Below are 72089 nucleotides of genomic sequence, written 5' to 3'. Positions count from 1 at the left end.
AGTCAACACTATAAGCATGAAGCTTAGTGAGTTCCCCAAAATACCACATACACAAATAATTAGCCTCCCATGGCTATATCTCGATAAAGATCCTCCGGTCATGTGTCTTAGTGAAGACCCTCCGGTCTCACGTCTCGGTATGGACCCTCCGGTCATAACTCAACATATGCACATAATAATATAACAACATAAGTCATAAAGACAGAATGCATAATAACACATATCTCAGTATAAGCAGATAAGACCCTCCGGTCAGTAACACAAATAAGACCCTCCGGTCACACATAATGTAACGACCCAATTTTCATGTCCAAAAATTTCATTTTAAAATATTACTTTTAGAAAATATTAATAAATAAAAGCATTGTTTGATCACGCCATAACACATCGCAAACCATGTTTTAATATTCAAACCATACAATTCATCAAATATCAGAGTACAATCCCAGTGAATCTCGTAAATGCGGAAACCGAAGAGTGTGTGTGACATGCTGCTACCGTGCCGGCTCCTTTCCCCTAGCTGAGGAGGTACCTGAAACCAAAACTGAAACCGTAAGCACAAAGCTTAGTGAGCTCCCCCAACGTACCACATACCATGCAAACACATAACATAAATACTGCCAGGCTATTCTGGGGTGCTGACTACCCGGTACGGCCATTCTGGGGTGCCGACCTACCCATACGGCCATTCTGGGGTGCCGTCCTACCCGTGTCAAGCCATTCTGGGGTGCTGACTACCCATGTCAAGCCATTCTGGGGTGCTGACTACCCATCGGTCCTAACAACCGATCCTCGGGGACTGGTCCCCTCCCGCTACCTCTATCGCATAACATAACAGGCCAACATACAAGCATACCATCACATACGGTCAGATGTTTCTGGGGTGTCTGACTACCCTGAGGTCCTAACAACCGAACTCCACTACTATTGCATATAATGTATCATGAGAGCATATAACATAACAGGTAATAGCAAACCTAGATGATATCACAAAGACAATCATCTATCATACGTCCCCTACTGGTGGGCCGGCATTGTGGCCTTAGGCCCACCACTACTGGAAGGTAACTCACCTCAAAGTAGCTGCTGAACTGATCGGGAACTAACTGACTGCTGCTGCTCCAGGAGTCCTCCGGCTGCAATTCCCACAATATACTTAATCATATACTGCTAACTGTCCTTTGGGTAAAAAGGCCATTTTACCCCTGGTCTAGCCCTAAGTCAAATCGAAGTCAACTTTCAGTTGACCCGACTCGCCGAGTGGATCTCCACTCGCCGAGTCCCTAGCAAACTATTGTCCTGGGTCCCTGATTCTACTCGTTGAGTTGGGCTATGACTCGACGAGTTCATCTTCTAAATTGTCATTCAACTCCTTCATCCTACTCGCCGAGTTGTATGAAGAACTCGTCGAGTTCATCTTCATCCGAAGAACACATATGCTAAGACTCGCTGAGTTGTATGAACAACTCGCCGAGTCTGTTCCTGATCTATGAAGATTGCCTTGGACTCGCCGAGTCAGGCATTGACTCGCCGAGTCCTATCATGAGTGAGTCCAGCTCCCAACTCACCGAGTCACCCCCTGTGACTCACGGCTCAACTCGATACATCATTAAGGGACCAATTCGGTGACTCGCGACCAGACTCGCCGAGTCACCTATACGACTCGCCGAGTCGTCGCCATGCATCCACCAAATACACCGATTTACTCGATTTCAGTTCATGCCATTCATAGATCTGGACTTCTAGGACACCAATCACACGTAAAGTTTCCAACTTTACGTGTGGATACTCACTAACATGGATTTTAGGGTTCAAAATGCCTCAAAAGGGTAGATCTAGGATGAACAAGCCACATGGGGCCATAAAGCTAACAGATCTGAGCTCCTGGAGCTCAATCTTGCCTAGATCTAAAGGCCCATCCACTTATTACGAAACATTAAGCACAAACAAGCTTGAGGAATTGATCAAGAGTGTCTTAAATGAAATCTTAAGCATAGAAACAGGGGGAAAACGAGATATACCTCAATGAAACAGCTGAAAAACACAATGATGCTTGGATGGCTCTCCTTCCTCTTGATCTCCTTCCCCTTCTTGCCTCAAAACCTTCAAGAATGCACACAAGAGCCTCAAATTCACAAGAACAAGCCTAGGACGAGGGTTGGGAGCTCTGGGGGTGAATGGGGGCTGGCAAGGGGCAGATATGGGGTTTAAATAGGGTGCAAACCCCTGAAACTTAGGGTTTCATCCAACAGCGGTGACTCGCCGAGTCCAGGATATGGACTCGCCGAGTCGCCAACTTAAACGTGTCCTGCGTCTCGTCCCTACTCGGCGAGTCGGACCTAGTGACTCGCTGAGTCCAAGGCTAAAATAGGGCAATACTCAAATAAAATTCACATACCGGGAACCAGGCGCTACAAATCTCCCCCACTTATTTTAAACTTCGTCCTCGAAGTCTGCTGCCCGGTCCTGAAACAGCTCGGGGTAATGCTCCATCATCTCGTCCATCGGTTCCCAAGTCCATTCCGAACCCTTGCGGTGCTGCCATTGCACCTTTACTAGTTCTACCCTCTTGTTTCTCAGCGTCTTTGTCTTTCTGTCAATTATTGCGACTGGGCGCTCAATGTAATTCAAGCTGTCGTCAACCTGAATATCCTCCAATGGTACTACTGCTGAATCGTCCACCAAGCACTTCCGCAGCTGCGAAACATGAAAGGTGATGTGGATCTGACTGAGCTCGGCTGGCAGGTCCAGCCTATACGCCACCTTGCCCACCCGGGCTGCAACCCTGAACGGCCCGATGAACCTTGGGCCCAACTTGCCCCGCTTCCTGAATCGAATGACACCTTTCCAAGGCGACACTTTCAGGAGAACCATATCCTCGACTTGGAATTCCAAGTCGGATCGACGTCTATCGGCGTAGCTTTTCTGCCGACTCTGTGCAGTCTGAAGTCTGCTCCGAACCTGCTGGATCCTCTCGGTCGTCTCTAGCACCACCTCGGTGCTTCCCATGACTCTCTGGCCAACCTCACCCCAACATATCGGGGTTCTGCACTTCCGCCCATACAACATCTCGAACGGTGGTCGGTCAATACTCGCGTGATAGCTGTTGTTGTAGGAGAACTCAACCAAAGGAAGATAGGTATCCCAGCTACCACCGAAATCCAATACACACGCCCGCAACATGTCCTCCAAAGTCTGGATGGTCCGCTCACTCTGACCATCTGTCTGCGGGTCAAAGGCGGTGCTGAAATGCAGACGAGTGCCCAACTCGTCATGGAATTTCTTCCAGAATCTGGAAGTAAAACGTACATCCCTGTCCGAGATTACCGATACTGGCACTCCATGCCGTCCCACAATCTCCCTGATATAGATGTCGGCCAATTTCTCGGCCGATATGCTTTCCTGGATTGGAATAAAGTGAGCACTCTTGGTCAATCTATCCACGATGACCCAAATCGAATCCACTCCACGTGCGGTCCTGGGAAGCTTTGTGATAAAATCCATCATGATATCTTCCCATTTCCACAGTGGGATGTCCAACGGCTGCATCTTGCCATGCGGTCTCTGATGTTCGGCCTTGACCTTCCTGCAGGTCAAACACCGCTCGACGTACCATGCCACATCCCGCTTCATGCAGGGCCACCAGTAATCCGGACGAAGATCCCTATACATCTTCGTCGCCCCGGGATGAATAGAAAATCGGGACTTGTGCGCCTCCTCCATCAAAATCTGACGCACGCCACCGCGATACGGCACCCACACCCTACGGTGTAGTGTCAAAAGTCCTCTGCCATCATAATCAAATGAGGAAACCTGACCCACCACACGCTCGCTCTTCTGATGTTCCTCCTTGATAGCCTCCTGGTGAGCCTCCCGAATCTGCTCCAATAGGGGAGTCACCACGGTCATCCTCAAACAAACATCCCTGATCGGCATCGTCTTGCGGCTAAGCGCATCGGCCACCACATTGGCCTTCCCCGGGTGGTAAAGGATCTCGCAATCATAATCCTTCACCGCGTCCAACCACCGATGCTGCCTCATGTTCAGATTCGGCTGGTCCATGAGGTACCTCAAACTCTTGTGGTCCGTGTAGATGGTACACCGAACCCCGTAGAGGTAATGTCGCAAAATCTTGAGGGCAAAGACCACCGCCCCCAACTCCAAATCGTGCGTTGGGTAATTTGCCTCGTGCGGCTTGAGCTGCCGTGAAGCGTAGGCAATGACTGCGCCCAACCCTGAAATGGACGCATCGCAGTAAACCACAAAATCCTCAACGCCCTCAGGCAGGGCTAGGATAGGCGCCTCACACAATTTCTGTCTCAGCATCTCAAACGCAGCCTGCTGCTCGGGTCCCCACCGAAAGACCACGGCTTTTCTTCGTCAGTCGCGTCAGGGGTACGTCTATCTTGGAGAAATCTTGGATAAACCTCCGATAGTAGCCTGCCAATCCCAGGAAGCTCCGAATCTCAGATGGAAACTTCGGGACCTCCCATCTCATCACGGCCTCGACCTTGGCCGGATCAACCAGAATCCCGTTCTGGTTGACTAGGTGCCCAAGGAATTGCACCTCGCGCAACCAAAACTCACACTTGGAGAACTTGGCATACAAGCTCTCCCTCCTCAGGGTCTCCAATACCTCCCTCAGATGCTCCTCGTGTTCCTCCCGAGTCTTGGAATAGACCAAGATATCATCGATAAAGACTATCACAGACCGATCCAACATCGGTCTACACACGCGGTTCATGAGGTCCATGAACGCGGCAGGAGCATTGGTGAGCCCAAACGGCATCACCACGAACTCGTAATGACCATAGCGCGTCCGAAACGCAGTCTTCTGCATATCCTCCTCCCTGACCCTCATCTGATGATAACCCGAACGCAAGTCGATCTTGGAGAACCAAGATGCTCCCTGAAGCTGGTCAAATAGGTCATCAATCCTCGGAAGCGGGTATCGGTTCTTCACCGTTACCTTGTTCAGCTCCCGATAATCTATACACATCCGATGCGACCCGTCCTTCTTCCTCACAAACAGAATCGGGGCTCCCCAGGGTGAACTGCTCGGACGAATAAATCCCTTGTCCAGCAGCTCCTGCAGCTGCGTAGACAACTCCTGCATCTCGGGAGGAGCCAACCGATACGGTGCTTTGGCTATCGGAGCCGCACCGGGAATAAGGTCAATCCTGAACTCCACCTGTCGCTCCGGAGGTATCCCAGGTAGTTCCTCCGGGAAAACATCTGCAAAATCTCGAACCACCGGGACCTCACTCACGGTCGCCTTACCCGCCTCCCAGGTATCCATCACATACGCGACATATCCCGCGCATCTCTGCTGAAGATAGCGCCTAGCCCTCGCTGCAGAACATACAGTGGGTCCACACTGCGGCCGCTCGCCATGAATCACTAACTCTCCCCCGCTTGGGGTCCTGACTCGCACTAGCTGCTGCGCGCAATCTATCACTGCCCCATTAGGGCTCAACCAATCCATACCAATAATCACCTTGCTTCCACGCAATGGGATGGGAACCAAGTCTACCAGGTAACGCTCCTCAAACAGTCACAGAACACAATCTCGAAACACCATCGATGCTCGCACCGATCGATCGTCAGCAATCTCTACCTCTAACGGGTAATCTAACTCGCCCGAAGCCTCATGAAACCTCTTGCTAAGAGCAAGAGAAACGAACGATCGGGATGCACCCGAGTCGAACAATACCTGAACCGGGATACCGTTCACATGGAACGATCCTAATACACATGTATACACACGGAGCACATATCAATATCATAACAACATAAAACAAAAGATAGAAGGAAAGAATCGTACCCGTCACCACATCGGGCGCGGCGCGTGCCTCCTCTGTAGTCAGCTGGAACGCCCGGCTCCTCACCACCGGAGCCTCTGCCTTGCCCTGACGGCCATCCGTGATCCGCAGGGTCGCTGGAGCTGGCGCCTTCACTGGCACTGAAACTGTCAACATGGGGCAATTGGGCTTCTTGTGGCCCCTTTGGTTGCAATGGAAACACAGCAACTCCGATGTCTGAATAACTGTCGCAGGAGCAGTGCAATCCCTGCTGATATGCCCAAACTTGCCGCACTTGTAGCAGCCTGACGATCCCATCCTGCACGCCCCCTCGTGCGGCCTGCCGCACCTCCTGCAGCGGCTCGGTCCCGACTGGCCTTTCGGCCTCCCATCTGATCCCTTGGGCTTCTTCCCCGAAGCCCCTGCTGCCTGACCGTCCTCAAGTTTCCGTTTCCAGATGTGCTCCAAATCTATCTCTCTCTCCCTAGCCCTGGCAATCATGGAGTCCAGGGTGGGGCAAGCCGAAAAGCTAACATGCTCCCGGATGTCAGCTCGTAGCATATCATGGTAACGAGTCCTCCTCATATCCTCGTCACCGGCATACTGGGGCACCAATAAAGCCCTCTCCCGAAACTTGGCGGTGATCTCCGCCACGGTCTCTGTCGTCTGCCTCATGTCTAGAAACTCCCTGGCCAGCTGCTGAAGCTTGACCGCCGGTGCAAACTCTGCTCTGAACCTAGTCACAAAGTCCGACTTGGTCATTGCCTCGATAGCCGAGGCTCCCAACGAGTCACCCACTGACTCCCACCAATCTCGGGCTCGGTCCCGTAAACACCCTGATGCGTACCTCACCTTCGACCCCTCGGGGCAGAAGCTAGTCAGCTGGGCAGACTCGATATCTGCAATCCACCGCCTGGCGACAATGGGGTCCTTCACCCCATGGAAATCCGGCGCGCCACTGCCCCTGAAGTCTTTGAAGGACAGTGTGCGAGATCCTGACTGGCTAGAGGCCAAATCGCTCCTGAATGCCCGTAGGCGATCCTCCATCAACTCCATGATCCCTTCCTTGATCGACCCAAAGAGGATGGGGGTCGACTCAAGGATGCCCCTGGTGATCTCCGACGTGATGAACTCACGTAGCCTCTCATCAATCGGCTCGGTGCCTGACCCCTCTCCTGACCCGCCATCTGTCGGTCTCGGTCGAAGTACCACCATTCTGCAAATCATCATAATAATCATTAGTGATACTGCTACTTTCTGAGGGATCTCAACTACTTACAGGTTCCTTGGTCTCGTCTTGGCCTTCCTCGGCTCGGGTACGGATCCTCTGCTTTCAGTAGTACGGGCCCATACTACCTTCCACATCTATCCGTGCCTTCTCCGAGGAATTCCTCGACTCCACCAGATCCCCTTTACTACTGCTACTCTCTGTTATTCTCATCCTAGGCTTGCCCTAGGGAAGACTCAAGTTCAACACGACTGGTCCTCAGCTGCTGTAGGTCTCCTCATAGTGCCAGTTAGCCACCACCTAAACACCATTACATGGGACGAGGATTAGATAATCCTTCAAGTAAAAGATCCGTCCCTACAACGGTTGGACTCAAACAAGAGCTGCGCAATAGGGCCAGTTCCAATACATTGGGATTATTCAACCCTGATTACATGTGGTGTGACGTGTTTACCTAGTGGCTAACTCCCATTACTCAGAACCCCACCAAGCACGAAGCAAGTAGCGTTCGGATAAGGGGAAACAGACTCAAGCCAAAACTATCCTTATAACAAGAAACGACGCTTAACATAGGATGCTAAGCTCATACTATCAGGCATAACCTAAACATGCTATCCTACTGCTGTCTACTCAATTCTAGCATGCAATATTCATAAAGCTGTAACACATAAGCAGGCACATAAGGCATCACTCCTAGATCCTTAGCCCTATTCTAGCATGCAGTTCTACGTAAGCTGATAAACATAACATAAACTTGTATGGGTACTATGGGGAATACTTACTTGAGCTCGGCCGGTCGCGCACGTCACACACTTCTCTCTTTCTTATGACTCTTTTCCAAGTTTTAGAGAACATTTTCTTTCGAAAAATCTTTCAATCCCTCGATTTGAGTTCAGACACTCCCGAAGGCGTGTCCGAATCCCTCAAACCAGGGCTCTGATACCAACTTGTAACGACCCAATTTTCATGTCCAAAAATTTCATTTTAAAATATTTCTTTTAGAAAAAATTAATAATCAAAAGCATTGTTTGATCACGCCATAACACATCGCAAACCATGTTTTAATATTCAAACCATACAATCCATCAAATATCAGAGTACAATCCTAGTGAATCTCGTAAATGCGGAAACCGAAGAGTGTGTGTGTGACATGCTGCTACCGTGTCGGCTCCTTTCCCCTAGCTGAGGAGGTACCTGAAACCAAAACTGAAACCGTAAGCACAAAGCTTAGTGAGCTCCCCCAACGTACCACATACCATGCAAACACATAACATAAATACTGCCAGGCTATTCTGGGGTGCTGACTACCCGGTACGGCCATTCTGGGGTGCCGACCTACCCATACGGCCATTCTAGGGTGCCGTCCTACCCGTGTCAAGCCATTCTGGGGTGCTGACTACCCATCGGTCCTAACAACCGATCCTCGAGGACTGGTCCCCTCCCGCTACCTCTATCGCATAACATAACAGGCCAACATACAAGCATACCATCACATACGGTCAGATGTTTCTGGGGTGTCTGACTACCCTGCGGTCCTAACAACCGAACTCCACTACTATTGCATATAACGTATCATGAGAGCATATAACATAACAGGTAATAGCAAACCTAGATGATATCACAAAGACAATCATCTATCATACGTCCCCTACTGGTGGGCCGGCATTGTGGCCTTAGGCCCACCACTACTGGAAGGTAACTCACCTCAAAGTAGCTGCTAAACTGATCGGGAACTAACTGACTGCTGCTGCTCCGGGAGTCCTCCGGCTGCAATTCCCACAATATACTTAATCATACACTGCTAACTGTCCTTTGGGTAAAAAGGCCATTTTACCCCTGGTCTAGCCCTAAGTCAAATCGAAGTCAACTTTCAGTTGACCCAACTCGCCGAGTGGATCTCCACTCGCCGAGTCCCTAGCAAACTATTGTCCTGGGTCCCTGATTCTACTCGTTGAGTTGGGCTATGACTCGACGAGTTCATCTTCTAAATTGTCATTCAACTCCTTCATCCTACTCGCCGAGTTGTATGAACAACTCGTCGAGTTCATCTTCATCCGAAGAACACATATGCTAAGACTCGCCGAGTTGTATGAACAACTCGCCGAGTCTGTTCCTGATCTATGAAGATTGCCTTGGACTCGCCGAGTCAGGCATTGACTCGCCGAGTCCTATCATGAGTGAGTCCAGCTCCCAACTCACCGAGTCACCCCCTGTGACTCACGGCTCAACTCGATACATCATGAAGGGACCAATTCGGTGACTCGCGACCAGACTCGCCGAGTCGTCGCCATGCATCCACCAAATACACCGATTTACTCGATTTCAGTTCATGCCATTCATAGATCTGGACTTCTAGGACACCAATCACACGTAAAGTTTCCAACTTTACGTGTGGATACTCACTAACATGGATTTTAGGGTTCAAAATGCCTCAAAAGGGTAGATCTAGGATGAACAAGCCACATGGGGCCATAAAGCTAACAGATCTGAGCTCCTGGAGCTCAATCTTGCCTAGATCTAAAGGCCCATCCACTTATTACGAAACATTAAGCACAAACAAGCTTGAGGAATTGCTCAAGAGTGTCTTAAATGAAATCTTAAGCATAGAAACAGGGGGAAAACGAGATATACCTCAATGAAACAGCTAAAAAACACAATGATGCTTGGATGGCTCTCCTTCCTCTTGATCTCCTTCCCCTTCTTGCCTCAAAACCTTCAAGAATGCACACAAGAGCCTCAAATTCACAAGAACAAGCTTAGGACGAGGGTTGGGAGCTCTGGGGGTGAATGGGGGATGGCAAGGGGCAGATATGGGGTTTAAATAGGGTGCAAATCCCTGAAACTTAGGGTTTCATCCAACAGCGGTGACTCGCCGAGTCCAGGATATGGACTCGCCGAGTCGCCAACTTAAACGTGTCCTGCGTCTCGTCCCTACTCGGCGAGTTGGACCTAGTGACTCGCCGAGTCCAAGGCTAAAATAGGGCAATACTCAAATAAAATTCACATACTGGGAACCAGGCGCTACACATAAATTACCACACAGGTAAGTATAGTGAAAGGACTCACCAGAATCGACGAACCCTGAAACACTACGACACGATCCCTTATCTGTATTGCTCACACCTACGAATCCATTAATATTATAACCATATAAAATCTTAATTAATAACCTAAAACCCTCAAGTTTAACCCAAGGTTAAACTTAGTCAAAAGTCAACGGTCAACAGAAGTCAAATTCAACAGGTCAACTTTAGGCTGAATATGCCCAACGTACTCATCTCGTACGCATGGCGTACTCACCATCCAGAATCGAGACCCCATACGAGTACGCGTAATGTACTCAAAGGTACACATGGCGTACTCAGTCAAATGGAAATTTTCCATTAAGTGCTTAATCTCTTAATTCCTTTCATCCAACACTCAGATCTAGTCCCACAATATCACTCTAAGTCATAAAGTTTCCACATTTATGACTTTCCGGGTCTAGAAAAAGTCCAAAAGCCAAAACCTTAACTTATTAATCCATTAGACATCATGACACTTTCATGGAAGGTATAGAAGGATCAAGATCACATTTTTATGGATCCTAAAAGCTCCATAATGGATAAAGTTTCCAACTTAATCCATTATAATGGTCCAAACCACTAAGATCTAGCATTTAAGCATCAAATGGGACCAAAAGTGCCTCTTTTTCAACTTAATCCATTAAGTCCGAGTCCCTAACCTTCGGATCTGAATTACAATGATGTTTAGATGGATAAAGTTTTCAACTTTATCCATATCAAGGTTACAAACTTTCAAGATCTAAACTTTATGCACTAAAATGACCAAAAGCTGATAACACCCAAAAGTAGCTAGATCTAACAAATGCATCATCAAGATTCAAACTTTATACCTCTAGAAGATAGATCAGGGTGAACAAAGTCTAGATCTACAAGCTCCAAAGCAACTAAGACTTCTCCAAGAAGTTCCTTCTTTTCCAAGGTGAACCATGCATACTCCAAAGCACTCAAAAACACCTTCTTTTATCTCACAAGGCTCAACTAGTGTTAGGGTTTCATGGAATGGGTGTTGGAGGGGTGGAGGATGAGAATGGAGTGGGTTTGGGGGAGTTAATGAGCTTAAATAGGGCTGAAACCATGAAAATAGGGTTTAGGCACTGATTGTTTACGCCCAACATACTCCTGGTATGCCCAGCGTACTCAGGATTCTCTTAGTACGCCCAGCGTACACCTTTTTGTATGCCCAACGTACTTAGCTTTTCCCAGAACCACCTAAACTTCAAACGGTCATATCTTCTTCATTCTAACTCCGATTTTGACGTTATTTATATCCACAGAAAGTTAACGAGAAGCCCTACACTTTTATCAACTTTATTTTTCCTAAAACCCACTTGAATTCATATTCAAAATTCATGAAAGGCCTGAACCAACGCCTTTACTAATACCATTGGGCTCTAAAGCACAAACCAAACTCTTTTATCACACAACCGACCTTACCCATATTCATAAGGATCTAAACATTTCTTCTTAAAAGCCTCAAAACCTTCCCATACCCGAATTACGGTGCACAAGCCTTACATCACCGAACGATCTAAAATATGATGTTATATAAACTACGCTAAGATATGAAATGATTAAAGACTAATTATGAATGACAAGTGATAAATAGAAATTAAATGACATGTGAAAGGGATTGAAGAATATTTCATTGCATCTATTTATGTTGTATTTATAAATGTCGTTTAGTATTAATTTCAAATGGTTATATTATGATGAGTGGCTTATGAGCTTTAAGTTGACACAAATCTTTAATGATGATGATTGATGACAACTATATCTAAAGCTAATGAATGATAACTAATGACGTATAATTTGACACAAATGTCTAATGATTGCAATTAATACTTAGTGAATAATGAGTTTTATAAATTTTTAACGGATGGTTATATTCTATAAAAGTAATTCATTATTGACTTACTCTAGGAATTTTAAAATAATTTTGGGGATGCTACATGGTTTAAAGAATTTTCAATTCCTTCAACCATTATGATGTTGAATACTCGTCATGAGGCATTCCCAATACCCGAACTACTATTTTAACATTTGTTTAGGTGAGGTAGTGGTTAGAAATATTAGAGGAGGGCATTAAAAGTTAGAATGCCATGTTTATTGTAGTGTTCTTTAAACTAAAATCTTTGAAATATGAACTTTTAACTAATTAAGACTATGTGACCTTATGTTCTATGACATGTGTTTTTAAAAAAAAATGTTCAACATATTTTAAAACAATTAACCTTTTAAAAACAAAAGAGGGATGTTTCACATCCCCTCTTAAACTCACAATGCAATAGTAATACACATTGAGAGTTTTCAATACAAAAAAAAAACAAAAAAACAAAAAAAACAAAAACAAGAGCAAGAAATATGAATGGGCCTTCATGAAAACATCAACAGTCTTGAAGGTGAATAGAACATGTGGAAGTGAGATGGTTCCTAGATACAGATGAAGGTGAGTGAAATGACATTTAGTAAGAATATTTTTTGTTCGCTCATGGAAACAAAATTCTTGCAATTTGTATTGCATTGTTGTTGTTATAAAGTAAGAGGTAGGATGGAAAACATAAATACCTACATCTGCAAGACAAGAACATAACCAATTAGTTTTCTAAGTAATTATAAAGATAACTCGATACTCAGCCTCTGTAAAAGGCCGAGAAACAGAATCATGTTTCTTAGTTTTCATGAGATCGACGAATCTTTAAGAAAATACAAAACAATGGTGGACTTGCAATTGAATTCATGGGTATAGGAAGAAGCCCTATCAAATAGAGATTTTTTCTTTCGACCATATTTCGATTGTTAATACGATATATAATCATTAGGAACGATATCCCTATCAATATCACTATAGGCACTTAACTTTAGAGCATATGTCGATGGGAAGAGGAGGCTCTAAAACTAAGTGCCACAGAGACATGTCAAAATACAAAGAATAATTTCCTATTTCACAAAAGTAGGAGCAATGGCAAACTAACTAACCCTATAAATTGGATGAGTTAGGCTTATTCTAGTGATACCAGGTAAATCAAAGTAGTCACTATAATACGATAAATAATTGGATTTTACAAAGTTACAACATCAATAAGAGCATTGTTAGGGTTTAAGATCCTGAAACATATCTACAATCTTAGATCTTAAAGTGGAATCAGGATCATGAAACATATGTTTTAACGAGCAAGAATCCTGAAGATTACCAATATTATTTCCTAACGAAATTAACGACTATATTTCTTGTTTATTATTCACATGTGTAGAAATAGTAACCACTAGACGCGTCTAAACTGAAGAATCACTCCAGTCAAACTTAAAACCCGGAGTTACCAAGTCAAGGCAACGTGCAATGGCTTGTTCAACAGGATCCCGATAATATAGGACATCTAGTTAGTCAACCTAGGCTATAAATACACATGTATAAATCGTACAACGGACACTAATAGTGACTACATCACTTGTACTCTTAATCTTAAACACAATTCTGTAATTTACATTTCGATTAATAAGATTAAACAAGGTAGGTGATCATTATCACCTCCCAAGGTTTTATATTGAAGATCCTAGCAATGATCAAGGGCTTTAACAACCTCGAACATCATAAGATAAAATCCAAGTGCTTAGGCGACCTACCACCCATAAAGACCATACATACAACGTGTGAGTGTTCTTCAAAAGAACCACATTGACTTGCATTTTAAGAAAATATTTTATCTTATGTTTTACAATCTAGTTTTAGAAAAAAAAAATATGGTCTCATGAATATTGAATGCATCCAATAGTTCATGCTACCCTTTGTAAAACATAATTCATATATAAGCTTCTTTCGGATCCAAATAAAACTTCGTTTTATTAACCTTAGTTGTGATCAATTATAAACTAATATATTATATTACAGTTTTAGCGATTTAGTGCTTTAAGAACCAATTATAGACTTAAATAAAACTTCATTTTATAGTTAAGACTTGGAGTTTTAGATGGGTTTCAAAATCATTTTTTAATCTCCTTTTAATAATTAAAATCACTTGAAATTATGAATTTGTAAAATAAAACTCATTTTATTTTATAAAATCATTTTATACATCTTATGTTAAAAAGTCAAATTTTGAGAAACCAAAAATAAATGATGATAATTATGTTCTATTTCACATTTAGCATGCATAAAACTTACAGCATAATGGGTTAACTTTTAAAAAAATAATATCATATATAAAGTTTTGACGTAAAAATAATATCTAGTTTTATAGTTTGAGATTATAACACTATAAATCGAATTTTAATATTTTTAATAAAACTCTTATTTATTATAAAAGACATGGGGTTTAAATTTAGTTTAAACACATTTTAAATATTTTAAAGTTGGCAATTAATAGTTTTACAATAAAAATCACTTTTAACAAAAACTCAACTTTAAACGTTTTAAAATACTTAAATAAAAACTTATTTATAAACGTCTTGTGTTATAATTTAAATATTTATTTCTTAAACTACAAGTGATGTTAATTTATGATAGAATGTAATTTTAAATATAAAAACCATTTTCATACATGAAATATAACATATAGCAAGCATACAATAAAAATAACAAACATGCATCAAAAGTGTATAAACCAAACCATAAACCAGAATAATTTTTGTGAACCAACACAATAATTATTAAGTCATTCCTAAAGCACTTAAGGGACTCTACAAAAAGGTCTTTAATATCCTACTTGCCAAAACAACTCTTTCTTGCAAAAAGAACTTCAAGGCACCATGTGTTGTGATGACATTAGACTTAAGCCATTAAGACTAATGGATTATAGTCTTAAGTGGTTAATAAATTGAATTATCTTCCAAAGATGAAACTTTCTTCAACTTAATACATCTGGTAAATACTAAAAAATGTATTTATTTATCTATACATCTTATGAATAAATAAATAACAACCACCCAACAACATAATGATTCTAATGGATTGTTTATACACAATAATATCAATAAAATATAAAACATAAACTTTGTTTTTCTAATTCAACTTTATAAAACCAAATGCATGAGAAAATTGTTTGCATAAAAAATAATAATTATAAAATTACGAGTTTCCAAAGAAAATATATTTGGTGATTTGTTTCTCAAAATAAATACCAAACATATTTTCCAAAATCTAAGGTTATCAAACATGATAATAAATCTTTGTAACATGCAAAAGATACACTAATACCTTCGACGGGTTTTGTGAAACTAAAAATGATCTTTTTATAAAACAGTAAGCGGCAACAGAAGCAATTTTAAAATAACATTTATTTAAGTACCATTTTAAACAAAACCACCAAGGATAAAATCAAATGATATAAAAATATTATAAACAGTACATAAGATGTATGGAAGACAACATATGAACATTTTGATGGCACTTGGTAATTGGGGAGTTGAAGAAGATAACAAGAACAAAGTGTTTTATCTTCTCTACAATGTCCACTAACACTAGTAAGACACAATGGAATGCTAGTTTTCTTTTGTATTTGTAACTTCTTAAACACTTATGTACTTAGCATTAATTATTACTTTAGACATTAAATGGGAAATGATTGACAACTAGAGGCATGATGCATGGAGTATAACTAATGCACATGTTAATGTCTAGTGATATCCAATATGCCCAAAAAAATGTACAAGTAATGCACATATTAATATCTAGTGATATCAAGTATACCCAAAACTTATACATGATATATTATATCATACAATATGATATAGTAACTAGTTATTACCTCAAGGTACATTATTTTTATAAAATAACAATTTTCCCTAATTAAATATAAGAGTTAATTGTATTTATTAATATTACATATTCAGTATGTGCCAACTCACTAAAGGTGTGACTTTAGTGTTTAGTGAATCGAGTATGATATACGAGATCAAAGTTAAAAGTATGAAATACAAACACACGATCTAAATATAATTTGATTGGCTCATTTATGCTTTCGAAGAATACAAGAACGTTTTTAGATAGAAAAATATGAAAGCAAAAATCTACTCTCTAACTCTAGTATTCATCCCATATTTAAAGGGATTGGGAAAGCATACAAAAAAATATAAGGGACCGAGACATTAAAACCTTCGATACAATATATCATTATAATAAACTTACATACAAAACATTCAACACTGGAAAAGACCTAGATGACCTTCGATACCTCACAATAACAATTGACCATGACATTCTCCCCCTTTGTGAGAAGTGTCGAATCTAAGTCTTCAGCATCTGACCAACTTGGTGAATAGTTCTTCGAATTTTTGTATACCAGTTAATCACCTTTTGAATTTCAGCCTTGTCACCATCATTGTTATTAGCATAATTATTCATTCGAACAATAAGGTTTGTATAGTGAGAAGTGGTATATCTTTCAACATCACATGCCTGAAACAGAAATTTTGTTATCTTTCCCTTCTTGTTTTTCCTAACAAACATTACTCCCAACGGCTTCAAAAAGAAATCTCCCCATCCTCATAACTCTTCAAACTTGCTTGGCTTTTTAGCATTGATTAAGGCACATTGATAATGCCAAGTCAACATCAGTTAAAGCTAAATATTCATAGTAGTTATCTATGAATAGCTTGATGTGAGCAAAACCAAGTAAGATGTCTTCTTTGCTTGTTAACTGAAGTTTCAAAGCATAAGTTCCTTTGAGAATTATGGCAATGCTAATCAAGTCATGAACATTCATCAACGGAAAATCCGCCACTGAGAAGTCAAATGCAACATTATTTGCCCTTACAACATGATAGTGATAGTTCAGCAATATACCCTCGAACAAAACATCTTTGTATATATTTAGAACTCGAACTATCTTGACAAACGATCAAATTTCTTCTTCCCTTTTCCAAGAATTGCATGAAAACACATATTCATTCTTCTGTATTCTTCCTTCTCTTCGAAATTTTCAGCTATTTGATATTGTTCTGCCATAAACATCATTTTGTTTATAGGAAAGTCCAACTGATTGAAATCCGAATTTTCCGTGGCATAGATTTTCTTGGGAACCTTCTCGAAATCATGCATATCACCAGAAAGTACCAAAGCTTCAATATTCTTGCAACAATAATGTTTCGAAGGATCACCTTTATCTAGATCAGGAGGATCACTGGATCTCTATAGAAGAATGCTCTAAATCTGCATCTGTTTCTCCATCTCCTTTTCAACCACAACTTTCTTTTCTTCAACAGTAGGTTCACTAAGGACACCCTTCCCTTTATTTTTCAATTCTGCATTAGATGGGGTGGTTTTGATGAGCTCGAACCTCCAATTGCAGATCTGATCACAATCCCTTTTTTATTGGAATTTTTGTTGTTGTTGTTGTTGTTGTTGTTGTTGTTGAGGTAACAATAGAAGAGACTTTTGGTAATGAAGTTTAAAGTTGAGTAGTTATCACCTTCCCAACAACTTTTGCATCATCATCTTCTTTCGAAGATCCACTACCTCCCATGCTAACCTTCAAAATTATCCCAATGCCAACACCAATTCTGTGACATCCCCAAATTCACGATCATTTTAAAAATTTTATTTATGCTTATTTTAAAATCAGAGTAACCTTTTAAAGAAATTTTTTGCGGAATTTGTTCCCAGAAAAACATGATAAATATGTTATCAAAGCACTTCCTAAGAAAGGTATTTTATTCATTTTAAAACATTGGGATGTCATCATCAATACAAAAAGATAAGCATAAACAGACCTTACATTAATTTACACTAGTGATCTATATCTCCTTAATCTCTCGGTGTAATGTAGTTTCATATCGACACTTGTGATATAAATAAACTGAGTGGGTTAAATTAGGAAACTTGATGAGCACATAGGGTTTTCAACCCACAATAATATAATTATTATGTTTAAACGTCAAACAATCAACCCAATTACTCAACCCCATTATCTTCTTTACTCTTAAGGGTCTACCCTAAGAATCATCTATCATGCATTTGTTCATTTTGAATTCCATTGCTTCCAGGGTTTATATGACAGGCACTAAGTCCATAGCTGCCAATGCTCATTCATAAAGCACTAATTCCATAGCTGCTAAAGTTCATTCATCGGGTACTAAATCCATAGCTACCAGTGTTTATCTAATAGGTACTAAGTCCATAGCTACATACGCTTATATAAAAGGTACTAAGTCCATAGCTACCTACGTTTATCCAATAGATATTAAGTTCATAGTTGTCGATGTTATTTATTAGGCACTAAGTCTATAGCTGCCAATGTTCACTCATATCATCTTTCATCTCTCATTATTCATCTACCCATGTTTTACCCAACATATTCGTAGATATAAAATACTTATGCAATTTAAATTATTTAAAACATGTATAAAATTGTTCATCCAGATAGATAGCAAGTATACAGGTTATATGCACACATAGCATGTAATTTATATAAAATACTTCATATCTATGTGTAAGATGAAAGTAACTATGCACTCACTTGTAAAAGTGATGATTCCAAACTTTGGCAGCGCTTCGCTTCTAACGATTCTATTTTCCTTCGACGAAACCTAGCATTATTATTGCTAAGTTTTAGTCTAATATTTATTGTGACTAATTATTAGTCTAGATTCATCATTAACTCAAAGTCTACTTTGATGATCTATCAAGTAAGGAACAACCAGGTAGTATCATATCGGAGGTAGGGTTCATTTGGTATACGAAGTATACTGTTTGGAAATCCCACTTTAAACACCTCACTAAATCACAGCCTAGACATCATTTCCGTAAGTAGATCAATCAGTATAACGACTTTGAATCACTAATAAATCTTATTTATAGGTTCATAATAACGATATTATATTTAAAATAAGTTATATTTAAAGTATGGTAGGCGTATTTCACTTACAACGGGTTTTACTAAAAAATCGGGCTTCGCTGAAGCAGAGTTTCTGAGCCAAAAGCTCTTCTTCTCGGATCCTCGGGCGCTCTGAGGCTTTCCTGTACTGCCTTGAGGCTATGTTGGAACATGAAAGTGAACCTCTAGCAATCCGAAATCTATTTTTCAATTCTGAAGTCAAGCTAGTTCCGAGTAAAACCAGCTCCGGAATTCTTTTGTGTCCATATCAGTTGTCATGATGGTGAAGTGAAGATAGAGTGAAGGCGTTCCAGAATGAACTTTGTGTCTGGAATGCTTGCTGTTCTGGAATCAATATTATGTCGTTATGCAGTTAATGTAAATTTTCTTTTGTTTGATTTAACATGTCATATGACTTAGCTTTATTTGTCAAACACGAAAATTCAGAGTGTCAGAAGTAACCCTTTATCCAGTCCTTTGATTTTAATCGGTTATTACTATGTTTCATGGACTTCTATTTACATGAGCATTCAATGTTGAATCAATAGAAGGATTATTCAAACCTTTTAGCATGTAACATCCCAAAAATACAAGCCAAAAATTTCATTTTTAATAAGTTATTATAAAACCAACAGTATAAGAAAACATCAATAATATCATGTCATGTCAAAATCAAAGTAGAAATAATCAAAACATGTTATCATAACAATATCCGAGTGTAATCCCAAAGATCTCATGTGTGGAAAACCATAATGTGATGCACTGCGATCAAGCCAACTCCTTTCCTTTGATAATGAGTACCCGAAACCAAAACTGTAAGTCGTAAGCACGAAGCTTAGTGAGTTCCCCCATCATACCACATAATCACATACTGTCAGGCATATCTAGGTGCCCGACCTACCCTGTCAGGCATATTTGGGTGCCCGACCTACCCTGTCAAGCATATCTGGGTGCTCGACCTACCCTGTCAGACATATCTGGGTGCCCGACCTACCCTCCAATTTATTTCAACCGGTTACGGGGACTATTTCACCCCTACCACTACCACATAAAAACATAGCATAAACGTATAAATCACATATATCATAATCTGTCTAGGATAGTTGGGTACTAATCTACCCCTCTGGTCCTATCAACCAGTAATTAGGGACTATTTCACCCCTACTACCACTATCACATTACATCATATCATGCTAGCACATAAAACATAACAAATAGCAACAAACCTAGATGAATATCACAAAGATAATCATCTAACATACAACTCCTGCTAGTGGGTCGGCATGGTGGTCGTAGACCCACCGTTACTGGAAGGTAACTCACCTCACACTTCTGAAGTCCCGAAGACACAACCCCAATTGCTGGATGACAAAATCCCGATCAGTCAACATTAAAACATCACCCAATTAATAATTGGGTCCCAATACATAATCAATGGTACATTCTTTGGATAATTACTACATTACCCCAAGCTTGGTTCATTCAAGCCCAAGGCCCAATCCATAGGCCCAAAGTCAATTATGAATCAAAGCCTAACACATGGCTTAATTTTCCAAATTGGGCATAGGTATATACATGGTCTTATTCTAAGGATCAATATCATATAATTATTAAGGCCCAAACTATGGCCCAATTATCTAAATTGGGCCCAAACCCCTCACATGGGCCTCACCTTAGGCCCATTTAATTATTCTAGTCTAATTGCTTGACTTTGGATGGCCCATTAATAACCCAATCATCAAGGCCCAATAGAGAGGCCCAACAATAAACCCAAGTGAAATTAGGGTTTCACATAAAACGACGATTAGGGTTAAGCTTCCTACTTAACCCATTAACAACATAATCTGTTAAGTCCCACATGACTTTAGGTTAATTCGCAATGATAATTAATTATTAATTTAAGTACATTAATCAATTCTCATGCGGTTCCAATAATCCCAAATTATGGTTTTATTGGCATTAGGGGTTTCCAAACCCTAATTAGGATTTCCAACCAAAATATTAGCCCATTTATCAATTTGTTGGGCTATTAGGTCAAGTAGGGCTTTATTGGGCCTATTAGGCCCACTAGAATATCATTAAGCCTATTAGGGTTTTATTTGGGTCAATTAGGGTCTATAGGAGCTTACAAGGCCCATTAGGGTTTCAAGCACCCCAAACGGATCAACACAACGAGGCAACACACGCCGCCACCCGACACGGCAGCCAGTGCTGGCAGCCACCACCCTAAGGTGGTGGTTTTCAATTTCTTTCCATTATTCCATTTTTACAATTTACAATGAAAATACCAAAATAAACGCACACACACACTACACTAAAATAACCCACACACACAAAATACGTCTCCTACTCGGGAATGCACACGATCACCCACTTCACGGAGGCGTACGGAGGTCCGATAGCAACAGCAGCAACAACCACCATTTCCAACGGTAGTGGTGGTTCCTATCCAAAAATCACACATACTTCTTCACAATTAATAATAAACATACACACAACCACCTCCTACGGTGGCGGAAATGGGCGGCAGAACACGGTGGCAGCCACCACCATGAGGTGGTGGCAATGGGTTTCTAGTCAAATAATTTCCATAACTACACCTTCGAATCGTGACAGCAGCCTCATGCACAAAAACGACACGAGAGTAAGCTCCTAACCACCGACTAGGAGGCTGTGGTCGTCGGAATGAGCAGAAACGGAGATTCAAGGGTTGCCGATACCCACAATCATCACGCACAATGTCAAAACACGAAAAGGACGAAGGGAAAGGGAAGAAGAAGAGACAAATGGCCTTACTGGGAGTTTCTTGGATATTTGCAGCCTAAGCAGCGAAGAACAACGCTTTGGACACCTGTAACATCCGAAAAATACAACCAATTTAAAATGTTCAAAACAACCTGATTTTCATTAAAATGTTTACAAAAAGGTTTTCAATACAAGTCATTAGAGTATTCCCAGAATCACATTGCTACAAAATCATGAGGAGCGGTACGATCGCGCCTCCGCCTTGCCACAGTCTCCTGAAGAACCTGAAAAACATTAAACCACAACTGTAAGCCCGAAAGCTTAGTGAGATACCCCCAAAATACCAACCACGTAGACGCCCTTCCAGGCTGCGACCTTCCAGTCCAAAACGTATAAAACATACAGAACATAACAGAACATAGAACAGCCATGCATATCGGGTCTACCGTGTGATTGGTCCGCCGTATCGGGCCTTCAGTCCAACGGATCCATCCTCCGGGTCTAGTCATGTCCTTCGAGTCTACAGTGGGGTTGGTCCGCCCGCATCGGGCCTTCAACCCACCTGGTCCACTCTCCGAGTCTACAGTGTGACTGGTCCGCCCGCATCGGGCCTTCAGTCGGCCTGGTCCACTCTCCGAGCCTCAGCACGTCTGGTCCGCCCTCGTGGGGCCTACAGCCTATCCGGACCGCTCGCTGGGCCTTCGGAACAACCGGTCCGCCCTGGGTATCTTGGCCTACAGCACAAAGCAGGACCTGCCTCAACCCATCTCCAGTCCAAACAACCATGTGCACAAAACATACATTCATATAACAGTCATAGTCAACAAACCGAGCAAGCAGATCACATAGCATATCATTACCCTAACCGGGTTACCGACCAAACCGGTCACTAGCATAGCATCACTCTGTATATCGGGAAAACTGACCTTAGCAAGGCCTCCTAGCATGTGCCATCCTAGCTACCAGGATGCAGACACATCAAGCAATAACATAATAACCATAACCGAATCTCAATACAATAAAGGGCCGGCCTTGGTGCCTTAGACCCCGTTGATATAGTGAGGATAACTCACCTCGAAACTGTCGGCTGAAAAGATAAGATCCCGCTGCTCCGAACTCTGACACGAACTCCTCCACTGAACATCAAAACATACAACTCAATAAATACCCTTAATTACCAAAATACCCCTGGAAGACAACTGGTCAACCATGGACAAGTCAAAGTCAACCCCTGACTGACCCTACTCGCCGAGTCAACCCGATGACTCGCCGAGTCCATATGCTCATATCTTCCTTCAAGCAGCGACCCAACTCGCCGAGTCACCCCAAGACTCGTCGAGTCCAACAACTCTGAGTCCACTCGCACCCAACTCACCGAGTCATCCCTTGACTCACCGATTCATCGACTCAACCAGAAATATTGGGACTTCCTCGACAAGACTCGCCGAGTCCAAATGGACTCGTCGAGTCCAAGGCCATCTTCAACCTACTCGCCGAGTTGTTCTTCCAACTCGTCGAGTCCCAGGCCATCTTCAAGCAACTCGTCGAGTCCACCCATGTGACTCGTCGAGTACCACCGTTCTGAATCCATACAGAAGCATCTTAGGCCATGCAATTAATCCAAAACATAGATCCAACCTCCTACAATCCATCCATCACGTAAAGTGGCAAACTTTACGTGAATCAAACGAGATCTAAGCCATATTCACCTTAAAACCAAGGTTTGGGACATGGGGACTTCACTAAGCACTCAAACACAGGAACTTTAATGCACTCTAGGCCTTCAATATTCCAGATCTAAGGTAGCAACCTCAGATCTATCCTCCAAACTCCAAAACATTCCAAGACATACTCCCCACAAACCCCAAAATGATGAAACTAGGAATGCACAGCCTAAGGACGAAGATATTACCTCCAAAAGATGCCTCAATAGCAGCCAAACTCGAATCCAAGCAAAGCCCTTTGATCCAAGCCACTTCTCCTTCAAAATCTCTTCAAACAACACCTCTCCAAGCTCTAATTTGCTCCACAAATGATCTCTCCACGAATTTAGGGTTTCTGGAACTCAAGGGGGGAATAAGGGAGGCTGTGGAGGGGTATAATGCTCTTTATATAGGGCTCAACCCCGGAAATTAGGGTTTTCTCCATACAGCACCTACTCGCCGAGTCCATCCTTGGGACTCGCCGAGTAGGCCACTAGACACGCGACCATGACCGCGACCTGACTCGTCGAGTCTATCCATGGACTCGCCGAGTCATCCTCTAAAACTTACACTTTTAGCCCTTCAACTCTACTCTTGCGATTCCGGGATGTTACAATTCTCCCCCACTTAAATTAGGCTTCGTCCTCGAAGCCTACGGCATCTCATCTTCAAATTACTTCCCACGACGCGCCACTTGACCTTGACCGAACCAAGTCCCTCAAGGTACAACCATAGAACTAGAAGCTCACTTTCTCCTTCCATACGGTGTCCCCACCACCTACTCAAATCGGGCACCAACTGTACCCTCCGATAACCACACTCAACGACCGAGAATTACCCAGGATGTCTTACTGCTCCAATTCTCATCATTCACTTGACTCATATGGCTATAAAGCCACGGACCATCGGATTCCCGATCCGAATTCTACTCTATCCATCCCATGACGACCGAAAGACCCATTCTTCCATTTCGGAGCAACTCCTCCGGGTTCTTCTCTCGCAATCACACACACATGCTGATCTAGCTCTAGCACCCTCAAGTGTGGATAACCTGATATACTGATGATATCCTCAAACATCCTTCCAGGATGAACCACTGATACATACCCAGAACCCTGATCAGAATCTCACTGAGAGTCCAAGACTCTTTCTCTGTATCCCTTCCGAATCCCTCTCCCTGGCTCTACATCGCGGTATTCCCTCCGCGCCTAGAGCAACATATCAAGTCGAATGAGCTTTTATTCTACCGCCGCAACACGCTACTCAAAGACCATCGACAGACCACTCCAATCATAACTCTACACTGCCGCTTTCACTTCCGTGAATTCGCACTCCCTTTTGGGATTTCATTCCTCCCTCTTTCCTTACTAAGGAAACCACTTGTCCGCCCAGTCACCATGGCAGGCACTATGGTGCTCATCCCACGCTACACTACGTGTTTAAAGCGTACTCAACATCCATGCATCACCACTACTCTGACTCTCATCACAGGGACTCTCAAGTCCATGCACTACCTTCACTGCTCAAGATCACTACCCGGGGCCAGACCTCCCAATGTAATCACACTGCAACATACGCAACCCATAACCTCAATCCGATCCAACAATACTCGCAGAGTCTTCAGCATGGCCGGACCGCCTCCCCAGGCCTTCAGCCAATCTGGACCACTCTCAGAACCTTCAGCCAATCTGACTGGACCGTCCTCCGAGCCTTCGGTCTGACTGGTACGCCTACCGGCTTACAGTCTATCCGGACCGCTCAACTAGCATTCATCACTCCGAACCATCCCTTCGGGAAATCCTCCCGTGCATACCGTTCTAGCCCTCTAGGGGTTCCGAACTCTATCTCCATCATACATGCTCGATCCCGGCCTGCTCCCATGCCTTCCTCAATCAACTGCTCTAGGTCTGTATTCCGCCCCGCACGCCTGTTACTCACTCATACGAGCCTGCTCTCGACTAATAAAAATACCGCTGAATTCCCCAAGCAGCTAAACAACCTCTCAGGCCCAACGATCATCCGTAGAATTTCCAATTCTCCCCCACTTAAGACACTGACAGTTAGTCACCGGTTGCCATCACCGATCTCCCCAAGCAACCTTGCAGGAATCAACACATGCACTCAAAAATGTTTTTCACCAGCACCAACAACTTTCATACAATCATGTTCCCATGCTGCACAACCTGCTCGAAAGGAACCCAATCTTCAACTATCAATTCCTCAGACTACAGAATCTAACTGGCCTTCAAACCAACGCCGCATCCGCCACCAATCCTCACAAAGATAATCAACGATAGCTCGAAGTACCAATCCATAACCATAACGATCCTTCAGGGAACAAAAGATACTAAAACAAAATCTCGATCACAACCCGCCAAACCCTCAAGGAACAACGGATACCACACGAAAACCCGAAACGCAATTCAACAAAACCAACAGATAACAATACTCCACAACAATCATAAATAATCAAAACATCAGAAAGAAACATACCCGCAGCAGCAAGCTGAAAAACACGACCCTAAGCCCTTGGGGGCTCCGCTCCACCCTGATCTCCACCTGTGATCCTCAACGTAGCCGGTGCTGGAGCCTGCACCGGTCCTGCAGCAAGCCGTGGACAGTTGACCTTCAAATGTCCAACCTGATGACAATGATAGCATATCCTCAAATCCCGAACCGGCACTGATTGCCGACAATCCCTTGCATAGTGTCCCTCCTTTCCGCACTTGCGGCATGCTCCACCAGACCGACAAACCCCGGCGTGACCCCTTCCACACTTTCCACAGACGTGGCTACCCTGATCTCCCATCCTGGAATCAACGGTCTTAGACCGTTTCGTCGTCGGCTGCGACTGAACCGGAGCTTGCCTCAGCTCACGCATCTGTAACTCAATCTCTAACTCACGCCGCCTGGCGGCCTCCTGCAACTCCAGCAAAGTCTCGCACCTCTGTGCAGACACAAACTGTCTGATGTCTCTCTTAAGCTTACTCAGATACTGGGACATCTGAGCCTGCTCCGAAGCGAACTCAGGGCAAAACATCGCCCTCTCAGTAAACATCCTGGTGATTTCCGTCACCGATTCCGAATCCTGTTTCAGCTCCAAGAACTCCTGAGCCAACCTCTCCCTCTCGACCTGCGGAACATAACGAGTGCTGAACATCTCTCTAAACCGATCCCATGAAATCGCAGCCCTCTGCGCATCCGAGTACGACCCCGTGGTCAATCTCCACCAATCCTTTGCTCCTAGCCTCAACAGGTTCAAAGCACACCTCACCCTTTGATCAGCAGGGCATGAACACGTGAAGAAACATCCCTCCACATCTGATAACCATCTCATAGCAACGATCGGATCCTGAACTCCATCAAAAGTGGGAGGCTTCGTATTATCGAAGTCCCGATACTGAAAACCTCTACTAGCTCCTCCCCTGCCGCTGCTACAGCTGCTGTAGCCGCGGTGGCAGCCGTCTCCGTGAGAGCTGAATAACGCTCATCAAAATACTCCACCATGGCGGTCTTGATCGACCCAAACAACTCTGGCAGCTCAGCCCGAAACAATGCAGCAACCTCATCATGCAAGATCTCACGAATCCTCGCATCCAACTCATGCGTACTCATCTGGCTGACAACCTCGGGTTGTACAGACCCACCCGGAACTCCCTCTCCGGCTCCTGATCCTGACCCGGATCCACTCCTAGCGTGCCCTGAAATCTCCATACTAAAAATAAAACACCAAATCTCAGACATATTCCACTATCCCGGGAACCAGCTCTCAACCCAACCCTAGAGGTCATGGTTTCCCTGATACGCGTATGAGTCCGTGCTTTCAGTAGTACGGGCCCATACTACCTTCCACACCAACCCATATTTGTATGAAGTACTCCCACAACACCCTAGCGACACACATAACAACGCTCTATCCTCACAACTAGAGGAACACTAGAAATCTCTCACAAGGAACCCTAGGCTAGCAGGCATCATAAATCAGGCAACTCATCAATAAATCCTGAAGATCCCTAGCTTAACTCTAGCATGCTGTTCTATCAAAGCTCAATAAAACAATTGTCATGTATGGTATTTTGGGGTTACTTACTGGCTCCGGCTGATCGTACCTCCGCGTCCTCCTTTACTTATTTTGAAAACCATTTTAAATTCTCTTTTTGAAAGCTCTCCTCGATTTGAGACTGGAGTCACACAAATGTTCCTCCAATTCACTCAAACCAAGGCTCTGATACCAACTTGTAACATCCGAAAAATACAACCAATTTAAAATTTTCAAAACAACCTGATTTTCATTAAAATGTTTACAAAAAGGTTTTCAATACAAGTCATTAGAGTATTCCCAGAATCACATTGCTACAAAATCATGAGGAGCGGTACGATCGCGCCTTCGCCTTGCCACAGTCTCCTGAAGAACCTGAAAAACATTAAACCACAACTGTAAGCCCGAAAGCTTAGTGAGATACCCCCAAAATACCAACCACGTAGACGCCCTTCCAGGCTACGACCTTCCGGTCCAAAACGTATAAAACATACAGAACATAACAGAACATAGAACAGCCATGCATATCGGGTCTACCGTGTGACTGGTCCGCCGTATCGGGCCTTCAGTCCAACGGATCCATCCTCCGGGTCTAGTCATGTCCTTCGAGTCTACAGTGGGGTTGGTCCGCCCGCATCGGGCCTTCAACCCACCTGGTCCACTCTCCGAGTCTACAGTGTGACTGGTCCGCCCGCATCGGGCCTTCAGTCGGCCTGGTCCACTCTCCGAGCCTCGGCACGTCTGGTCCGCCCTCGTGGGGCCTACAGCCTATCCGGACCGCTCGCTGGGCCTTCGGAACAACCGGTCCGCCCTGGGTATCTTGGCCTACAGCACAAAGCAGGACCCGCCTCAACCCATCTCCAGTCCAAACAACCATGTGCACAAAACATACATTCATATAACAGTCATAGTCAACAAACCGAGCAAGCAGATCACATAGCATATCATTACCCTAACCGGGTTACCGACCTAACCGGTCACTAGCATAGCATCACTCTGTATATCGGGAAAACTGACCTTAGCAAGGCCTCCTAGCATGTGCCATCCTAGCTACCAGGATGCAGTCACATCAAACAATAACATAATAACCATAACCGAATCTCAATACAATAAAGGGCCGGCCTTGGTGCCTTAGACCCTGTTGATATAGTGAGGATAACTCACCTCGAAACTGTCGGCTGAAAAGATAAGATCCCGCTGCTCCGAACTCTGACACGAACTCCTCCACTGAACATCAAAACATACAACTCAATAAATACCCTTAATTACCAAAATACCCCTGGAAGACAACTGGTCAACCATGGACAAGTCAAAGTCAACCCCTGACTGACCCTACTCGCCGAGTCAACCCGATGACTCGCCGAGTCCATATGCTCATATCTTCCTTCAAGCAGCGACCCAACTCGCCGAGTCACCCCAAGACTCGTCGAGTCCAACAACTCTGAGTCCACTCGCACCCAACTCACCGAGTCATCCCTTGACTCACCGATTCATCGACTCAACCAGAAATATTGGGACTTCCTCGACAAGACTCACCGAGTCCAAATGGACTCGTCGAGTCCAAATGGACTCGTCGAGTCCAAGGCCATCTTCAACTTACTCGCCGAGTTGTTCTTCCAACTCGTCGAGTCCCAGGCCATCTTCAAGCAACTCGTCGAGTCCACCCATGTGACTTGTCGAGTACCACCGTTCTGAATCCATACAGAAGCATCTCAGGCCATGCAATTAATCCAAAACATAGATCCAACCTCCTACAATCCATCCATCACGTAAAGTGGCAAACTTTACGTGAATCTAACGAGATCTAAGCCATATTCACCTTAAAACCAAGGTTTGGGACATGGTGACTTCACTAAGCACTCAAACACAGGAACTTTAATGCACTCTAGGCCTTCAATATTCCAGATCTGAGGTAGCAACCTCAGATCTATCCTCCAAACTCCAAAACATTCCAAGACATACTCCCCACAAACCCCAAAATGATGAAACTAGGAATGCACAGCCTAAGGATGAAGATATTACCTCCAAAAGATGCCTCAATAGTAGCCAAACTCGAATCCAAGCAAAGCCCTTTGATCCAAGCCACTTCTCCTTCAAAATCTCTTCAAACAACACCTCTCCAAGCTCTAATTTGCTCCACAAATGATCTCTCCACGAATTTAGGGTTTCTGGAACTCAAGGGGGGAATAAGGGAGGCTGTGGAGGGGTATAATGCTCTTTATATAGGGCTCAACCCCGGAAATTAGGGTTTTCTCCATACAGCACCTACTCGCCGAGTCCATCCTTGGGACTCGCCGAGTAGGCCACTAGACACGCGACCATGACCGCGACCTGACTCGTCGAGTCTATCCATGGACTCGCCGAGTCATCCTCTAAAACTTACACTTTTAGCCCTTCAACTCTACTCTTGCGATTCCGGGTTGTTACAACACCAATGGAGGTTCTCCAACGATCCACGTGACCTTTCACCTTACTCCTGATGTCCAACGTTCGTGTGGCATTCCGATGATAAGTTAACAACGGCAACAGTCTCGGTGATGCCGCGAGAGTTGGAGAAGCTCTATGAGGGTGGCGGATGTACGGTGATGTTACTAGGTTTAGGGTTAAATGACGGGGAAGGAAAGTCGGGTATCACCCGTGCTGCTCTTCCAAACATTCATTCATCTTTACATGTTCAATCCCTCCTCGCAAAATCATTTTCAATTTAAGTATGAAATTACCCCTTTAGCCCCTTTCTCCAAAAGTCTCTTCATAATAGGTCCTTAAAATTTCAAATTATCCCCCAACTTCTAAAATTATAACAATTAACCCTCGAGACCAACGCCTTGCTATATAATTATTGATTTTAGGGATACTATACACCCATAAAATTATTTATTTATTTATTTAATAAATGGGATGTTACATAGCATATCCAAGTTACTTCATCTTTCTAAATAATCTCTCAAACATTCTTCTTGTTCTCCATTTATTATCTTTACCTTGATCTTTACTCTCTTTCATCATTTATGGATTGAACATTTGTTGAATACTTTATCTCAGACTTGACTGGAACATTTATTAGCAAGCAGACATTGATCTTAAGCATTTACTCAAGGTTTGAGTTTTCAAACCTTGTCCTTGCGTATCAGATCATTCTTGTTCTCACAATTGGTATCAGAGCTTGAGTGGTTGTCCTTTGAATCCATAAGATCAAATTATAGTTTGTTTGAAATTACCTTGGTGTTTCAACCATTTCTGTAATAAGGATAAAAGTTCTTCTATATACCACTTTTTCTTGAGGATATTTTAACTTCAATGGCCGCTTCTAATCCTTAACAAATGATTTCAATGCAAATCGCAAATAGCGTGGGTGGACCTACACATGCCCTATTGCTAGTTGTGGAAATATATGATCACTGGAAAGTATGTTCCCCCATTAGAGAGGGAACGATTGGCCCATGAGTTTCTGTCTCTCAAGCAAAAGACAAAGTTAGTAACAGTGATTATGAGGATGTTTCACGAGAGGGAATTGTTCTGCCTTGAGCACGTGTCTACTGAGTAAACACGTATGAGCTGGTATTTTAGCATTCTGAGGAGGGATATTTGAGAGTTCGTGGAGAACTCATCTTATCGGATATTTGATGAGCTTCAGGAAAATTCCCGGAAGAGGGAGATTGAGCTGGAGACTCAGGCCAGGGAGGAGGCGGAGTCTCAGGGGAGAGATCAACAACCGACACAATCGTAGTCGACAACCAAGTAGGCCAAGCCTGCTAATTGAAAATTAGGGGGCCAGAAAAGGCCGCACTTGTAGGAAGTACGATAAGAGTCATGAGGGATCATGTCGAGCGGGTATTTGCTACAAATATGGCAAAGAGGGGCATATGGAGAGGGATTTCCCTAAGGGGTTTGCAGTCTGCTTTCACTTCAACTAGACCAGCCATCGGGTAGGCCAAGTGCCCCCAGCTGCGTCAGGATCAACACAAGAATCTGTACCTGCTGCTATACGAGCTACCGAGGGTCGGCCAGTGAAGGCTGAGGCACCGAAGGTTCGTGGGAGAGCCTTTCAGATGACAACGGAGGAGGTCCACGCAACACCAGATGTGGCCGAAATACGTTCTTTCACTTATTTTATTTTGAGTTATATTGTGCTTATATTGTGTAGTGTATAGGTACTTTTCTTGTGAGTTTTGTACCTACCTTGGTATTATTCGACTCGGGTGCGAGTCGATCATTTGTGTCATTAGCATTTAGTCGCCACATCTGTATTCGACGAAAGGCATCGAGTTGACCTTTGAGAGTATCTATAGCCGATGAGCATGCAGTGTTTGCTACTGACGTGATTCGGGGATGTGTGCTCGAGATTTTTGGTGTTGAGTTTCCGATAGATCTGGTGCCGATCGTGATGGGTGATGTCTGTATCATTGTGGGCATGGATTGGTTGAGTCGGTTCGGAGCTATGATCGATTATAAGTGTCAGTTAGTGACCATACGAAACACTAGTAGGGGAGTTCTTACAGTGTATGGCGAGGGTACCAGATCTGGGTCGACTTTCTGCTCGGCTGCCAGAGCGAGGCAGAGTCTATAGCAGGGTTGCAAGGGCTTTTTAGCATGCGTGATGGATACAAGGGTTGTTACTGAGAGACCGATTTCTATCGCTAAGGTTCCAATAGTGAGTGAATTTCCAGATGTTTTTCCCGAGGAGTTATCGGGTGTGCCTCCCGAGAGGCAAGTGGAGTTCCAGATTGATTTGGTTCCGGGAGCGGCACCTATCGCCAAGGCGCCTTATCGCCTTGCACTGCCAGAGATACATGAGTTATCCTTACAGCTTCAGGAGCTGTTAGGGAAGGAAGTTATCAGACCGAGTAGCTCACCGTGGGGAGCGCCAATCCTTTTTGTTAAGAAGAAGGATGGTTCACGCCGGATATGTATTGATTATTGGGAGTTGAACAAGCTGATGGTCAAGAACCGTTATCCACTTCCGAGGATCGAAGATTTGTTCGATTAGTTGCAAGGGGCATCTTGGTTTTCCAAGATCGATTTGAGATCTGGATATCATCAGATGAGAGTCTGCGAGGATGATATCCTGAAGACGGCCTTTAGGACTCGTTATGGGTACTACAAGTTCGTGGTGATGCCTTTTGGGCTCACCAATGCACCAGCAGTGTTCATGGACCTCATGAACCGGGTGTACATGCCTATGTTGGATTGATCAATGATCGTGTTCATCGACGATATCCTGATGTATTCAAAATCTAGAGAGCAGCACAATAAGCATCTGAGAGAGATTCTTGGAGTTTTGAGGTCCGAGAGGCTTTATGCTAAATTCTCCAAGTGTGATTTCTGGTTATGAGAGGTCCAGTTCCTGGGGCACCTCGTTAACCATAATGGAATATTGGTTGACTCGGCCAAGATCGAGGTGGTGATGAGATGGGAGGTGCTGAGATCCCCCACTGAGATTAGGAGTTATCCAGGTTTGGTCGGTAACTATCGGAGATTTATCAAAGATTTCTCCAAGATTGTCGTCCCTCTCACTAGGTTGACCCAGAAGGGTGTTACTTTTATTTGGGGTCCCGAGCAGCAGGCCTCATTTGATACTCTTCGCCAGAGATTGTGCGAAGCCCCGATGTTAGCCCTCCATGAGGGAATGCAGGAGTTTGTAGTTTACTGCGATGCATCTATATCAGGGATGGGTGTGGTGCTGATGTAGAGGGAGCATGTGATATCATATGTATCGAGGCAGTTGAAGCCTCACAAGATGAGATATCTCACCCACAATCTAGAGTTGGGGGCGGTGGTGTTTGTCCTCAAGATCTGGCATCACTATTTATACGAGGTTCGGTGTACCATATACACAGACCACAAGAGTCTGAAATATCTCATGGATCAACCCAACCTAAATATGAGATAAAAGAGGTGGTTGGATGTAATGAAAGACTATGACTACGAGATTCTGTATCATTCGGAGAAGGCTAATGTGATAGACGACGCCCTGAGCCGTAGAGCAGCGAGTGCTCCGATCCGAGATGTGTGTATGAGGATGACGGTGATGACTCCCATCTTAGATACCATTCGAGGGGCACATGTGGAGGATGTGAAGTCGAAGAACCGCAAGAGGGAGTGGGTGATTGGTTAGGTGTCTGAGTTTGTGACAGATAGTCGAGGGCTTATGACTTTCCGATGGCGGATTTAGGTGCCCTATACGGGAGAAGCTCAACGTATACTGATGGAGGAGGTGCATAGATTGAGATTCTTGATCCATACAGGGGGCATCAAGATGTATTTGAACCTAAAAATAGATTATTGGTGGCCCTGTATGAAGAGGGATGTGGCATGGGTAGTTGAGAGGTACTTGACTTGCCGCCGGGTTAAGGTGGAGCACCAGCGTCCACATGGTCCATTACAGCCTTTAAAGATTCCCCAATGGAAGCGGGAACATATTTCTATGGACTTTACCACTAAGTTACCGAGATCTGCTCGTGGGGTTGACGCGATATGGGTGATTGTGGAACGGCTGACGAAGAGTGCTCACTTCCTTGCTATTAATGAGAGCTCTTCTTCAGAGAGACTGATCGATATTTATGTGAGAGAGGTGGTAGCACGACATGGAGTGCCAACCTAGATAGTGTCAGATCGAGACGTGCGTTTTTCTTCCAGGTTTTGGAAGAAATTTCATGAGGAGCTGGGCACGCGTTTGCATTTCAATACTGCATACCACCAACAGAAGGATAGACAGAGTGAGCGGATAATTCAGACGCTTGAGGATATGTTGTGTGTATGTGTTATGGACTTCGGAGGAATTTGGGACACTTATTTACCTCTGGCTGAGTTTTCTTACAACAACAACCATCATTCGAGTATTGGTATGCCTCCCTTTGAGCTTCTATACGGGAGGAGGTGTCAGACTCCCATTTGTTGGGGGAGAAGTGGGGAAGAGAGTGATGGGTGGCACTGAGATAGTGCTAAAGATGACTGAGCGGATTTAGCAAGTCAGACAAAGGTTACTAACGGCCCAGAGTCGCCATAAGAGTTATGCAGACAGGCGATGATCCGAGCTAGAGTTTCAGGTTGGAGATTTTGTCCTCTTGAAGGTATCACCATGGAAAGGGGTGATCCGATTCAGGAAACAGTGCAAGATGGGGCCTCGATACATCGGTCCTTTCATATGTGACCGCCAGAGTAGGTAGGGTAGCATATCGGTTGGAGCTACCTGCAGAGTTGAGCCGGATTAATAACACATTCCATGTGTCCCAGTTGAGGAAGTGTGTGGCCGATGAGATGGCAATGGTGCCCCTAGAGGACATTCAGTTGGATGCGAGCCTAAATTACATTGAGAGGCTGATCGCGATTTTGGATCGAAAGGTGAATGTGTTGAGGAACAAAGAGGTGCCCCTAGTTCAGGTCTAGTGGCAACATCGGAGAGGGTCCGAGTTGACTTGGGAGTCGGAGTCTAAGATGCGGGAGCAGTATCCAAAGTTATTTATGGAGCATGACTTTGGGGGCGAAGTCTAATTCTAGTAGGGGAGAATTGTAACATCCCAACTCCAGGTATACCTTGTAACCCTTGATCTTTTGAGCATTTGTCCATTTTAGGCCTTTATTGAGAAAAAGTGGTAAATGAGTACGCGGGGAGTACACGAGTGTATGTTCAGCGTACTCATATGCATTCATCTGACGCGTAATCCACCTAGTACGATGGGTGTACTAGGCCCAGCGTGAAAACCCTAATTTAGGGCGAGTCCCCTATATAAAGGTTATGATGGCCTCATTCCTGGCCACTATTCTCAGACAACAAACCCTCTTGTGTCCTAAACCTTCGTTCTTAGATATTGTGTGCATTTGAGAGCCTTTGAGAGTCTTTTTGTGTTCTTAAAGTGAAGAAAAAGCTTTGGAGAAGAATAAGTGAGAGCCTAGGCCCTTGGATCTGTATCTATGTTGAGAGCTTCACATAGAGGTATAAAGCTACAAGCTTTCCCACTCTTTTGATTTGTGCATCATAGTAGAGTATTTTAGGGCTTTTGTCCCAAAAGTTGGAGACTTTATGAGATATTGAGCTCCAAAGACTATGATCAACCCCTTTGAGTGTATTTAGTGGTGTAATGTCATAAAAATCCAATCTTGGACGTTGGAAACAAGCCATGCATGAGTTATGAGCTTTATGAGATAAGAGGGTGAGTGTTTTGTGTGTTTGTAACCATATTAACCATACAAAGGCTTAAAGTCACTTTACCTTATGGAGTAAGAGCTGTTAAGGAGTCTAGATTTGTGATACGAGCCAAAGTCTTAACTAATTAAGACAAAATGAGTGAGAATAGGGAAACTGGGGCGTACGCTGGGCGTAATCCCAGTACGCGCATCATAGGGGTCGAGCATCCCTGATGCATGCATGACAAATGAGTACGCCCAACGTAGAGAGCTGGTACACGCAACGTACTCCCTATCGTTGACTTTTTGGATGACTATTAGGGTTTGGTCAATTTGTGGACTATTAAGCCCGTGGAGGGGTATAATAGTCTTTTACCCTCCTGTGAGTTATAGAAGGGTTAGTCTAGCTTCATGAGAGTCATTATTAATTAGGGATAATTATCGTATGTGTTAGGCGGAGGCTAGATCGGTGATTTGAGTTCGAGGTTATCCGATTCTTACGAGGTGGGTCTTATCACTATACTTTACCTAGGGTGGTAATCCTTATGTGACCGGAGGGTATTATGTGCTTATATTTGAGTATTATGATATCCTGTATTATGTGTATGTGATTATTGTTGTGTATTATTCTGAGCTTACTGAGTTAGGACCGGAGGGTCCACCCGAGTTACGACCAGAGGGTCCACCTGAGCCATGGGACCGGAGGGTCCCACTGAGACACATTGACCAGAGGGTCTTACTGAGTTGTAGCTTTGAGTGGCTAATGAGTTGTGTACGTGGTATTTTGGGGAACTCACTATGCTTCGTGCTTACCGTGTTATGTGTAATGTGTTTCAGGTACTTCCGAGGAATGCTCCGGTTTGATTGTACGCACACCCGTATTCGAGATATGATTTTGGAGGAGCCTAGATTTGTGATAAACAATTTTTGAAATATGTGTTGAAAAATTGATACTTAAGATTTTTGTGAAAATGTGACATGTGTTTTATTGTGTTTGAAAATGAAAATTTTGGTTTGAAAATTTACGTTGTTACATAAAATGTTGAAATAATTATCGTAACCTGCAAATTTGAGAGACAATGTTGTGTTTGAGTTTGATGATGGAGGGTGGGGGGGTGGTGTTTGAGTTTTGCTCCATTTTTTTATTGAGAAGAAAGTACGGATTTTTTTATAAAATATAAAGAGAGAGAGAGAGAAAGAAAGATGTAAAGAAGTGGAAGTTGCATTTATATATAAATGTTTATAAGGTAATTTTTTTTAATATCAAACATTATAATCATTGTTAAAATGGTCCATTTATTCAAACATGTTAATTTTACACGTTTTGCCAAGTTGTAACGAACACGAGATGCCCCAAAACGAGAACTCGAGAAGGGGGGCGGTGTTCCCCTGTTATAACGCCGTTAAGGCGTGTTCACATCGGCAATAAAAAACAATCTCAAACCGATACTGTGTGCTCTTAGTGAATATAAAATTCAATACTTTTAATTTTGAAAAAATTGAAAGTGATTGCACAACTCGTAATATTACAGAATATAACTTTGTTTAAAAAATAATATTCATTTCTTATTGTTCCTTTCAAATTTGGTTAAAACATTAAATAGAATTAAGAAAAATGATATATTTGTGAGCATATAATAATTAGGGTTTAAGCCTAAGGTTCTCTGTTTTAGGGTTTTTCCATGAGAAATCTTTCACATTACCACCTTACATTTCATAAAGGGTGCACGGTATCCTAAATCTTTCATAATCTTCAGTTCTTCACCCACACACGAGTGGTTGGGTGAGAGGTTTTCTCTCAGGGTTTTGCTAAAATGCAACAATCTTCGGTAAAACACTCCATTTCGTGAAAAAATCAAACGACTTTTATCTTTATAACCAAGAAATGGAGGACGTGGATGATGATTTCGGCGATTTATACGCAGATGTTGAAGTGGAAGCAAGCTCAGCCATGAATGTTGCTCCACAATTTTCTCAATTACAGTTTGTAAGCGATGAAACTGGTAAGCAGAACAGTGCTTTAGAGGCGAGTAGTGATAAAGAGGACAGAGTAAGTGATGGCGATGAGGACGACGAAGACGATGATGATGATTTGAATATCGTCTTGAATAGAGACGATGATAGTCTAAGGCATGGGGAGGGTTTAACAATTTCACGGACTAATACGAATTTGCGGAGTGGAGAGTTAGAAGATGAAGACGATGATAATATCGGTAAAGAAGAAATTGCGGGAGGGAAAGCGGTCGGTAATTCGCATTCACTGTACAAGGTGTTCTTTCGATCATGAACTTTACTTGAGTACATATCATTAGTTTATGCTACTATATGGATTGAACTCCCAACTTTATAGTTCAATTGAAATCATCTCCAGTTTCTGCAAATTTACTTCAGCTTAAGTTCAATTTGAAATTGAGCATATTAGCTTTATAGGTTTCGATTGAAGTTACATGCATCGTATTTCTGGTTAAACTCTTGATCAAAGTTAGTTTCTTATGGAGATGAGATTGTATTGCAGTTGATTTCCAACTCTTCTGATGTGGATTGTGATTAAACTGATTATTGTGACTTGCAATCACAATGATGATCCCAATAATGAGGTTTGAGTGTTGAGGCAAAATTGATCATAGAATATGAATTTTTTGATAATAATCAGAGTTGGGGAAACAAGGAAGAACTTGTTGTAAGAAAACTAACAAAACTAGGATTTGAAATGCATTGTTTTTGACTTTTTGTTCTCTACTTGTTGCTCTAATCTCCTTGAAATATGTTATCTTCCTATATCTGTTTTGTGATTGAATTGGATTTTTGTTGGTAGTATTCAAGATCTCAATCAGCAGCATATGGAAGTGAATCAAAAGGAAATGGATGTGTGGCAGCAGCTTATTTATCCCGGGAGGATAATGGGTATATTCAGCGATCAATGGGACCTCAACATGCACAAAGATTCTCACTTCCTTGGTCTAGGTGAGTATTGAACTTCAAAAAAAAAAAAAAGCTACAATGTGTAAAAAATGCAACTTTATTTCCATGTCTAGATTCTTTTCACATTTGTTTATTGATTCTTTATTAATGTGTATGTCTTTATGTATCTTACAGGAGCATACTAGATGTAAATATTGATGTATTTGAGCAGAAGCATTGGAAGCATCCTGGAGCAGATATAACTGACTATTTCAATTTTGGGTTGAATGAAGATACTTGGAAGCTTTATTGCAACCAAGTGGTAAAGACTTCTATTCTTGTGTTAACTTTTGTAACTCTTTAATAAAGTTCCCATCTTTCTATATCCTAAAAAGATGTTTTTGTTGTTGTTGTTGTTGAGGTTCTTATAATTGTTGTATCATAACCTCTAATGGAGGAAAGTTTTGTCATGTTATTGGCAGGATGAATATCGTCATAGAGGACCAATGTCAAGTGGGAGTCCAGTGTCAGAGCCTACACAATCAACGGAGGTGAGGATTAGAAGGGTATTTACGTCTTTTCTCCCATTGACATCAGTTCCAGTCCTAGATCAATGCACATTACTTATAAATTCATGGTTGTTTACTGCATGCTTATTGTTTCAGATGAAAGGAAGGGCAATTCAGGTAGAAGACAGCATTGTTGAACGACAATCATCCATGGATATAAGGCGTCAACTGGATCGTGATTCAGATGTTATACAAGTATGGATTTTTTTTTTTTTCTTTATTTTACCTATCTGTTGACTGAGGTTTTGTAGTAGCTACATTACATACAACATCTCTTGTTTCACTGATATTGACATGATTGTATCAGATCACCATTGTGGATCCAGAGGAACATTGTTGTGAGTCTGTACAAGAAGGATCTGGTAATCTTGAGACTTCTGTTCCAGAAGCTTCTACTCATGGAGATGTTAGTGGGGATGATAGAACAGATCATCTTTCTTTTAGTAGTTCAAGTGAAGATGAATCTTTTGAAGGGAATCATTTGGAGAGTGAAATAGTTGCACTTAAAAGGTGAGAGCAATAACTTCATGCTATTTGTGATTTTGTGTCAACCTTAATTTAGTTTTTTTCTGATTAAAGTTTTCTTTTGAATGGGTTTAGGGGTTCTAATGGAAGAAGTAGAAGTAAGCCTGTGACACAAGATTCTAAAAAACACGAAATCCATCAATGTTCAGGAGGAACTGATGAAGCAATCAAAACTTCAGACAACACAAAGGAAAGAACAGGTGAGGATACATGCACCACAGACCTATCCATCATGCCTGCAGAATCATCAGAGGCTGAAAAGAGCCCTAAAAACCATTGCAAATCATTTGAAGATAGGTGGAAATCTTATAGTCATGAGAGGTGTTCATCTACTGAGTTGACTCGGTCAAGGAAGCCTGGTTATCATCATTCAGAGAGCTTGAAAATATCAGATAAGTATCATAGATATCATTCAAGATATCATAGTCCTGTATATAACGATAGGACCCGTAAAGATTCTAAACCCAAATATCACCATGAAAATGATGACATCATCTTCTCAAGAAGACGAGATGAAGAAAGAAAACATGGGGAGCATAAATATCATGGAAGACACAGTACTCCTGTATATAATCATAGGACCTATGACTATGAGAGACTGCATCCTTTCGATCCTTATAATGAGGAAGGCATGTTATATTCAAAAGAATCGGAACCTCCTCTTGATTATTACCATGGTGAAAGGTTTTCTGAGTATGAAAGATTTGGACCCAAACTGGGTCGACCCGTTTTCAGAAGTTTAGAAGAGGAGGAATATTATGATGAACAAAGAAGATATAACGATGAGTTTGGTAGAAGGAAAGGAAATAATGTGCATTTTGGAGATAAAGGAATACATGATGAATTTTTTCTTGAACGGGAATATTCCCAAGATATAAAAGGTGAAAATTTTAGATCTTTTGCTTATAATGATGACATGGAAAAAGATGAATATGAACATGTAAATCCTGAAGCATATACCAGATGGGAATTTAGAAGCCCTGGAACAAATAAAAGGAAGATTGGTAGTTCATCTGCTGAATTAAGTAACCCTTTGCCAAAAATGGAAGAATCCCATATCAATAATGGAAGATGGCATTATGACATGATGCCTAGAAGTAGTTTATATGGAAGACAAAGGAGATACGAAGGGGAATTGAGTGAAAGATTTAGATACGATGATTCTGGACCTTTTGATCACACAATTGATTATGATGATCGTGTGGATGTGGTAAGAAGTAGGGACCACCATTGGGAACCTGAAATGCAATGGAAAGATGATGACATTATGATACCATTTGATGATGCATATATAAAAAGGCATAAATACAAGTTTGAAAAAGCTTCAAATGTTAAGTATGAAGGGGGTCATGAAAAAAGATTCCAAGGGAGAAGGGATTCGGATGGAGGGAATTATGAGTGGGTGTTTATGAATTCACATTTGGTTGATGATTTAAAAAATGCAGCAGATGGGTGCGAGGGGTATAAACGGAAAAGAGAAATAGTAATTAGTGGAAAAAAGTACGGAGAGAGTGGTAAAAAACCATCACCCAGCTGCAGGAATTCATGCTTGGTTGTTCGGGAAGGAAAGGTAATAAATATCTGGGAAACTGATGATGAAATACTATTACTGTATCAATTTAATTGTATATATTAATTATATATCAATATATGTCATGTCATATATATATCATATATGGGACAATACTTTTTTCATTGCATGTTTTTTGGAACCACATGTATATATGTTGTTTCTTAGCATATGTGTGTTATTTCAGATATGAAGTTCATTAGATCCGAATGAATTTACCTATATGCCCTTTTGGTAATTACATACATATCTTGGTTGAGCATATAACAAACAGTATCAACACTTGACATGTTGTTGTTGTTGTGGCATTGGTCGTGTGCAGTCTTCCAAAAGACTTCCAACAAAAGCAATCCGCGAATGTCAACGTTTGGACATGGAGGAAGGTCAGATTCTAGACACGGGACCCACAAAAGACGCAAATGGGTCTCATAATCAAAAAGAAAAGACTGGGCTCGATAAATCTCGGATTCTGGAGGCAAGGGCAAAAATGGAAAAACGAAGAGCACGTTTTAACGATACCACTAAAATGGAATCAGATAACACAACAGCAACATCAAAAAAGGTTGGAGTTGTGGATTTGTTTCAAGAAAAGGGCTCAAATAAACCACAAAGACCACATAGAAAGCGGAGATGGGGTGGAAGCTGAAATGATAACTAAAATTCCTTAATTTTTTGCTACACAAAGGTAAACAGGGCAAGAATTTTTTTTAAATTTCTTGGAAACATATTACCAGATTCCTGTTCTTCTTTTTGTTATTTGATATAACTGGTTTTTTTTATTTTTTTACGATGAAGGTTGTTTTCTAGAAACTTTTACAAGAATTAACGACTTATACATGTGCTATATACCCGTTTATTAGTCCATGTTTGTTTGACATGCATTCGTGTCCATAAGCAAAATCCTATAAACTTTTGTCAGAAAGATGGGACATAAACTTGCTCCTGATAGTATAAAAGAGGCGAATACATTCCCTCGTTATCATCAAAAATAGCCCTAAAAACATGTTCAATCTGGCTGGTGGTAACTAGTAACCGAATTTATTGTAAAAAAACAGCATAATATGTATATCATATTTGAATTTGAATATCTATTAAGCTCTATTCGATTAACAAACAATTATTTCATTAGTTTATCAAACTAAATTCTAAATTATTCAAGACATCAACAACATCGATATGTCCTCAATCTTATAAATTATGATAGTGAAAGGTAGGGAGACTGCATAAGTAGATGACCTTTAACATAAAGAAACAAAAACAAAATAAATAAATATTATAAATACACCCACACCTAATGATCATTGCATATTAAATGCTATGCAACACCGGTCCATAATGAATATAATGACGAGACTAAAGAACAAAAACAATATATCCAAGGAAAGGAGGGCAAGACTAAACACATAAATATCGTATTGATACATAAGTATTCGAAAGTAAATGAGCCGATGAGAAATACTAGTAATACAAATACAAAGTAAACATGTAACACTATTAATTAAATGAAACTTAATGGCAAATTCAACAAAGGAAAAAAAACTAGTCCCGAGATTTAAAGTCGGCCCAAAGGAAGTTCAAAGTGTTCCTATGAACAGATCCGGTTATGTATCATGCAAATGAAAGGAACAACACAAGCAGGAATCATGAGCGGTAACCAATTTTTTTGGGGGAAAAAGGAAACGTCGCTTAGGTTCCTTCAATGTCACAGATAGTAATTACGATTTAGGCATGATGAACAAATTAATGATGCCATCGAAATAGCAAATCACCGTCAAGCTCCTTGGCAATGATCTCATTTAATTCTTTGTTTAAAATCAGTAAAACCATTCATATAAAATCTTCAATCTTCAAACATTAGACGGATTCAAAAGCATTTCAATTATTTCTTCTTACTTAACTCTTCATAAATCTTCAAAATTAGAAGGCTTCAATGGTTGGTATGGAGGAGTTAAAAATCAAAATTTGAATCTTAGGGACGGAAATCAAAATGTATTATACATTTTTTTATTCTATCTAATACATATATGATATTGTTTAGACTTTAGAGGTTGTATGGTAATAATTTATGTTTTTTTTTTTTTTTTTAATTCAAATTTCTTTTTTATAAAAAGAAATCAAAATTTGAAAACCATAAGGTATGTTAAGTCCTCAAAAGTAATTATAATATGTAAATATGTTTTTTCCATTTCACTCTGTTAAACCGCTGACGCACACGATTTAAGCAAATAAATTTATCACTACTAGTTGCACTAATGGATAGCATATGGAAGCATGGTCGAATCCTTAAGGACACAACCTAATGATCAATGCCTTTTTGTATAAGGCACATACTACTTATTTGAAAGAAAAATAATAAAAAGGCGGATTTGATTATTAAATAAAACTAAAATTGCAGTGAAAAGAAACTAAATTAAACTCGATAATAAATACGATTTCAACTTTACTGCGACGTTCCTAATCATGCAGTCAACCTATATTTGGTTATTAAGAATGTGTTCTATTTAAGTTGATACTGAGAAAAACTAACAAACTCTAGTATAATCTCTTTTACCTAATTAAATTAACCAAAACAAGCTCTTCAGTTAACATTGACTTTTTACTGTCTAATTAAACAAGCTCTTAATTAAAATCGGAAAAGTTGCATTAAGTTAACCATTTTGGGTTGTGGTGACTTGGTAAGGCATGTGGAAGATATGATGGATAACCTATTGACCAATGTTCAAATCCTGGAACCACTCAGCCCTTGTGGCCATGGAGGTTCGCCTGCAGTGACTCCAGGGAATGAGACAAAGCTTCATATTTGCAGCGGGGGATTAGTCGGTGTGCAAAAGCTAGCCCGGAAACCCTCGTTAGGGAAGTTCCTTTTCCAAAAGAAAAGTTTCATTAAGTTTTGTGTAAAATTCTCAGCAATACCCAATACTTCTTACAAACTTGGAAGCGTAAAGGCATAAAATTTTAGTTTATATAAGAGTTAAATCCCAAACACGGAACCAATCTGATGCTTGGTACTTATTACCAGCTGACAAGAACAATTACAGATTCTATTAACTGATTAACTGGAATGATAAAACCCTAGCTAGGTGATTAGACTAACAATAATTAAAAATCAAACATTCATTAAGTTCAAAACTGAAACAACTAGATAAAAACACATAAAGAAAACCAAATCTGATAACTGATCAAATCAGAAGTACTAATTTGATGCATAACTGAAAACTAGGGTTTTAGCTAGACATAGCTAAAAACGAATCTAAACTAATAAAAAGAAAAAAGAACTGATTAATATTCTAAACTAAGTGTGGAAGATGATTCACAACCTTCAGACCTTCAAAAGTTGCTGAAAGTTATCAGAAATCGCCTTTAGAAGGTTTTTTCGTCGTCTAGAACCGTCTCTCTCCCGAATCTGATCAGGATGATCATATTTATACTCACGGTAGAAGCTTTCGAAGCAAGTTAGTAGGATCTGCGATTGTAGAAATAGGATATGTGATCATAGATACTACAATTTTTTCTAGATTGGTAGTTAAATGAAGTATGATGTTATTTGTGATGTTTTGGGAGCTATGCCACAAAAACACGATCACAAAAGTGAATATACAAATGTAAATTTTTAGTTTTTTTCTCTAGATGACTTTTTCGACCTTGCAAAACCTCGACACATTATACGATCGCAAAAACCATAAATGTGATCGCAGAAATAGCTTTTCGGATTGATTCAAATGCGATTCTTAAATTTAAGCATTCCAAGTCATTCCTCAACATCCTTCCTTAATTCCAACTCCATTTAGGCTCCAAATATGCATCCAATTTCTCCCAAAGTACCACTCCACTCGAATTATCTGAAAACGATACAAAAACGCTAGTAGTACGGGAATTCTGATAAAAGACATGAACTGAACATTATTTAAACTAATGACATGCAAATGAAAAAATTATGATGCTAAATGCTAATAACTATCATAAAGATGCATAAAACGACATCTATCACACTCATTTTGATTGTTATTACTTGATATCATACGCAAAATCTATCATAGAGTACAAATAGAATCAACTCCCACTGGTGTTAGATGTCATTAAAAAGATGCATGCACATTTAACAATTGCCGTTGTTTCAAATGATCCATGTTTATTCAGGTTTGATGGAATTTTCTCTGTTTATTATCATATTATTATGTTTTATTATTTTTATGGTAATATTGTTCTTAATCTGATTTTAATGATGAGTTGTTGAACTTGTTTCCACGAGGTGATTAGGAAAATAGTGAATGGAACCACTTATGTTAGACTTAGAGCAAGGATAATAGGGACATCATATAATAATAGTGAGTAGAACACCAAATCACATTTTCCTTTTTTTTATTTATTTATTTATTTATAAAACAAATCAATATGTTCATCATGTTTGGGCCGGTTGTAGATCAAAGAGGAGTTGGAATAGGGGCTCCCTAAGCTATAAACTCATGTAGTCATGTCACATAGAGGTCATGTATGACGTTGGTCCCATCCCATAAAATACCAATCCATTTTTTATAGGTATTTAGAGGACAAATATGTTAAGGCTTTACTACTTTAGCTTATGTATTTTGCAATATAATATTAAAAATTATTATTGTTTTGCTTAAATTTTTAGGTCTTTTAAGTTTTAGGGCCTATTTTTTCTTAAATTGTGTAGTGCTACCGGAATCTCACAGACGGCCTTGTCGAGTTTACACATACAATTCGACACACTCAATTTTATTTTTTTTTGTATGTAAAATAAATGAATTGCATAATAAATGAATTACAGTTATGTAGTCTACATCGTTAAAAAATCATGTTGGTGACCCTTTTGATAGTTTTATACTTTACTATGCACTCTTTCCGCTATTTCGATTTTTAAAGTGAAAACTATAAAATGGTAATTGTTCTTTACGAAACTAACAATTAAATCACTTAAATTCAAAATCCTCTCTAATAAATTAAGCCTTTTTTTTACCACTTGTCAATTTTTCAAGAGTTTTGACACATGTAATTTTGTTGGATTTTTAGAATTATTATTTTCCACTTGTTATTTTTGGGGAATTTCTATTTACTTAAAATAAAATTTCACAAAATTCTAATGAGTTTTATAAGAAAAGATAATCATTCTATCAATTTAATAATAAAGTTTCATAAATGTTCTAAAGAATATTTGATTTCTTTTATAAATGTTCCAAAAAATTACATTATGTTATGTAAAAGTATTATTTTATAAAATATTTAATGTTTAAATATTGATATTAAATTTTTATTTTTAATAAACTCGTGTAGTATACGAGTTTCACACCTAGTGCTCTCTAATAAATGAATGTTTTTTTGCCACTTATCACACTCTTATTCAATTTGTCAAATGTCATTTTGTGGTTATTTTGAATTATTTTTTCCCACATGTTATTTTATGAGTTTTTCTATTTTATTAAATTCCATATAATATTTTAATAAATGGATATCAATTTCATTAAGGAATTTACATTTTAATTTTTAAAATTTCCAAAATTAAAGCTCATTAGTTTTTTATTTATTTAAATTTAAAAGATAAAAAAATATTTCCATTATAATAATTAATTATTTTTATTATTTTTTTATGAATTAAAAGTTTTTAAATATTTTGACATTTATATTTAGTTTATATTTTATTTATTTATAAATTTAAAATTAATATACTACCTCTGTTCCAAATTAATTATCCATATTTGACTTTTGAAGTATTTATTCTTCATCTTTAACCTTAAATATTTTTCTTTTTGATAGATAATATTTGATCCAAAACATATGAATTGATTATATTTTAAATATCTTTTTGTTATAAATTTGATCAAGTAACATATAGGACAAATTAAAATACTTAAGTTAAAATTAAAGAAAAAGTCTAGTAAGAAAGAAATATATAATACATAGATTTTACAACCGTAAAAATATTAAAACAATGTATTTTAGACTTTAAGTGATTAAGGCTTGTGCTATTTGCATTTTGCAAATGGAAAAGTTTACCATTCCCTCCAAACTCCCGCCAAAATTTCTATCTACCCAAACTAGGGTTTCCACCGCCAATGGTTAAAAGTCACAGTTCAGAACCAAAGTGGAGGTATAAATCATGAATCATATGTTCATTTTTCGTGATTATAACTGATTTTAGTCCTCGGATTCAATACCGATCAATCAATTAAACATGGCAGCCATGGAGGTCGATCAAGAACAGAATCACGACGTAGAAGATGATCCTTTCCTTCGATTTGTGGATTACTCGATATCTGTATTATCCCCAGTGGATGACGAAGATGTAGTTGATGAAGAATCTAGTAGACCTGCTTGGAGCTGGGTTGCTGGTCGGATTATCAAAACTTGTAAAGCTTATTCAAGTGGAGTCACACCCGCCATTCTCCTCTCTGAACTATCGCAGGTTCTCTGGAACAAGTTTTTGGAGTTCTGGTTTCAATTTTGTTTTTTAATTGGATTCTAGATTTGGGTTCAGTATTTCTTATCGAAGAAACTATAAATTCAAACCATCATTGTATCAACAGAACTAAAAGAAAAGCACATTCCTTTGACAAACAAACCGCTATTGTGTAAATTGGGGGCGTTTGGATGTGCGTTTCCAAGGTTTTTAATGTGATTTCTGTATTAAATTTTGAAACTTGTGTCTTTAGGCATGGGCTGAGAATCTAAGAGGTGGGTATTCTAAGAAGAAAAGGCCCGAATGTATTGATCAGTTGCAAAAGAAGCATAAGAGAGGAAAGCTTCCCAACACAGTTACAATCGATTCAATCTATGAAAAGAATTTCTTGTCATTGACTAATGTTCTTGAGGTTGTCATAGTTGATGCTTTTCTTCTTCCAGGTGAATAGACTACTTTACATTGTATGGCAAACCTAAAGGTCATTGCATATTGGGATGTGTCATGTTAATATTTAACTTTTAGAATTGGAATGCAAAGTTATTTTATAGACTCTAGTTGTGAGAATCCAGGATCATATCTTACAATTTCTTTTCAGGACATGCACTACAATAACAAATATCTGTTTTTCATTTTTTACACTACAAAATAATGTATATTTATTTATAGTATAAGGGTAGATTTTCACGACATTTTTATTCTAGTTATAAAAATAGGATTGACAGGCAAAAAATGATCAAATTACAAGGGGTAGTTGCAAAACAATTAATTATTTTATCAAAGGTGTTCATCAATTGTTTTCTTTAGGGACAAATTTCTACATGTTAACCTTGGGAGATTTTTGGAGCTCCAATACTATTGACCTTTATCTTCATCGCAGGTAACAGTAACACTCGTAACAGTATTAAGTGGCAATTTCTGTAATAACATGTTTTTCTTGATTTATAATATTTTATCAATAGCATTTAACACAGGTTTTATGACTTGGCTGACCTTAAAAATGGAATATTGAGGAAAGGGCGAGAGATTTTCCTTACTGGATGTTATCTTCGAACAACCTCTCGTGGATCAGGTCGCCTACGTCTTCTACCGACAGAATATCTACTCATAATCCTAGATGAGGTAATTCCTAAACTTAACTGTGGGTCCCACTTATATAAATACTAGATCCCTCCATCTATTCGATTCTTAAAAATACTCTTTCCAAAAAGACAACTTGCATATCTTTAGACAGTTTAAAATAGAAAAGCTGAAAGGAGTAGAGTTTATTATGCGAAGCAAAAGCAACCTTGGATATGAAATATGTATAATACAAGGGTAAACTGGTCATTTGACGATGAACATTTAACCACAGGATGAAGATGATGACGCAATGCTGCTCGCAGCACAATTCTGTTCTGATTCTTTATCTTCAGTTTCTGTTGATGCAGGAATCTCGTATTCTTTATATGCTAGGTAAAGCCTTAGCCGACACCAAATTGACCATATTACCCTTTTTCTATGAAGATGTTTGAGACTTCATACTTAATAATTAAGTTTAAACAATTTTATTGCTTAATTTGTACAGGATCGAGTCGATTGGATGTTTAGAAATTCAGGGGAAGTTTGGTAGCTTGCAGAGGAAACAAATTACTCTTGTAGACAATGATAATTTCAGGGTAAAATTTGTACTCTGGGGTGATCAGATCATGCTTGCCAATCTTTTCAGGTAAATTAACACCTGTTTAATCTGTTGTTCTTTTTATAAAAACACCATATCAACAATATCTCTATCTGGAGTAACTGTGTATACATCATGTTTGTTTCTTTTTTGGTCTTACTGAACTGTTTGAATGTGAGTGAATGACCATTTTAACCTTCTACACTCTGAATATGAGTAGATGATCATTTTATTAGTAATGAAGTTTGTTGCAGTGTAGGAAGTTGGCTAGCATTGGATAGACCATTTGTTTCAACTTGTATTGAAATGGATTCATCTGAAGAAATATGTCTGGAATATGGGAGTGTTACTCAACTCTATATGGTGCCTTTCATTCGACATGAAGAACAAGTAATCAATCTTTTTATTTTTTTTCCCACCATTGTAAAAAAAATGTACATATTAAAAATGTAACTTTATTAACAACAAGTTGTTTAGGTATCTGTGGCATCAACACAAAATCATTATCAAGGGTCAAAAGTGTTGACTGCAGTTGACCCAAGTCAAGGACCTAAAGTTTCTCAGGTGACCTTGCCATGTGATTCTCGTGGAGCCATTGACTTCAGTAGCTACCCTTTCAGGGTAAGTAAGTTTGATGTTTGCTTTTTAGCCTTAATTGCAATATACTTGAAAAAATCTTTGATATGTGCATTTCTATGATATTTTTGCATTCCATTTTTTTTTTTACAGTTATTTGCAGGTGATCTTAGAGACAAGATGACTAGCATAAGCATCTATGGCACAGTTACAGATATTAAAACCACAAATAATCAAGAATCCATATTCTTGTTGAGAATTCAAGATCCAACTGGAGAAATATGGGCCAAGCTTCATTTTCTCAAATCTTGGTATTATTATTATTATTATTATTTCTTATCTTTTTAATTTTTCCCATTAAGAAAACATATAGTTTATTATCTGTTGGATGTCTCTTATTAGGTCATTAGGGAAATTAAGCATTGGTCACACAGTATACATTGCTGGCTTGACATGCTCTATGACAAAACACAAGAGGTGACTGAGAACATATATAAACCATGTTGATTACTAAATTATTTTTGTGAGTCAACCTTTGACTTTTGAGCTAAAGATTTACTTAAACTGTGTGAAAAAAAGTATACCTATGTAAAGATTTGTATTAATATCCTGAAAACTAAAAGTTATTTTGTTTTTATGGAAATCAGCATTGAAGTTTCATGGCATGAGAAAGAAGGAGGATCTTTCTTTGTTAACCTCAGTTGCTTACCAGCTTTGTTAAACTCTTCATGTCTTCACAAATCCTCCGCACTTTCAGATCTATCAGTATCACCCAAAACTAGCAACACACATGTATGTCCCTTTTTATATCTTCACATATTTTGTGTTTTATATTTAATAGATGCTTATATGTGTAATTGTATATACACTCTTTCAGGTGTGTCGAATTTGGCTAGAAAACATCGAACCCTGTGATGTAAATTTACGATATTGTCACTCATCATGTGGACACGTGGTTACAAAGAAACGTGGGTCCCACTGCAGCTTCTGTGGTTGTGAGTGTGATGATGTCATCCATAGTTTCCATTTAAAAGTCACGATTGCAGATGATACTGGGAAAGTTATAGCCTGGTGCACAGACCACACAGCTACTGAGCTCCTGCAAATTTCTCCTGATGAATTCTACAACTTGCCTGAGGTATTCTCTTATTTTCGTATGTTTCTTTACTATTACATTTTCTCTTTTTACAAAATATTTATTATCTAAATACAAACTAATATTTTATTTGTAAATGAAAAATGACAGGAAGAGCAAATAATGTACCCGTCTTCTCTTGAGCATGAGAGGTTCATCGTTGCATTGGTTAATTCTGGATCAGCGGATAATGTCTCCAATTGGGAAATCACTCAGGCATTGAAGTCTGACTAAAATATCAAATCTTTTTTATTTTTATTTTATGTAGCATCCAACAAAATGAAATTAAAAAAAAAAGAACAGACCAACTTTGGTTGCTATTTGTAACGCTAAGGACTTGAAAATCTATAACTTATGTTATACCCATAATGCTTTTATGATATCATTAAAATTTAGTCTTGTTATATATTTTGTTATCATGGAATAAATAACTATTGAGAATTTGAATTGTTTTTTTTAAACCGTTGTAACATGATGATGATAGGATCAATTTAAGGTCCTACAAGCAATGATAAGTGATTCATAAAGATGTTTATTTGGCTTACAATAAACAATAACATCTATTTTCAGTGATGAAGATAAGGGCATTTTCGAGTGTTTGCTATGATAATTTCAAAGAGCAGTGTAGGGAAATCTATGGTCACGATCACATCTATTTTCAAACCATCTCCCTAACATAATGAAATCAGCAGTATTCGTATATAGGAAGTCTGCTTGTCTGACAGTATGAGCAACCATCATCTCTCTCTCTCTCTCTCTCTCTCTCTCTCTCAAAAAAAAAAAAAAAAAAAAAAAAAAAAAAAAAAACTTAAATTGGCGGGACTTCAGAAAATTTCTCAGCTAGAATCCTATGCATCTCTTGATTATGTTGTCGGATCATACTTTCTCCATTGATTTGATCCACATGTGGCTGTGATGATAAGCAACTTTGGGTTCATTAGCAACCCTTTCTGAATTAGACAAATTCATGGGCTCTAGTTGTTGTGCATGTGCTTCAACCGGCTCTTCTTCCCTTTTTGTGGAGGTACACACATCCACAAACTTAAGGGTTGTATATTTCATCTCCCCTACCTTTTCATACAAGGATTCAAAGTGTTTCAATAGGTTCTTACTAGGGGTGAACATTTGGATCCGACCGAAATTAATATTTGGACCAAACTAGTTTTAGTGGTTTGACAGAAGTGGTGGATCATAGACTAGACCTATAGAGGCTTACCAAGTTAAAGTCTAGCACTGGTTTTGATTATGGGCTTTCTGGTTCATTTACCCATTGGACAGGTACAATTTTTGTTGCATATGGTACAAATTGTTGAGACCCTACTAAAAACTAGTTTTTTTTTAACATAAAATTAGTTTATTTATTACGAGGTTGTTATCTTTAGTCTATTCAAGCTTTGTTTATAGCACTTTCACATGTATGTTTATAACTAATACATTGTTAAATGTATGTAACATCATGTTTTCACTTTTAAAATCATAAAGTATAAGTTTTTGTTTATAAAAATATAAAGTGAAAATATAATGGATTTAGCTAAATGATATAAAGGTATATAAAGAACTCCCTACCACATAATTTAATCCATGCCTTCTTTATAGTTTTCCTCTTGCTAGCTTGTGGTGCTTGCTTCCAAGAGATCTTCAAAGGAGAATTTTAATTGTTTGCTATAACAACTAAAAGGTATATAACACTAAACCTTTTTTTAGTATTTTCGAAAATACCTAGGTATCCCTAGGCTTCTTATTTGATGTTCAAAGTTGTATGTTTAATTAGAAAAAACATAGATCAAGAATTAGGGTTGCATGCACACATGGATTTTTGTCTGTTATGCTCAAAACCCATCAAAAGTTTCACAAGAAAGTGAGACAATAGTGTTATGAAGTGGTCAAGTCTCTTCTAGCATGCGAGTGGAAGGAAACAAACTCTGTTTGCGCTTATGGGCAAACAATGCAGAGATATGTGGAACGGTTGGAAAAGCTCAATGTGTCGTTTGACAATGAGTTGGCCATTAACATGGTCCTTAACTCTTTGTGTCCTAGTTATGATGAGTTCACATTGACTTATCATTTGAACAACACGGAGACGACATTGATCCAACTCCATAACTTGTTGCATCAGCGTGTACTTTAGCTGCGGGAAGGAGGGTCGCAATGAGCGAGTGACAACAGTTGGTGGTCGACAACCATCTTGCACCGATTGTCGATGATTATCGCAAGACCCATTGCACTTGTTGTTGCGGTTATCGTTGTTATGGTTTTAGTTGTTGCTGTGATTTGAAGATGGAGATGTAGGTCCTATGTAGAGAACCGTGGGTGCACAAACATGGTCAGAATGCGAGGCGTTAACTTGACAAGATCAAGAGAACCGTTGTTCTTCCAACAGGAGAATGGATCGAGCTTGGAGAAGAGTTAGAAAGGGATACTTGTGTTGAATCACAGTGGAAATATGATCAAACTTTGGGGAGAGTCCGTTGAGAAAGTGAGAAATGAGAGTTTGTTTGGGTACCGGGGATCCAATATTTACAAGTAAAACAACCGTGATTTTTATCTTCTTATAAATTTTGTTTATAAAACGGTCTCCCATGAGGTGGGGTTCATTATCAAGCTCCATAAACTTAGCTTCTTTGTTGTCCCAAACAATGCTTTAATCGAGAGCCAAAGGGAATTGGCGGTGGACCCAGGTTTTGGCGATGAACCTGGGTTTGGTGACCATGTTGAGAGTGGGTGGATTTAGGTGCCCTACATAGGTGGAGCTCATCGCATACTGACAGAGGAGGTGTGGCGGGAATCATTAACGATGTCGTTTAGTGGAAAGCTATCCCGACGACATGTCATCTCTACAGGTGCGGCGAGAACGAAAAACATTTTGGATATCCGTGTGACAACTCTATGCCGATGACATGCCGTTGGGATAAAAAATGGTGATCCGTGTGACAGCTCTATGCCGACGACATGTCGTCGGTATAGGGTTGTAGCCTAATAAAACTAAGTAGACATTGCAAACTGTTTCCTTTGTCCCTCCACCTCCCAACGAAGAATCACGCTTCTGGCCCTTCCCCTTCACCGATTGTTTAAGTTGTTGACTCCGATTTTGGGGTTATTTGTCCGGTTGGCTTTCACAGCCTTCACAATGGCCACTCCCCTTCACCGGTGAAATAATTTTGGTATACAATCTTCTGAACTTCACAAAACCAGTAAGCTTTCTATTTTTTTTTTTTTTTTTTATTTCAAAGTTTTTTTTTCATTGATTTTATTGATTTGGTTATTTTCCGGTGAAGTAGTGATCAGAGGACCACCAACCCACTCTCTCCTTCCGGCCACCACAACCCACATAACAGGCAACATATTTGATTTCTATTTTTTTTTCTTTCTGAAATGGTGTTTTTCCGGTCCACCAGCCATCACCGGAGGACCATAGTTGAAGCTGACTACCGGAATCCCGCAAGCACATACCATAGAACAGGTTAGTATATATATATTTTTTTTTTCCGGTCACCTATACCGACGACTTGTCGTCGGAATATGTGTATAATAAAAATTTATTTTTTTTTCTTCAAAATCACTATCAACGACGCTTTGTAAATGACAAGTCGTCGGCATTGGTTTCTCTGTACCGACGACATTTTTCACTTTTACTGACGGAGCTATTCCGATAGTTTTGTTCGGACGATATGTCATCGGTATAGGTTTTTCCAACGACAAGTCGTCGACAAAGGAGTTGAAAATGTCGTCTGTATAGGCATCGTTTCTTGTACATCTTGACAAGTGATTCGAGAGTGAACCATTCAGAATCATCATCATTGGGTTTTGAAAAGCCCTTCAAATGGCTAAGAACATAAAAATCGGTACAATGAGTTTGAAAAAGCTCACGCCAAGAGACATAAGCGAGTTGATTCAAATCAATAATCAACGATACATAAGCTTTGATGTTAGTGATGGCGTAGGGTTTCACATTCGTTGGAGTTGGGGTGCTCGATTCTGGCATGGTGTGGACGAAGAGACGGAATTAATGGAGATAGAGGGATGATACAAGAACACGTAGTGAACATCGGCTGAGAAGGGGCTAAGAAGGGGAAGAAAAAAATGCAAAGCTCTCTTCTTTGCTGTGATACTATATTGGGGTTACTATAATTTCCCTTCCGAAAAATTAAATAGCCTTCTACTTTTTGTTCCTACTATCCTCCTACATGTTTTAGATGGTGACAAGTATCATTAAATTTAATTTAAATTTGATTGAGATTTTAAATTTATATATTTGTTATCATTTTAAATAGGTAAGAAGAAAAATAAAAATAAAATGTAGAAGAATATTTAATTTGTCCTTGCATACTAAGCTTTCCATTTCATTCACACATATACAATATACATCAATACAAAGAATATAACCTATTGGGCCTATCCAATACGAATGCTAAGTACATTGGGCTAACTCTACAAATACATATACATATACACTAATATTTGTAAGTTTGGATAGGACTTTATTGTAGGAGTTGCCAGAGTTGCCAAACTAGAGTGTTGAATAATTACTCTAATATCGCATTTTATCTTTAGTTTAAACCGATCAGATTTGAATTAATTTATAATTACAAAATTGCCATTTTGATGATAGAATCGGATCTAAAATAAGAGATTATTTACATATACTCTCATAGTTCTCATCATTTATGGTTTTCTCAAATAAACCTAATTTTATATGCAAATTATATAATTATAGATTATAGATAAATCTGTTGCATTATGCAGTGACTTTAAAACCATTGCAGCCACACTCTGATTACTATAGCAGGAGACATAATCATGTCTTACGTTATTTAAAATCTTGGTTATAAGAATGAATGTATAATTGTTGGAGTCTTGGAAAAGAAGAAGTATTTTAGGTTGGTCTTTATGTGGATTAATTATAGGAACATCGTCCGTGAAGAACGTACAGCTGTCAATTGAGAGGATATATGAGGTAGAAAAGTATAAAAGAAAAAAAAAAAGGAGGGAGAAGAGTGAAATAGAAAATAAAAATAAAAATAAATAGATGTAATAATCTTTGAAATTTTGTAATATGTGCCCTAAAGGCACATCTAAAAAGTATTAATTATAAAAAATATTATCATAATTAAATTCAAAATATATAGAGATTACCATGCATGTCACATTTAATTAAAGTAATATTCCTTATAATTAATATATTTTATATGTAATTATAGTAATATTTATCATTAATTAATGTTTTTTATATGTGCCATGTGCTCTTAGAGCACTGGGCACATATTAAAAAAATCCCATAATGCTTTAATAAAATGGAAGATATCAATCCTCTTACGGTCTTACTTCCTCTTGACGTTCGATCGAAATATTATGTTGACGTTCGATCGAAATATTATGTTACATAGGGCATATGTAAGGAAATAAGACTTCATATCATGTTATGAGAAATTTACATCAATTAATTTAGACAATTTATTATAATAAAACGTTCTTATATTTACAGTTGTTTAACTTGTTTAAGAATTTGTCATAATTTAAAGGGTATATATTTTATTGCCATTTAAAGTCACCCCCAATTATTTTTCAGTTTTGAATGTGTCTTGATTAAATCAATATCAAGATTTGCTCTTTCACTTTCGCCAAATATTATTGCATGTTTTCTAGCATCCTATATATACCCCCATTGACGTGGTTTAACATTAAATCGTATGTACTAGCGATTTTCTTGCTCCTCTGTTGGGTGCTAATTTTAAGCCTACAATGACTGTTTCTTCGTTGTTAGACGTTGCCATATCCTAAATAGATGCAATCACTTAAAACTAATAACTAACTTTGATCAATAATAAATAATAGATTAAAGTATTGGAAATACGTAGTTTAATCTTTTATTTCTAGTGCTTAAATAAGTAAACGAATATTGTCAATGAAATTAGGCAACCTGGTAGTGGTTATACCACTTGTTCTTTGTCCTTTAATAATTAAGCCATCGAATATTATCATATACACAACTTTGCTTGCTTGTCATTTTTTTTTTGTCATTTAGTTCATAGACTATACAGCGTAAAGAAAAAAACAATATTTCTAGAGATATCTGATATTCTTAACGTTTATCTTTTTCTAGTGTATACCAAATACAAAAAAAATATTTACACTTGTCAATAAAATATCATATCCATTATTTTTACGAGCATTTTAGATATAAAAAAAGCTTGATTCCTGAACCGTCATGCCTATAATTAAAATACAGAAATACTTTCTTTAACGTAATCAAATATAAACACAAAAATATCGCGGGAGTCTCAAATGATACACTAATGATACAGTTTACCAATTTATAAACAGAAGAACATAACTTATAAAAAAACACAATTTTTTTTTTCCATAATACGTACTTAAAAAACGCTTTTAATTCAAAAGCCTGCTTCTAACAACATTTAAAAAAAATTAACTTTTAGTTTCTATCTTGTATACATTTAACATATATATTCAAAAACTTACACCTATTTTTCCTTAATATTTTCACACATATAAAATTAGTGTATAAATTATAAAATATCTACTAATTTTACAAGAACATACTAATAATGTTTCGTGATATACAAACTCAAAAGAAGACCTATGAGTAAGTCCATGAGTCGCATCACACCGAATAACTTTTCATCATATATATTACAAATCATCCACCGGACAACCACACAAATTCTCCGACACGACATACAACACAACACTTGTGTTTTTAGAGAGAGAGAAGCAATTGGGTGTTTGAGTGCGTGAGAGAGAAAGAGAAAGAGAAAGAGAAAGTAGGAGATGGGGGAGGCGAGAAGGGTCGGAGTTGCGATGGATTTCTCGGCATGTAGCAGAGCCGCTGTGAAATGGGCGGTGGATAACGTTTTGAAGAAAGGCGATCATCTCATCCTCGTCAACATTCTCCCTGAAGGCCGTGAAGAAGGAACCGAGATCCAGCTCTGGGAAGTCACCGGATCTCGTATGTTAATTCAATTCCTCATTATCATTTATCATTCATGTGTTTCTTCAACTCATCATCATCGTTAATTTTCTTCTATCTATTCCGTTTTCCACATATTATATTACTTATATTATTATAATCCAGCAGCCACAACTTTTGTTTGTCTGTGTGTGTGCGTGTGTATGTGGGATCAGTGATGAAACTTTTGTTTGAGTTTGCTGGATTCGTATTTTTGAAGAAAAGATTGTGTGATTAAAACGTGTTCAAGTGCTAATTATGAGTTTTTGTTAGGAAAAATACGCATGATCTTCCTTTTTCATTCCTAATTGTGTGTTTACTTCTTCATCATTATCGTTATTTTTTTCAAGATTTTTGATTCCATTTGTCATATATTATTATTATTATAATATTCAGCAGCCACAACTTTTTATTTTTTATTTTTTTATGTAGAAAAGGAATTAAAAAGAGTCGATTACCATGTATACATTCGTTTTCTAGTATAATTTTATTTTTGATGACGCTTTTGAGTGGTTTTCGTGCATTCACTGGTAGCTTCGTTTCCGTGTGATTACCTAATGATCAGTGGCTATCTCTTTTTGATGACGCTTTTGTTTCTTGGAATAAATCGATTCGATTTGTCAGATAATTTGTTAATTATTGTTGATTTTTTGTTTTAGTTTGCTTCAAATAATGTTTATGTGATCCTCTTATCTTTACAGCTTTGATCCCGTTATCGGAGTTTCGTGATCCCCAGCTTGTGACCAAGAAATATGGGACGAAGCCTGACCCTGAAACACTAGAAATCGTTAGTTTGGCTGCAACTCAGAAAGAGGTAACCTTACCTTTTTTTTTTTTTTTTTGAAAGTTCAACGGATTTCCATATAAGGATACTGTTTATTTATTTTGTATATCTATATCACTTTATAACTATATTTAAATATTATGATATCATAAAATACATTAATTAAAATTTTACATAACAAAATAAAAACAATTGAAAATTTGTGATTGGTTGAATCATTGTGGTTTTCCATTAGATAATGATATTAGTCAGTTATAATGGTCTATATTAAATTACTAATAATACGGTTTAAATTATTTTATATTTACTTAAAAAAGATTATTTACTCATTGAATGGTTCAATGGCCCTGCAACTCTCTCTATTTAATCAATTTTAACAACAAGCCATTCAACCCCCGTTAAATTCCACATCATGCAAGAAAGAAGAAACTCTCTATTTAATCAATTTGGCTGGAATTTCTATAATATTTTTAATCATCACTTATCCACACGATTAGTTAATTAATTGAAATTAAAAAAAGAAACAAGGCGTTAGAATTTCTATAATATACACACACATGGGTGCAGGTTGAGGTTCTACTGAAAATCTTTTGGGGAGATGCTCGAGAGAAACTATGTGAAGCGGTTGATAATATCCCGTTAGACTGTCTTATTGTCGGGAACCGAGGACTTGGCAAGTTAAAGAGGTAACTAATATAACAAAATATTTACACTTGTACATTAATTTGCCACTAAATAATTTTCTATTGTAGTTAACATCACTTTACTTTCTTTTACCAATAAAAAACCGTTTTCTGACATCACCATTAAAGACAGAAAAACACAATATATTTTCATCATATTTATCGATTTTGTCTATTTTTATGACAATTATATATTAGTTTGGAGCCAATATCAATAAAATGGTTAAAAGTATGTTTTGCTTTTTTGTATTTTGCTATTTTTCTAAACCGGTAATTAGGAAAAATAAATAGCCTTTTAAACCGTAAAAAATATATATATAGTTTCAGCCCTATTGTGAATACTTGTCTAAATTGTTACAATGATGAAAGTAGATTGTGCTATTATGTATTTCACTCTTTGTCAAACTTCCAAAATGCCATTTCGATTTTACAAAATGGAGTGATGTTGGGTACTCTATGCATTCACATTGTTAAAATGCAAAAATAGCTTACATTGATAGCATCCTACTTTCATTAATTAAGAGTTTAAGATTATATTTGGCATGACACAACAGGCTTAAAAGCTAGCTTATATTTTGAGTTTTTTTAGATTGTCATGTTTGGTAAACTAAAAAAAAAGCTAATAAACTAGCTTTTTTAAAAGCTACTCAGACTTGCGTTTTAATGAATTTATTGAGTTTTTTTTAATTCTCTAAATATATCCTTTATTATTTAATAAAAAAAATCTTTTACATGCCCTTTTACGTAGTTTACATATTTCAGCTAGCTTATCAACTAGTTTTATCGATAAAAGTTGGTTGCTATATCTTCCATTTTGCTTATATATGGTGTTTGGTTGAATTGGCAGGGCTATTTTGGGCAGTGTGAGCAACTATGTAGTGAATCATAGTTCTTGCCCCGTAACTGTCGTGAAGTCGTGAAGCATGCAGATGCATAAGCGGCCCCATCAAAAGATATCAAATAATGCCACGTTTCTGCTTTTTTGGTTGTGTTTATTAAGAAGTCCTTTGTGATTATCTTTGTTTCGTTAATAAATTTATCATGTAGAATTACTTTTAATTCTTATTTATATAACCTATCACTTACCAACCTCCACACAAAAAAATTGGGAAAATGGATCAAATCTTTTTTTCAAATTTGTGTATATGCTAAAGCTGGAAGCCGTAGCTTTTATTTGTATAGAAGGGTTTGAGTAAAATTCTTCAACATTTTTTTATTTTTTTATTTCGAGTTTTAAAAAAAAAAATTAAAAGATTTCTTAAGAGCTTGTTGTCGTTCATATCCTTAATATGTATATTAATAATTTAGTGATATAATAGTATATATGTTTTTTAATAAATTATTATTTTATTAAAATATAACCATGGGATATTAATAAAAATGATTAATTCTTTGTTTATAATAAATGTATTTGACCTTTGTCTCCCACTCCGAGTGAGTGTGGATGGAGGCGTTTTAGACTGAATTAAATATATAACATATATTTTCTGTCGTTTGTTTCAACACTTTTCAGAAACTCATTTTGCCAGTATACGAAATAATTATTTCTAAATATGTAATTAAATATCACATTTTAAGTCTTTGTATCGTATTTACTTTCTATTTGCTATATTTTTTCACTTTTTGTTAAACGAAGCATGCTCTCAATCGTACTGAGATTCTGGAATAGTTTTTATTTTTATTTTATTTTTTTTCCGAAATCTAGAGTGTCAATCTGAAATTTTAACTTTTGTCAATAAAATCACTTTGAATACAACATAAAGTTAGGCTCAAATATTCGGAGTTATGATAAAATGATCATTTTTCCCATTATTATATGTAATTTGTTATTTTTTTTAATGTTCTAAAAAACTTTATATTATGAAAACTTGCTAGAATAAAAATGTAAAATTTGTATGTATAATAACAATTTTTTTTTAATGACTTATTTCAATAAATTCGTATGTGAGTTTACTATGTGTTCTGGGGATGGAACTGATAATCATGAGTTAAAAGAAGATAAACCACATAACCAATTTCCAAAATGATACTATAAATTACACGCCAACAAATATATGATTAGCAAAAATTTTATTAAAATTTGATAAAAAGAATTCGGATAATTGTGTATTTTATATATCTTCCCAAGACAAAAATGAAACGAGACCAAGAATTAGACACCAGATTTAGAAACTGGGGACTTTAAGGATCACTCTCTAATAACTATAAAGAAAAGTGCATATTTTGAATCATTAAAATTTAAAAACATGATCTAATGCAATTCGATCAACTCCTTCCATAAGAAACTTTCCATAAGGCATGCCATATTCTATACAAAATATTTTACCGATTCCAATACAACTTCCACTGCATAAGGTACAACTCAATAAAACATTACACCTCATATCCATCGATTCCATTTCTCACTATACTAAATCATTCATTTTCTCATATACATACTATTATTATTATTATTATTAAATCTCCTGTAATTATACCATATATCATAAATGGCAACACACAGAGTAATAATCATGAATCAGAGATTTAATTATTATTAATATTTCATGATTCATCAACAAAAACCGCACCATATCCGCTAGCTTTCATATACTTCTTCAAAAGAAGCACCAAAATAGCAACAGTCAGCCCAACTGCCGCCCACGTGAACAGGCGGTCATCGGAGCTTTTCTGAACCCTCACCACCTCAGGCCGCCGTGTTTCCACCGTGTGTACAACAGACGATGCAGAAGGTACAGCATGTTTTGATACCCTAGGGTCTTCCGCTTCCGTGTTAGCCTCATGGTTTTCTTCATTTTCATCTTCGGTGATCTCCGTGGTGGTGTTTTGAGAAGTCTCCGGAGCTTCACCGGCGGATTCTGTGGCGGCAGGTGGTGGTGGTTGTTCTGAAGCAATAGCATCTTGAGAGGTCTGCTGAGGGACCGGTGGTGCTTTGCTGATCATATATTCATGAATCTGAAGAATCACAAGATATTTAGTGAACTTTACTGAAATTAAAATTCAGAAGAAGAATTAAGGATGCGATTGATGACCTCATCAATGAGCCTTTGACGATCTGGAGTACCATATTTAGGGGCGCTTTCACGAGATTTAAGTGCGAGAAGACGCCTTTCTTCTTTTTTGTAATCCAATGATCCTAAAGCTCCATTTGGGCTTGTAGGCATAAATGCTATAAGCGCTGTTAAAGCAGTCCTAACTGCAACATAATTAAGTTAACTCACATTTATTTTTATTATGCAAAAAAATAAATAAATAAATTACCACTCCATGATGGCTGCCAATGCTCAGGGTGATGATTTGATATGCTTAAGCAAATCTTGGTTTGAGTTTCAAAACGTCCATTTGGCTGAAACAATGGAAATCACTTTAAATCATTACACTTATTCTCAGTGGGTAAATACTAATTACTAAATACTAAATAGTAAAAGTAGAAGTGCTTTTTTTTTTATTTTTTTTGTGGAAAATTAAAATATCAAATATCACCGTCAACAACATAAATGATGGTGGTTTGAATGGGTATTCAGAAGGCAATTGAATTCTGCCGTGATAAATTCCTCCTTCAAATTCGGTATCGTTTGGTCCCCTTATTGCAAACTGCCATTCAAATATATTTTCCTGCAAAAATAATAAATAAAAACGAACACTTTAATGACAAATCTATTTGAACCCAAAGATGGTTTAAATCTTGCAACAAATTTAAGACCAACACCATTCTATTTGTGTGTTTTTTCCTATTAAATCTTGGAAGCATTTCCAATGAAGGAAATGACAAAGACTTGTTGTTTCTCAATATTTAATTATTTTAACCCTAAGTAACCAAAAAGTCAGAATAATAATAAGAATAATCAGTGTATAAACTGATTATCAAAACCCCTCAAACTCATTTGAAGGAGAGAACAACCTAAACTACCATGTATGATTTACAAAATTAGAACTTCCCTGCTTTTTGAACCTCAGTAAGGATTCCTTTATAACTATATGAATCACTATCAAAACTGGAGTAAAATGGCAGATAATTCGACGCTTTGAGGTCATGAAAACCCTAAAGTTAAGTGATAACTGAGAACAATTAGTAATCACACTTAGCTACAAAGATAGAGACTCAAAGAAGTGGGATGTTTTCTTAACAAATCAAATCCACCTCGGATTTAAACTGAAACGAAATTCAAGCGGAATTAAACGTAATCATCAAATGAAGAAACAGATTATTCGGATGGATCTATAAAGGAAGAGAAAAGACGATAGGTTATATTGTAGAATTGCTGAATTGTAATCGAATTACCTCAAGAGGAAGGCTCGTGAAATCATCAGATGGATTCGATTGCATTTCTTTCACCTCCTGTAAAATCCTCTTCACCGACGGATTCTTCATATTGTACTTATCACCCATTTCTTAGACTGAAATTAAATAGATCTGTAGGCGATTCTAGTGAAATGATGAAGAGGAGAATGGAAGGGGAAATTAGGGAAACGGGAAGTTCATATGAAAAAGGTTATATCCAAAAAAAAGCAGGAAGCATTACTTTAACAGTTAAGACATTATCGCTTTTCTACGTGGGAAACGCTTACTGGTGAACTAATAATATCTTATAGAAATATATAGATCGCAAATATTATTAGTCTTTTGTAACATATAAGTTTCAATAGATCATAAAACGTTTCAATATGATCGGTTTTGCAAGATCAAACCTAACGTCTAGGATCATAAGATGGTGAACTAATATGATTCCATTAGTTTTTTTTTTTATTTTTTTTATTTTTTTATTTTAACCGGCAAATCTAATCTACTCCTAAGCTAACAAAACTTATTCTACTTATGTCCACGACGGAACTTGAACCCTCGACCTCAAAGAAGGAGGGCACCACCCGATACCACTGGGCTACAAACCCTTTGATGTTCGCTTTTTTATTTGATTTTTAAAATCTTCAAGGAGCATTGACTTTTTAATCATCAAAGTTTCAAAATTATCATCATTTTTCTCCTAAATTTCCAAAATAGTTATAATATTTTAGCTTAATTTATAAAAAAATCTTAAACTACGAAAAAGCAAGAATTACTTGTAAAAATGACGATTTAACCATTTTTTTTTCCTGGTTTTCGAGTTTCATTACTTATCGGGTTTCATTAAAGACCCATTATTTTATCATGATTTGCGAATAAGTCTCAAACCAAAATTAAGTGATGATTTGATTATTTTTTTTCCATGTAATATATATTTTACCGGTTTCATTGTTGACCTGGATGCTTAGTGATTAAATGATCTGATAAGATGGAAATGATGAGTTATATAATGCTAAGTTTATCGTAAAATTTGATATCCATCTCATCAGCTCATTTATGGTTATGTATCAAGTTCAACAATGAAACAGGTAAAATATGTGTTTCTGGGGAAAAAGACTCGAAATGTGCTAATGAGATGTACATATAAGACTTTATAGACAATTTGAAAATTTTTATGAACTTTAAAAATAACAACGTTGTTGCACTTTTTGGTTGATGCATTTTATGTTCCAAAAAATATACAACACATAAGGATATCAAGTTTTATAGTAAACATAACATTATATAACCCAACATTTCCATCTCATCAACTTATTTAATGACTATGTGTCCAAGGTCAGTAATGAAACGGATAATATGTATGTTGCAGGGAGAAAATGGTTAAATCATTACTAAATTTTAGTTTGAGACTTATTCGTAAATTATGGTAAAATAATGAGATTTTAATGGAAATAAGTAAGTAATGAATCATTACTAAATTTTAGTTTGAGATCTATTCGTAAATTATGGTAAAATAATGAGATTTTAATGAAAATAAGTAAGTAATAAAACCAATAAACAAGGAAAAAAAAGATCAAATCATTATTTTTATTAAATTTTAATTCGTCGACCATTTAGCTATTGATATCAGATTATACTATTGGTCGAAGCAAAGTCTAAGCCTAAAGTTTTAGTTGAAGCTTTCAACACAACTTGTTAGATCCAAAACAATCATGTTCAGGAGGCATTTCAAGACTCTTATGAAGTTCTAACAAAAATAAAGCATATTATTTCAAATTCAATGTGTTGCCTATCCTCATATCCTAAATACTAAATTCGAACCGGAATTTGATGAACGTATTTTGTTTGGGTACTCGTCCATATCCATGAGTTCATTCAAGTTTCATAATTTAGTATCTAGACAAAACTTGCCATTTTGGTCAAAAAAAAAAAATGTTTGGACTAGCTTTTTATTTTATTGCGAGTTTAGTCCAATTTGTTTTGAACTTTTTTACACTGATGATTTTGCCATTGATATTTTCTCTTTTCATTTTTTAATTACTTTAATGTTTATTTTATTAAAAGAAAAATTAAAAATAAAATTCAACCCTCAACCCACTTCTCACTTTTAACATACTATATCTCTCCCTCCCCATCTCTCTCTATCTATTTATTAGCTGCCAGAGCACCACATTTCTCGTCGGAGCACTGTCGTCTAACTACCAAAACCACATCCAATGTCGAAGTATGTTCACCTGCTGCCCTTCGTATTCTTCATTTTCACCATATATGTTCATCCGACCAAGTTTCACCAACGACGAAAGGAGATAGAGAGTGTAACATCCCAAAAACAGTAACAAAAAATTTCATTTGGAAGTATATCAAAACTATTCATCAATTGTTCAAAATCAAACACCAAGTCATAATATTCAAAACATCAATTGTTCAAAATCAAACCCAACCACATAATAGTGGGCCCCACTGTGGGGTGTATTTCAACCTATTGTATAAACTCATGTAAACTACACTCAAGTCATCACTCCCACCGAGGGTAAGGACCCAATCCTTAGTCCTCCGAAGGTACTTGAGAATGTTCTTTACCGCAGTCCAATGAGTCTTGCCAGGGTTCCCCTGATATCTGCTGACCATGCTCAATGTGAAGGCCACATCAGGACGAGTACAAGTCATAACATACATGATCAAGCCTACAGGAGAAGCATACAATACTCGAATCATCTCAGCTATCTCAACCTTTGTACTCGGGCTCTGAGTCTTACTCAGTCTGGCGTTACTTTGGATCGGTAACTCTCCTTTCTTGGAATTCTGCATGCTAAACCTATTCAGCTGTAACACCGGATTCCTAGTACGATTCATGTTTATGTATTTTTCTCATTTTTCCTTGGACTCGGCGAGTTGGAGGCCCGACTCGGCGAGTAGGAGCGATTTTGGCACGGGATTTAAGTGAGGGACTCGGTGAGTCGGGTCCCAGACTCGGTGAGTCCATGTTGGACGAGTAAAACCCTAACCAGGATGTTTGCACCCTATTTAAACACTCTAACTCGGCCTCCCTTGTCCCTAACACTTTCAGAGAGCTGTAGAGCGAAATCCTAGCCCCCATATTGTTCTTGTGAGTGATTTTTGGCTTGGTGAAGGAAGTTTGGATCTTAGAAGAAGAAGGAGGAGGTTGAAGAATGCAAGGAGGGGAAGTATATCCGAAACCTACATTGTGAGAAGCTTCCATTCAGGTAGAAAAGTTTCTACCTTGATCACTAGTTCATTAGATCCCCTTTTTGTCCCTAATTGATGGTTTTCAAGCCCTAAAACCTCAAACCCCATGTAGTTATGCTCTATGTTCTGAAAGGACTTCAGATCTGGACCTTATGGACACCTTAGAAGTGTAAAGTCTCTATGGTTGAAGTGATTGAGGTCCCTATTGAGTGTATGACCTCATAAAGAGCTTGGAATTGCCTTTTGGAGCTCATAGGGCCATGCATGCACGTAAAGTTTGCAAATTTATGTGATAAGCATACCCTAGGAGCTTAGATCTATGGTTTTGAACCGTTGCATGTCTCAGATTTGGTCTGCATGGGAGGAGGGTTGAAGGGACTCGGCGAGTTCTAAAGTGGACTCGGCGAGTTCTAAAGTGGACTCGACGAGTTCTATGAAGATGGTCTTAGACTCGACGAGTTGGATGAACAACTCGGTGAGTCCTTTGAAGATTGCCTGCAACTCGACGAGTTGTTCTTCAAACTCGGCGAGTCATATGAACTGTTACTGAGTTAAGAGGGGTTTAAGAGTAGAAGGTCCAACCCAAATCCCAGAAACCCAAATCCTCAAGATGGATGCTCTGGTGAGGATTTTGAAGCGAGTAGGAGAGGGACTCGGCGAGTTTGTGCCATGACTCGGCGAGTCCAGTCAACTGGAAGTTGACTTTGACCAATGAGTTGACCTTGGACCAGGGGTAGGTCAGTCATTTGACCTAAGGGTATTTAGGAGTGACTAATCTATGCTTATGGATTAATAGCCTGAGGATTGCCGGTGCAGCAGTCAGTCGTCTAGCAAGCAGACTTTCAGCAGTCACTTTTCGAGGTGAGTTACCTTCCAGTAGCGGTGAGTCTACGGCCACAATGTCGGCCCACAAGTAGGAGTTGTATGTTAGATGATTGTCTTTGTGATATCATCTAGGTTTACTACTACCTGATATGTTAAATGTTGGCATGATATGTTATATGTGATAGTAGTAGAGTTCGGTTGTTAGGACCGAAGGGTAGGTCAGGCACCCCAGATATGTTTGACAGTATGTGATGGTATGTTTGTATGCTGGCATGATATGTTATATGTGATAGGGGTAGTAGGAGGGTAATAGTCCCCAGGTGCGGTTGTTAGGACCGACGGGTAGGTCAGCGCCCCAGAATAGCCTGACATGGGTAGGTCAGCACCCAGAATGGCTTGAAACGGGTAGGATGACACCCCATAATGGCCGCACGGGTAGGTCGACACCCTAGAATGGCCGCACCGGGTAGGTCGGACACCCCAGAATTTCCCGGCAGTATGTATGCTATATGATTGTATGGTATGTGGTACGATGGGGGAACTCACTAAGCTTTGTGCTTACAGTTTACAGTTTTCGTTTCAGGTACCTCTTCAGCGAAGGGAAGGAGCTGGCGCAGTAGCGGCACATCATACATACACTCTCGTTTTCCGCATGATGAGATATTCTGGGATTTGTACTCTGACATTATTATGATTTATGTTTTGGGTTGCAGACACGAAATATGTTTTAAGAAATGATATGGTCGAATGTTGTTTATTCACAAATGTTTTACAAAGTGTTTAATTGAAAATGAAATTTTTGGACTTGAAAAATTGGGTCGTTACAAGTTGGTATCAGAGCCCTGGTTTGAGGGATTCGGACACACCTTCAGGCATGTCTGAACTCAAATCGAGGGATTAAAGGATTTCGAAAAAGAAAAAAGTTTTATAAAAGATTAAGTAAGGAGTTTTAATAAAGAACGAAGTGTGTGATGTGCGCGACCAGCCGAGCTCAAGTAAGTATTCCCCAAAGTACCCATACAAGTTTATGTTATGTCTATCAGTTTCAGTAGAACAACATGCTAGAATAGGACTAAGGATCTAGGAGTGATGCCTTATGTGCCTGATTTATGTGCTTCAGCTTATGTGAATTGCATGCTAGTGTTGAGTAGACAGCAGTAGGATAACCTGTTTAGGTTATGCTTGATAGTATGAGCTTAGCATTGTATACCAGTACAATTTCTCTCTATGAGAACAAACTTGCTTGAGTAGTTTACCTGCATCCAAATGTTGCTTGCTTTGTGCTTTGTGCGACTCTGAGCGATGGGAGTTAGCCATTAGGTGAATACATCACGTCACATGTGATCAGGGTTAAATAATCTCAGAGTGCTGGACTTAGCACTATTGCGCAGCTCTCGTTTGAGTCTAACCGTTGTAGGGACGAGTATTTTACTCGAAGGATTATCTGAGCCTAATCACATGTGGTTGTACTCAGGTAATGGCTAATTGGCATTGCAAGGAGGCCTTCAGCAGCTGAGGACCGGATAGGGTGGAGTCAGAGATTTTCCTTAGGGTAAGCCTAGGATGAGAGTACCAGAGATCAGCAGTGGTAAAAAGGGATCTGGTGGAGTCAAGGCAGTCCTTGAAGAAGGTACGGATAGATGTGGAAGGTAGTATGTGCCCATACTATTGAAAGCAGAGGATCCGTACCCAAACCGAAGAAGGCCGAGATAAGACCAGAGAACTTGTAGTGGATGTGATCCCTCAAGAGGTATCAGTATCACTAACAGTTGTTATTTATGTATTGCCGAATGGTGGTACAACACTCGACGCCAACAGTTGGCAGTTCAGGAGAGGGATCGGGTTCAGGATCAGGTTCCGCGCCAGTATATGAGGGGCTACGCGAGTTCATCGCGTCAGAGATCACCAGGGGAATCCTTAAGTCGACTCCCATTATCTTCGGGTCGATCAAGGAAGGGATAGTTGAGTTGATGGAGGATCGCCTCAGGGCATTCAGGAGCGACATGACATTTGGCCAATCGGGATCTCGCACACTGTACTTTAAGGACTTCAGGGGCAGTGGTGCGCCGGATTTTCACGGGGTAAAGGACCCCATAGCTGCTAGGCGATGGATTGCAGACATCGAGTCTGCACAGTTGACTAGCTTTTGCCCCGAGGGGTCGAAGGTGAGATATGCAGCAGGGTGTTTGAGAGACAGAGCTAGAGACTGGTGGGAGTCTGTTGGTGACTCATTGGGAGCCTCAGCTGTTGAGGCTATGACATGGTCGGATTTTGTGACCCGGTTCCGAGCAGAGTTTGCGCCAACGGTAAAGCTTCAGCAGCTAGCCAGAGAGTTTTTGGACATGAGACAGACTACGGAGACTGTGGCGGAGATCACCGCCAAGTCTCTGGGAGAAGGAATTGCTAGTGCCCCAGTATGCGGGAGATGAGGATATGAGGAGGACCTGCTATCATGACATGCTACGAGCTAACATCCAGGAGCATGTTAGTTTTTCAGCTTGCCCTACCCTGGATTCCATGATTGCCAGAGCTAGGGAGAGGGAGATTGATCTGGAGCATATCCGGAAGAGGAAGGCAGATGAGGGACAGGTTACAGGGGCTTCGGGGAAGAAGCCTAAGGGACCAGATGGTGGGCCGAAAGGCCAACAGAGCCGAGGCCGCTGCAGGAAATGCGGCAGGCCGCATGAGGGGGTATGCATATTGGGATTATTGGGATGCTACAAGTGCGGCAAGGCGGGGCACTTCAGCAGGGATTGTACTGCACTTGCACTGGTTATTTAGACGTCTGAGTTGCTATGTTTCCACTGCAACCAGAGGGACTACAAGAAGGCCAACCGCCCCCAATTGACAGCAACATCAGCGCCATTAAAGGCGTCAGCTCCAACAACCCTGCAGATCACTGATGGCCGATAGGGTAAGGTAGAGGCTCTGGTGGTGAGGAGCCGAACATTTGAGCTGACTACCGAGGAGGCACGCGCCACACGCGATGTGGTGACGGGTATGATTCTCCCCCTCTGTTTTATTTGTTTGCTGTTATGATATTGATATGATCTCTGTGTATGTGCATTTAGGATCGTTCCATGTGAACAGTATCCCAGTTCAGGTATTGTTTGATTCGGATGCCACTCGATCGTTTGTTTCTCTTGCGCTTAGCAAAAAGTTTACTGAGTCTTTGGGCATGTTGGATTGCCCTTTAGAGGTAGAGATTGCCGATGATCGATTGGTGCGGGCATCCGCAGTGTTCAGGGATTGCGTTCTGAGGTTATTTGAAGAGCGTTACTTGGTAGACATGGTTCCTATTCCGTTGCGTGGGAACAAGGTGATCATAGGCATGGATTGGTTGAGCCCTAATGGGGCGGTGATAGATTGCGCACATCAGCTGGTACGGATCAGGACCCCAAGTGGGGGAGAGTTGGTGATCCACAACGAGAGTCCACAGAGTGGACCCACAGTATGTTCAGCAGCGAGAGCTAGGCGCTACCTTCAAAAGGGTTGTGCGGGATATGTTGCGTATGTCATGGATACTCGGGAGGCGGGTAAGGCGACGGTGAGCGAGGTTCCAGTGGTGCGAGACTACGTTGATGTGTTCCCAGAGGAGCTTCCTATGATACCTCTGGAGCGACAGGTGGAGTTCAGGATCGACCTATGTAACGCCCGCAGATCCGGGCTAGTCAATTTAGAGGCAATAGGGGTCAAAAATGACTTTTCGACAAAAGATTATTTAGAATGAATAGTCTTAACCAAGTTTTATAATATGTCACAAGGTTTCCGTACATATAAAGAACGCCGAAATCCGAGTTATAACGAAGAAGTTATGGCACGCCGAAGTTTTACGGCAAAACCGGCACGGCACCGGAAGACGTAAATAGTGAATTTACGATAGAAGACTTTTTAGCCTTAGAAATCTAAACAAAAGTCGTAGAATATGTTAAACTAAGAGCGTCGATAAAAAGAACGCCCAAATCTGACTTCGTATGAGGAAGTTATGATTTTTCTAAGATTCGGCTTAGCAGTGTACAACCCGAAACTCGAATTTTAGTTCGAGCGGTTTTTGGCTTACGTGAAATAAATGATAGTTGAAGATCTCATTAATAGGAACTCAACGGTAAAAAGACAGACGAAAACGGAGTCCGTATGAAGGAGTTACGAATTCTTCGCGGTCATTTAACAGTCTAAACGCCTCGTACTGTTAAATTTAAGATCGGTCGAGAATTAGCCGACGGAGTCAAAATGAAAGTTGTAGATATTATTTTTACCTACGCGTGGATATAAATAACGTCAAAAACGGAGGTCGTATGTGAAAGTTACGGATTTTAAAAGTCGGAAGTGTGTTGTGCGAAAATGGGTGATGTGGCACAATCTTGGCCATTGCTTTCTCCCCCAGTCTTGCCACTAGATGGTGGCATGTGCCACCAAGTTCAGCCATTTTCACCCTATAAATACCACCTCTCCTACCCTCATTTTCTTCACACCTTTCCCAT

General features: G+C 39.2%; 4 protein-coding genes across 8 annotated transcripts; 3 read left to right on the top strand and 1 right to left on the bottom strand.

The window, feature by feature from the left end:
* The first annotated feature begins 37198 nt into the window (after nucleotides 1-37198).
* LOC145001242 (uncharacterized) lies at nucleotides 37199-41941 on the top strand. 3 transcript variants are annotated; one of them, XM_078960601.1, is made up of 9 exons: nucleotides 37199-37781; nucleotides 38328-38476; nucleotides 38609-38735; nucleotides 38896-38979; nucleotides 39079-39177; nucleotides 39290-39492; nucleotides 39583-41077; nucleotides 41265-41311; nucleotides 41400-41527. In XM_078960601.1, the coding sequence occupies exons 1-8, from the start codon at nucleotides 37398-37400 to the stop codon at nucleotides 41268-41270; spliced, it is 2547 nt and encodes an 848-aa protein (XP_078816727.1). In that variant the 5' UTR covers nucleotides 37199-37397; the 3' UTR covers nucleotides 41271-41311; nucleotides 41400-41527. The 3 variants fall into 3 exon arrangements, with proteins under 3 accessions (XP_078816727.1, XP_078816726.1, XP_078816725.1); XM_078960600.1 differs by lacking the exon at nucleotides 41265-41311 and having other exon boundaries at nucleotides 38896-38964; nucleotides 41400-41941; XM_078960599.1 differs by lacking the exon at nucleotides 41265-41311 and having other exon boundaries at nucleotides 41400-41941.
* Nucleotides 41942-47077: 5136 nt separating this feature from the next.
* Nucleotides 47078-51267, top strand: LOC144999806 (Nucleic acid-binding proteins superfamily). Of its 3 annotated transcripts, XM_078958968.1 has the most exons (14): nucleotides 47078-47183; nucleotides 47275-47498; nucleotides 47746-47935; nucleotides 48300-48372; nucleotides 48467-48614; nucleotides 48847-48947; nucleotides 49060-49200; nucleotides 49407-49542; nucleotides 49630-49773; nucleotides 49882-50039; nucleotides 50131-50205; nucleotides 50376-50520; nucleotides 50606-50866; nucleotides 50975-51267. In XM_078958968.1, exons 2-14 carry the CDS (start codon nucleotides 47277-47279, stop codon nucleotides 51095-51097), a joined length of 1917 nt encoding a protein of 638 aa, XP_078815094.1. In that variant the 5' UTR covers nucleotides 47078-47183; nucleotides 47275-47276; the 3' UTR covers nucleotides 51098-51267. The 3 variants fall into 3 exon arrangements, with proteins under 3 accessions (XP_078815094.1, XP_078815093.1, XP_078815095.1); XM_078958967.1 differs by having other exon boundaries at nucleotides 47090-47498; XM_078958969.1 differs by lacking the exon at nucleotides 50131-50205 and having other exon boundaries at nucleotides 47090-47498.
* A 6260-nt stretch (nucleotides 51268-57527) lies between these two features.
* Nucleotides 57528-60383, top strand: LOC145001185 (Adenine nucleotide alpha hydrolases-like superfamily protein). The gene is made up of 4 exons (XM_078960540.1): nucleotides 57528-57827; nucleotides 58529-58641; nucleotides 59179-59297; nucleotides 60142-60383. Exons 1-4 carry the CDS (start codon nucleotides 57650-57652, stop codon nucleotides 60212-60214), a joined length of 483 nt encoding a protein of 160 aa, XP_078816666.1. The 5' UTR covers nucleotides 57528-57649; the 3' UTR covers nucleotides 60215-60383.
* A 1217-nt stretch (nucleotides 60384-61600) lies between these two features.
* Nucleotides 61601-63808, bottom strand: UBC32 (ubiquitin-conjugating enzyme 32). The gene is made up of 5 exons (XM_078960748.1): nucleotides 63577-63808; nucleotides 62778-62909; nucleotides 62556-62640; nucleotides 62327-62490; nucleotides 61601-62249 (listed from the first exon to the last, which is right to left on the bottom strand). Exons 1-5 carry the CDS (start codon nucleotides 63682-63684, stop codon nucleotides 61839-61841), a joined length of 900 nt encoding a protein of 299 aa, XP_078816874.1. The 5' UTR covers nucleotides 63685-63808; the 3' UTR covers nucleotides 61601-61838.
* Between the last annotated feature and the right edge of the window lie 8281 nt (nucleotides 63809-72089).

This window comes from Lactuca saligna, chromosome 6 (assembly GCF_052625555.1).
Source record: "Lactuca saligna cultivar CGN05327 chromosome 6, ASM5262555v1, whole genome shotgun sequence".
Taxonomy (NCBI): Eukaryota; Viridiplantae; Streptophyta; class Magnoliopsida; order Asterales; family Asteraceae; genus Lactuca; species Lactuca saligna.
The sequence above is the reverse complement of the archived record's forward strand: the minus strand, read 5'-3'. Positions and strand labels throughout refer to the sequence as shown.

Coding starts and splice junctions, on each gene's coding strand:
- LOC145001242 (XM_078960599.1), top strand. CDS start 37,398: ATGGAGGACGTGGATGATGATTTCGGCGATTTATACGCAGATGTTGAA. Junction 39,493..39,582: donor GAAATAGTTGCACTTAAAAG/GTGAGAGCAATA, acceptor GAATGGGTTTAG/GGGTTCTAATGGAAGAAGTA. Junction 41,078..41,399: donor TGGTTGTTCGGGAAGGAAAG/GTAATAAATATC, acceptor GGTCGTGTGCAG/TCTTCCAAAAGACTTCCAAC.
- LOC144999806 (XM_078958967.1), top strand. CDS start 47,268: ATGGCAGCCATGGAGGTCGATCAAGAACAGAATCACGACGTAGAAGAT. Junction 49,201..49,406: donor ATGCTTGCCAATCTTTTCAG/GTAAATTAACAC, acceptor AGTTTGTTGCAG/TGTAGGAAGTTGGCTAGCAT. Junction 50,040..50,130: donor CTTCATTTTCTCAAATCTTG/GTATTATTATTA, acceptor GTCTCTTATTAG/GTCATTAGGGAAATTAAGCA.
- LOC145001185 (XM_078960540.1), top strand. CDS start 57,650: ATGGGGGAGGCGAGAAGGGTCGGAGTTGCGATGGATTTCTCGGCATGT. Junction 57,828..58,528: donor CTGGGAAGTCACCGGATCTC/GTATGTTAATTC, acceptor TTATCTTTACAG/CTTTGATCCCGTTATCGGAG. Junction 59,298..60,141: donor GGACTTGGCAAGTTAAAGAG/GTAACTAATATA, acceptor TTGAATTGGCAG/GGCTATTTTGGGCAGTGTGA.
- UBC32 (XM_078960748.1), bottom strand. CDS start 63,684: ATGGGTGATAAGTACAATATGAAGAATCCGTCGGTGAAGAGGATTTTA. Junction 62,910..63,576: donor TCACGAGCCTTCCTCTTGAG/GTAATTCGATTA, acceptor TTATTTTTGCAG/GAAAATATATTTGAATGGCA. Junction 62,491..62,555: donor TTGGCAGCCATCATGGAGTG/GTAATTTATTTA, acceptor ATTATGTTGCAG/TTAGGACTGCTTTAACAGCG.